Raw genomic sequence first — 71,721 nt, forward strand, 5'->3', positions numbered from 1 at the left:
AGCGAGACAGAAGGTGATGTGGGGGGTTGCAGGCAGCTCCTTTAAATTGGGTGATCCTAGGAGATGGCATCCAAGTTGAGCTCTGAAGGATGAGAAGGAGCCCATCATGTGGAGATGTGAAGGCTGAATGCTCTTCGCAGACAGATCAGCTAGTGGAAGGGCCCCAAGGCTTGACCTAGCTTGGTGTGTTTGAGGAGCGCAAGACTAACCTGGAGCAGTATGATAGGAACTGAGGCTGGAGAAGCGTCAAGGACAGATCACATGGAGCCTATGGCCACATTGAGGCATTCCAGGTTTAGTGTAAGAGATTCTGGGAACCCCTGGAGGGTTTTGAGGAGGGAGTGAGACCATCACTCAGGCTCCTCTTTTGAGGACAGACAACAGAATTGCCTGGAAGCCAGAAGAACAGAGGCGGTGTTTCCAGGCAAGACATGCAAGTGAGTGAGCCAGCTGATGTTGTGGAAGTGGAAAGATGTGGTTTGATTCAAGAGATAGAACTTCCTGGAGTGGTTAATTGCTTGGCTCTGGAAGGTGAGAGAAAGAGAGACATCATGGATGACCCTTGGGTTTTTGTCCTGAGCTAGATGGAGGGTGGTATCCTTTACTAAGATAGAGAAGCCTCAGGAGGGATGAATTTTGCAAAAGGTGGCAATTAAGAGAGGATCAAGAATGCAATTCAGACAAGTCAAGCTAAAGATTCCTTTAGATGATCTGCGTGGACACAAGGAGGAGGGTCTTTTTTCCCTGCCCCCGGGTAGAGCTGGGGGAAAGTTCCACTCCTGTGATGTGGAACGCAGTGCCATGGGCACCTATGTAGCATTTAAAGGTACAGATCTGGACAGGACCTCCAGGGTTCTGGGGTAGCTAGGGAATGGGAGGGTGCTTTCAGGCCTTCCAGCGCATAGAGGTAGAGCAAAGGGGAAGACATACTTGACTGAAGGTGTAGAAGCTAAACCTGCAATGTCGGAATCTCCAAGCCTCAGTTTCTGTGAGCTGTCTCTGACCATTCAATGAGTGTGTTTGAGGAGCTCCTAGGGAGGCCTCAGGCTGGAGTGGGGAAGAGGCCATGGCTCTGGGGATGTGTCGGGCAGTTCTCCTGCTGTTCCTGGGCATGCTGTGGGAGCAGGTTTTGTTCAGGATGGAATTTCAGCCTGGTCTCGCCTTATGAGAGCAATATAGGAAAGCTTCATGGAAGAGGCAGGCCCGGAACAAGCCTTGAAGGGCAGGGAATTAAGATAGGAGATGGCCTTCTAGGTAGGAAGTAAAATTAGAGACAGGAGTGAACGTGTGTGTGTGTGTGTGTGTGTGTGTGTGTGTGTGGTATGTGGGTGAGTACTCACCCATGTATATGTGGGTAAGTACTCCCCCATGTATACTCACCCATGTATGTGGGTGAGTCCAAGGGACGAGGAGAAAAAGGACTTCTGAAGAGGTCTAATTTAGGTAAATGAGGGAAGTTGGTAAGTACCTCCATCAGAACTCAATAACATCTTGTTTTTGCCTCCCAAAATAGTGGTTTTATGTGGGTGTGTAAGGGAAACATGGCTGGGTAGACTGGTGCCCCTGTGAAACTAGTGTAGCACTTTTGAGGCATGGAATGACGACATCACGGTATGTTTGAGGCTGATTAATCTGTCATGGGGCGATGGGAAAGCACGTTAATTTGTGAAATACGAGCACGATAGCCGTCACGTCCAGGAGAGGTGTGTAGGGCTGGAGACAGGGCATTGAGCAGCTTGTGCTGGATGACCAGAGGATCTGAGAACCTTGAGGTTCTGGACCAGCCTCTAGGTGTCCTGTGTGAGAGGGGCAACCCCAAGAATCAAGGCCCAGGTGTCAGTGTGGTCCCCAGATTCAGATCCTCAGAAACCAGAAGCCTCTCATGGGCAGCTCCATGCAGAGGAAGGCCTCAGGTGTGATTCTCAAGCTCTCTTTGCTCTCAGGGGTTGGCCAAGTCTGTGGAGGGACAGTGGCTACCAAGCAGATGGCCCCTCTTAGAGCTTGAAGTACCTGTCTCTACTGTGAGTGCATCGAAACTCATTGTGTGATTATTTACAAAATGTCTCCATCACCACCCTGGCCAGACTGCCACAGGGGCAGCCCCAGCCAGCCTTTGTGCATCACGGTGGGCCTCGACCCTAGCTCTGAGCCTGGTGGATAACAGGGGCTCAGTTCAGGTCTCTGGACTGAGTGGAAACCAGTGGTGTCCTTTAAGTCAAGACTGATGGGCCTGGGAGGAACCTTATGCAAAGGAGTGAGCCCTACCTTCCATTTTCCAGGTAGCCCTATGTGGGAAGGAAGGGAGAGAAGTTGGGAATGCTTCTCTTGCTTAGCCCTTTACCATCACAGAATGCTCACCATGAGCGTGGGCCTCAGGCTCCTTCCCCCGTCTCCCTTCTGTGCTGCCACCTGGTCTCATCTGGTCACCTGATCGTTTGGGACTTCTTTTATAGAGTTTTTTATAAGAATATTTTGGTGTTCCCCCAATTAGGGGTGGACGTTGTTCCTTTGGACTCCTGAAACCCCAGATCTTGTTGTTGAGACCAACTTTACTGAAAGCAGAATGCAGACCCGGGAGGGGCTGCTGGAACATGCCAAATGGCACTAGGGGTGAGCAAGAAACACCCCTGTACTCCCTCCCCTCATCCACCCCTGCACTCCCTCCTCTCCTCCGCCAAACACTGTCAGCAGCACCATGTGCCCTCCAAGGTGGTTTTAAATACTGCTAAGAAATGTCCCTCTTGCGGGGCGCCTGGGTGGCTCAGTGGGTTAAAGCCTCTGCCTTCGGCTCAGGTCATGATCCCGGGGTCCTGGGATTGAGCCCCACATTGGGCGCTCTGCTCCGCAGGGAGCCAGCTTCCTCCTCTCTCTCTGCTTACCTGTGATCTCTGTCTGTCAAAAAAAAAAAAAAAAAAAAAAAAAAAAGAAATGTCCCTCTTGCCTCTGAGCTTGGTACTTGAGTTAACACTACCCATTCAAAACGATGGTTCTTGAAGTCAGCAGACCGAAGTAGAAGTTACTGTGTATCCTGCAGACCAAACCCTTCTGGCAGTTTCACTGAATTTACTTTCCCCCTTCTGTTCTGCAGGTTCTGTTAGGTTTCATTGCATGGGTATGGCTGCTAAGGAGTGAAGGGCAGGCTTGCCTCTGGGGGTGTTTGAGTTGTTCTGAGGCTCTGGGCTCGCTGTCTCCCCCCTCCACCCCCCTCCCTTTGGCCTGTGCTATAGCACACAGGGGACAGCTGAGTGAGAGCCAGCTTTTTCCTTGACATCTTCTTTCAGTGACTTTGGAGGAGGCATGAGGGAAAAAAATTCCAGAAGACTCTGTTTCACCATCAGGCTTTCAAAGTCATCGTGAAGGATACCAGATAAGATAGCACACTTAACGTTCCAGTTTTTTAATTTTTTTATTTTTTTAATACTACAACGTTTATACTGAGGTCTCTTAACATCTGGTCTTCCAGCTGCAGGTGTCCTCCTTGGTTCCCAGCCCCATGCTGGCCCTCAAGCCTGGATGGGTTTGAGGAGAAGATGACGAGAGTCCTGTCTGGTGGCAGTTAATTGGCTTGTCTCATTGAGACTGGAGATGGCAGTTTAGCACACGTACCCCGGGGTTAAGTGACATGGCTTCGGTCTGTTTGAGACTGTTCTGTCACGGAGATGCTCGCTTTTGTCCATTCTTGCTGAATCTCGTCCTGTGGTTTCCATGAACCCTCGGCCCCCTGGCTGGTTAGGAAAGCCACATGCTGTGTTATTGGAAATGGGATACGTCTTAAAGATGGCCAAATTTCGTGTTCTAGTTGTGAGCGAAAAGGTTTAGAGAAGTTTAGAATCCGAGGGAGAAGTTAAATATTTGACTGTGTTAAGAAAGAAAATCTCAGCTGAGGATTTCATATTTTAGGTCTTAAAAATGAAGTTCAGTGTGTAACTGGCAAGGCTATATTTGAGGCTGTGTGGTGGGGAAACCCCTCCTTTCAAGGAGTTCATATTGTCTGGTGGGTGGAGAAGCAGGGGTGGGGAGATGAGAGGTGAGAAGACGGTATCTGTAGATGCCGAGTGCAGGAAGTCTGGGGGTGGCGCTGGGGGTGGGCAGGATTCAGGGTGGAGACTGAAAAGTTTCTCCCAGAAAGTGCCATCTGGAGCACGACAAAAAGACACCATCTTACCACCAAGGGACAAGATGGACTCCTACGTGAGCGGGCACTGTCACAGTATTTGACTGGGGCCTCCCTTAGTTTTGTCTGGATTTTGCAGTGAGAGGACATGACCCTCTGTCCACGGAAGCTTCAAGAGACAACCTTATGGTTCTCTTTCCCTCTGTACTTGCTTACCAAAGGCCTCTGATTTCCCCTGTTGATTCAAGAGCTCATGGGTCTACAGCTTTTTTCTGGTTACTGAGCCTTCTCACTGGCTTTCAGGGGCAACAGTCAGCGGGTAGAAAGAGAGGGAGCAGAGTTCCAAGGGAAATAGGCAACATGACCAGCTTCTGTGAATTTTGCACTTTCCCTTGTTTGGTTAAGCGTCTGTTTGCAGAACACCCGCTTTGATTATTGCAATAGTCCTCCATTTAAAGTGTGAGGAGCCCTCTTGACCCCATACAAGCCAGTCATAAAAGAATGTTTTAAGAAAAAGTCTCTGAAGTAGAATTCTATTTACAGAAGTGCAATCTGAACACAGTCTTCATCTGTATAGCAGGGGGTGGTGAGTGGCCCTCATGGGGTCATGCTTACATTTGGAACACAGCAGCTTCCTCTAAAAGGCGCCATGCATTTTAGCTATAGTAATAAATATTAGCCCCATTTTGCTGTCGGGAGGCCAAGGAACAGAGAGGGGAGAAGTGCACATTCTTTGCAGCCTCCTCTCCTGACCCACCAGACTGCTTGGTGTTAAGAGGCTGTTTAACAACAAAAGGAATCCTGTTCTTGTTGCTAGGTTGATGGGGTGCTCATGAATATCCATGACACTTACGCATATTCATAAAGCAAGAATGTGATTGACAACCCATACACCTCAACCTTTTCCTGGAGCGCCCTCAAAAGGCGCCTCTGTCTCCAGCCTGGGATTTGCCCCCACCTGGATGGGCTCTGTAAGGACTGGGTTCCTTTAGGTAACATCTGCCTGGAGGACCACCTGGGGGTACTTGTTCTCATTTATGCACAGGGGATGCCTTCCTTCATCCAGTTTTTTCCAAGCCCTGCTTTGGAAAAATAAACATTTTCTCCCCATGATGACTCCCCCATCTATGGGCAGCATAACTGGTAATGGAAGCCGATACTCCCGGTGTGGCCACCCCAGCCGCCCCAGGAGCCAGTTTCTCTCTGGGTCAGAGGAGAGGAGGAGGTGAGAAGCCTGGTGCTCTGCAGGTGGGCCCCTAAGCTTTTCTCACTGGGAGTTTCATCTAACCTGGGATCCAAGGCCAGGCATATGCCTTCCTGGTACCCACGCTTTGGACTCAAGGTAATGCTGTTTGCTTTTTTTCCAAGCAGCTCTGAGGCATGAGAATGATAGCAGAGTCTAGAAGCTACTCAGCATCTAGATCCTGCCCCTGGTCCCTAGCCAGAGGTGAAGGTGGATGTATGAGTTGAATATGGAATGCCTGTTCTCCTTCCTGCATGTTGGTTTCCCCTGCAGCTCCCATTCCTTGTTCCCCCAGATTTGAAACTTCAGCCCTTTCTGAGTGGGCTCTGAATCTCCCCCACGTCCTGACGTGGTCAGGGTGGGTGGTTTCCACCACACATGCCACAGATTATGCGGAGTTCTGCCACTTGGTATATTGGTCAGTGTTCTCCAGAGAAATAGAACACACACACACACACACACAGAATATGTTCTTTCTGAGAAAGTTCTGGGTAAATACAAGAGGAACATAAGCTATCTGGAATACCAGCTTGGCTATCAGAAAGAATGAGAAAAGTCGGCCCCACAGGAAGACATGTTTGAAAAGCCTGCTGAAACATCAGGTAAAGAGGCTTAACATCTGTAAGCAACACAGCAAGTCTTCCATTGTAGTAGGTCCCAGAGCCAGTGACTTAAGAATCTTGATCTTCTGTTTGACAGAAGACTGCTTTCCTTTTTTATCGGGTGTTTTAGTTCTCATTGTTGTGCATGGAAATAAACCAGGTTTGCAGTAAAAGAAATAAAAATTATGATGTGTTATCTAGAAACAGAATATGTATATTTACTCTTACTTATTGATGGATGGTAAGACAGATTTTTTTTTTTTTTTATTCCAGGGGCTCTTACAATGGAGCTTTGTATTTGAAGAGAGAACTTAGCTACCTAGATGTTTACTCTGAGGAATCGGCTCACGTGACTACGGAAGCTGGCGAGGCCAAAATCTGCAGGGTAGGCTGGCGGGCTGCAGGGTCTGAGTCCAAAGGCTTCTTATAGTGGGTGGAATCACCTCTTCTCAGGGGAACTCAGTCTTTTTCTGTTTAGGTCTTCAGCTATTTGGATGAGGCCCACCCACATCATGGAGAATAATCTGCCTGACCGTGTGTCCCTTCATTGATTGATTTTTTAAAGTGTGTGTTTTAAGTAATCTCTACACCCAGTATATGGGGCTTGAACTTAAAACCCCCAGATCAGGAGTCACATGCTTCAGTGACTGAGCCAGCCAGGTGCCCCGCCACTGCCCCTGATTCCAATGTTCATCTCATCTAATAAATACCTTCCCAGAAACATCTAGAATAGTGTTTAACCAAATATCTGGGTACTGTGGTGTAGTCAAGCCACATAGCATGAACCAAAGCACTTCCTTGACACTTGATGTCAGAGATGTGTTCAGACCCTGGTGTGTTCCTCTGTGCTGCTCATAACTGAGCTTGAAAGATTTTTTCCAGAATGAGCCTCTTGGCATGAATCTTTTAAGTTGTATATCATCCTGGAAGAAAAACTTTCCATGGTTGGAGCCCCAATTTGAAGCTGAGTTTGTGGGAGAGGTGATGCTCCTGCCCCTTGTTTTCTTCCTGTAGGACACCTTCTTGGAGGCTAGGACCTTGGCTGCAGCATCCTCACGCCTTCAGTACTTAGCCCCAGACCTTGGACAAAGGAAGAGCTTAGTCAGTACTCTGAGCTGACTCTGGCAGAAGCAGCTCGGCGAGAAGTTCTCTTCATGGTCATGGGGCGTTCAGCTGACTGTGCCTCTGGGCGGTGAGCCGCACCTGCTGCTGCCAGGACACCAGTCCCTGTCCTGTGTGGCCGCCCTTGGCAGACCATTTGTGGGTTTTGTGGTCATATTGCTTGGGCTGCCTGCCTCTGATTTGACCATGTTCCTCGGAATCAGGGGTGCTTTCTTCCCCCTCCACCTAGCCTCGCCCCTCGGACCAGGCCCCTGAACATGGAGTTCTGGAAAGGTTGACTCCCGAAGTTCATCAGAGAGCCAGTCTGGGTTGCATTAATAGGAAAAACATTAGTAAGAGGGGACTGAGAGAGTGAATTAGTCGCAGAGCTTTCTGAGGAGTAGAAAACTAAATAATCAGGATAAAATATACTGTGATAAGGAAGCCTGTCCTTTTGTTTACTGACATGCATCTCTGCTTCAAGCTTTTTTAAAAATGACTATTTCATTGATAAAGTGAATGTGTGGAGGTGATAAAAGAATGAATGGAAATTTACCTGTGAACGTCTCTCTAATTGAGTACCTATCTGTGGGATGAATAGCGGAAGCAAATTACCCACGATGGGCCAACTCTTTGCTTTTCTAGGACTGTGCATTCTATTTTTCCTTTTCAATAGAGGACATTGTCTCCTCCACCAAATTAGCCAAACATAGATAATGTTGTCAAAGAATTGCTCCATTAGATTTTACAGATGCCTGACACCAATACAAAAGCCTCTACCCTCACCGCATTTCAACTTCAGTTTTTTCCTACATGGCTCAAAAAATAAATTTGTTTTGTGGGGCGGAGATGATGGGTTTGACAATTTTTTAGAACGAAGATAAAGAGGAGTTAGCAATATTGGTTGGGGGATTCCAGCAAATTCCATTAGGCTGTATATCATGGGGAGGGTAGAATGGGTGGGAGCACCGCTCAGAGGGACATTTCTATTCCACCCAGAAAGACCATGTTTCTGACCATGCTGGCAAGGTTTGAGTGGTGTGCTTCCAGAGAATTTACCCCATATAGAAGGAGAAAACAGCTGGAACTTCAGAAAGTGCTCCTGGGCCTACAAAACAGGCATTGTAGTTCTTCTGTTCAGAGCTTCCTGAGTCTAGGGTATGGAAACAGAGTCTGCAGGGGAAGGTATATCCCAGGGGCTGGGGTGAGGCACAGGGACTAGACATTACTGAGATTTCTCTTCTATATCACTGTGGCATGGTCATGTCTTATACTCCAGCTGTAATCTTAGGCGCTTGGTATAGAGTTGAAAGGGACAAGTTCATGCATAGACACAGGGGTCTCTCTTGGGGGCTTCTGAGGATAAAGGCTATATTCATTTGGACTCTTGATTATAGGCAAACCCATTTGAGTCAAAAGGGTTGTTTACTAACTCATGTAGGGGAGAAATTTAGGGGGTCTGCCTTCAGGCAAGGCTGGATCCAGCAACACAAATAATGCCCTTTCTCTCACTTTCTCCTTCTCTTGGCCCTGCTCACCCTGATGCTCATCCATGTCTGGGTCTCCTATTCTCTTAGTGCAGATGGGCTCACTTCGTACAGTCAGGGATGATGTCTGCTAGCAGCTCCAGGCTCATACGACTCCAGCTTGGCAAATCAGTGGAGAGCAAGCTTCCTCTCCACATAGGACTATATGGATATGGAAATGATTGACCTTCCTGGGTCAAGTGTCCACACAGATCAGTGACGTCTAGGGAGATGTGATACTGCAATTGTTTCAGCTTGGCACACCTCTGTAGTCAGAGGCTGGGGCTGGGGCAGTATGATGGATGGCCCCCCAGAACCATCTAGAGAGCAGGGTGGATGGTTCCCCAAAGGAATCACAGTTGCAATGAGAGCAACCCATTTCCGGAACTCAAACGAACAAACAAACAAACAAAAAACAGGAAGAGGCCTGGACTGGGAGACTGGTGACCCCAGGCAGCGAAGAAATGCCATGTGAGAGCCCTCAGCTTGGTCAGCGTCATCTCACATGTACCCAGGCGTCCAGCTGGGCCCTTCCTCAGCTCTGTGAAGGCTGACGGGCGTTCAGCAGGTGTAATGAGGTGGGAGCACCTAGACATTTCCCTGGGGGATTACAAAGCTTCTTGCTCCCCTCAGTTATGTTGCATTTGCCATAGACTTATTTTTAAATGCCATATTCCATCTCTCCTAGCTTCCTGTGTTTGAGAATAATGAGACTTCTCAGCTGCATGGGTTTTATGGTGAAATAGACCCCATCCAGGAGGAGTCCAAATTCTCCCCCTTTTCCTTTCCTTCTTGAAAAGGAGAGGCTCCTGGCAACCTCCTACCTAGGATTTGCAGAATTATGCATTTATTCTTTCAATATTTACAGAGAACCTGTTGTGGGAAAGGCCCTGGGATCAGCCTCAAACAAAACAAGCCCAGGCCTGGCCTCAAAGACCAGCAGGGAGGTCAGATAGTCAATAAAAACAAAACCATCACCCCACTGGTGAATGCATTTCTCAGTGGCCTGGGATACACACTCCAAAGAGGCAGAAGGGGTGTTAAGACCATTCAGGCCTGAGCTGGCTCCTGGGGCGGGGAGGCTTCCTTGAGAAGGGGATGTTGAGCTGAGAGCTGACTTTTGGATTTTGAGAAGGCGAAAGGACTGGGGAGAGGGTGAGTGGGTTTGGACGCCAGGGCTCTGTGCAGGGAGATAGGGGCTGCTGCCCAGAAGGGGCAGGGGGAGTAGGCACCATGTGGTTTGCAGGAAAGCTGTGGGCCTCGCGGATGGAGTCAGAGGCCGTGTGGCAGCGAGGAGAAGGAGAACCAGGGTGATTACAAGGCTGCGGCCCCAGGGAAGGTGGTGCCTTCCGCTGAGGTGCAGGAGGCTGGGAGGAAGCCTCTCTGGAGGAAACAGGCACAGGTGCATCCATTGTCTGGGATATTTTGAGGAGGAGATGCCAGAGAAGCAGCTGGGTATATGGGTCTGGGCCTGGAGCCACAAGTGCAGAAGCTTTCAGCCCAGAGATGGTGAGGGAGGCTGTGACAGCAAGCACCTGTGTGTACAGGTAGGGGAGACCAGGCCCTGGGCCCCTAGGAACTGAAGCATTTGGAAGTTAGCAAACAGATCAACCTGACCGGGCGACGGGGACGTCCTGCTGTGATAAATCATGCCAGTGCTGCCTGCGCTGCTGACGTGTGCTCTGAGGACCCCCCAGGGTCCAGGGGCCTGTCGCTGGGTGATGGATGAAGGCTGCTCCCACCCACCCACCTTCTGCTGGTGCGAGCTTCCCGCCACTGCCAGGTAGTCCCTTGGGAAGAGAGAAAATAGCTGAGTAGGCTCGTTGTGACAGCCTTTTAAAAAGTGACTTTTAAAACTTCTTAATAATTGTTGATTAAAAGGCCCATTGCTCTGAAGACTCTGTTTGTGGAAGAAAGTCATTTTGGAAGAAATTTCTGGGGAGGTGGAGTGTTCCAGCAAGTTGGCGAGGCGGCATTTGCAGCTCCAGCCTTAGACTTCAAAAGCCACTAAAAGCCCCTCAAGAAAGTGCTGCCAAGTAGTCACTTGGAGAAAGGGAACTACTTGTGGGAGAAGGAGAAAGTGCCAGCTGTGGGGTGTGCAGTGGCCAGGGGGTGGGGGAAGCAGGAGGCCCCAGGTCACTCCCTCAGTGGGGCAGGCCTAATCAGGTGGCTCCTCCAGCCCCCTGCACTGCCCCTGCATGCTCCTGTCTCGCCCTGGCTGCCCCTTCTCTCCTATTTGGAATGACCCCCTTGCAATGCTGTCCAAAGTTAACCCATGTTGTGGACTCCCTTCCCCATATCTTCCTGGCCCCTCTTAGCCCTTGCTGACCTCTGGGGGTCCGTGACCTCTGCATGACTGCTGCATGTTTCGGAACCCAGAACTGCTTTTCCGTGCAGGTCCCTGGCTTTCCCCTAGCAGGCCATGGTGTGTGCTGAGAGAGAAGGCTGTCAGGGTGTGAGGGGTCAGATGAATGCCACAGAACATCCATGGCTCCTTCCCTCCTTGCTAAATGGCCAGGGTGCTGTCAGGCTGCTGGTCCTTGGTGTGCATCCTGTCTCTGTCCTGAGTTTTGTTACTCCCACATGGGGCTGCCCCAGCATATGCAGGCAGGGAACATGAACAGCCTGTGTGCATGTGTGTTCTCAGCTTTTCTGCGGTTGTCAAGGTCAAGGAAGCTAGACAAGCTGGCCAGGGGAGGGCTGCCCAGCAGAACCACCTGGGATTGAGATGCGATCATTCAGTTTGCCTCTAGCACACAACCACCTCCAGCTGGGGGCTGTTGGGGGAGGGGAGGGGAGACTTACTGCTGCCCCAGCCATGGCACCAGGTGTTTCTGGGTCCCACTGGAATTTTAGGACCTGCCTCACAGCTCTGTGCTCATGGTGGAGCTGTAGACAAGCAGGCTTCTGGGAAGGCTGCTTGCCTGCCAGGAACTCAGGAGAGGTACAGGTACAGGAGAGGTACAGACCGTGCCTGTGGACACGAGGCTCCAGACCTGGAATCCCTCTGAGTCCTAGCCCCGAAGCACAGTGGAATGCTTTAGAGACTTGGTGAATTCCCCTTCTCTGCTGAAGATGGCTTGAATGGCATGGGATCTTGCAGCCGATTTCCAGAGTCTCAGACTAGAGAGAGTCTCAGAAATGGCTCAAACCTGGACTTTGCAAAGGAGCAAGAGGCCCCCGTGTTGGCTCTAGGTGCTGGAATTGTGGGACTGGGGCCCAGGGGCGTTGCAGTGTCCCAAGACTTGTGTTTGTTTAGTCCTAGCTCCCTTCTCAGAGGGAGAGGGACAAGGGGACCAGGTGAAGCCATGGCTGCCTGGGTTCTCTGCCACCCTTTCTCCCTCTCTTTCCTGTCTGTCCATGAGTCCATTCATCCATTTTAGGCCTCTAGGCTGGGGATATAATGGTTAAGTTCCATGCCCTTGGGTTGGGGAGCCAGGCAGGAACCAGACAGCTATGTTGTCTGTGTGAAGGGTGCCATTTTTGGAGAGCATGGGGCCATAGGAGCCCATGGATCTGGAGGGACAAGAGGCTTCCTGGGATCTCGATCATCTCTGGACCTTCCCTGGTATGGCTGGGTACAGCCGTCACAGGCTTTTGTGAAGTGGCTGGGTCGGAGCTTGGTGAGCAAAGCTTGACCGGGAGAGAAGGCAGAGACCTGATTTCTGCCCCTGGTGTGTACAGTTGCCGTTCTGCTTTCCTTGTGTAAATGCAGGTTTGTGAGTTTTCTCTCTAAACCGAGTCTCACTGTTAGGCTGACAGAAAGCTGTGTCCAGGAACCTCATACATGGGAAGGGTTCCTGGGTTCATAATAATGAAATCTGGTATTTTTAGATACTTGCCTTGGCAGACCCCTCCTTCCAGAACTGATTCCCTTCTGCGTGCTCTCTCTCTCTCTCTCAGCTCCTCTGGGAAGTGAAGCAGCTGGCTTAGCTGAACTTCAAAGATGATGACATTCTGAACCTCTAGAAAACATTTTTTGGAATCTCAAAGTGCATGAATTAAAATGTTATTTTTACTTCTTTTCAGCCTGTTGAGGAGCAGACTGTGAAGGGGCACATCAGCCCAGGAGAAAGCATGCCGAGCAGTCGTGTGGGGATGAGCAGACGTCTGCGGGTGAGTGGGGCACAGGGACATCAACCATGAGCCTGATGCTCTTGGGCTGCTTCTTGTGTTGGTCCGGCCACACATGCTGCTGAGTCTCCACAAGAAGGAAGTGCTTTCGGGCCTTGCAGTCCTCGGATGAGGAACAAGTGGGGAAATCTGGCACATGTGGGCTTCTGTGAGCATGAGCTAGGTGCTGGGGGCTGAGTTTCCAGAGCTTTGCCTGGTGTTGATGGCAAGACTGGCTGACCAGAGCTTGTACCTGGAAAGGAAACCCTGCCCAAGGGCTGCGGAGGCCTCTGGATCAGAGAGAAGGAGCTGGGGCTGAGGTAGGGGACGTAGCGGGGAGAGATGGACAAAGGGGACCTCCACCCTGGGGACAGACAGAGTTGCGACTGACCCCTAAGAAAGACTGAGAGGCAGAGGGGTCATGTAGAGGATGAGGAGTCTTGGACTCAACACAGTCTGGTTTTTAACAGAGGTAGGGACAGGCACTGGTCATTTCGAAGCTTTTTGGTTTTGTTAATCTGATAGCATAGATTTGTTTCTCTGTGGTTACAGAGCAGCCTTGTGTGTTTATCTGAGAGACAGCTGTGCCAGGGACACTTTAGAAACTGGTTGGGGTTGAGAAGCCCTGGTAAGTGGAGTAAGAGGAGAGCAGGGAGGAAAGGGGGTGTGCGGGGCAGGGTGCTGGGTGCCCAGGGTGTGTCAGTGTCTTCAGTGCTTGGGAGCTGCCGTGAGTCCCCAGAGAGGACTCCAGAGCACCCCCCACCGCGTCCCCCCATGATCTGCCTATATTCACATGCCCCATGTCCACGTGAATACCAAGCTTGGGCATTGCATGTCCCTTTCTCACTGGTGGTGCTTCTGGATGGGGAATTTGGAGGAGAAGGCATGTTTCCCCAGACCTCATCGGGACTTGGCTCCTGTGAACATCTGTATCTCTTTCCTGAGCTTCCACTAGATCCCATTTCACTCTATTCAGTAGGTCCTACTTGGTGTCCGTCCTGGGAGACGCCCTGTTACAGCTCCTGTGGCCCTCTGAGTGCAGCTGGGAAACCCTGTATCCTGTGCTCACTTCTGGGAGATTCTTAATGACTATCAGTATCTCCCAGGCTCTGGGTGCAAAGTCCTTCTATAAAAAGAAATTTGTTAAACTTTTTTAACCCTCTATTTCCCAAGCATATCTGATCACAGATCTCTTTGGTTACAGAAAGTCAATGAAAACCCTACACCAGTCTCTTCCCTCTACATGCAATCAAGTGTTCCATATTCTTATGCCAACTATGCAATGGACTCAGAAACTCTGAATTTCCTCCCACTATTGAAATTGGGCAGGGCATTTATCCCCAGGCCTGCAGTGGCCTCCCCCAAGCTTGGGATATGCCTGTGAGAGCCAGAGTGCAGACATACCTGTTCAGGCATCATGACTTAACAAGACCCCTGCCAGCTTGAGCACACAGGCTGGTTCCTTCCTGGTTCAGCTTGAGCAGCTGGCACAATGGCCAGTCTGTATTTTCACCTTCATGGCCAAATGAAGCTCACCTGGGCCTGGGAAGCTCCACAGAGGACAGGACGTGAGCAGAAACATTCCATCTGTCGAATCTTCTCTCCCCTGCAGCAACACAGGCCCCGGGCTGTTCTGAATGCCTTGTTTTGCATATAGTGATGAAATATTTAAGGAAGTTCTTCTCGCTTCGAAAACCTCTTTGTCAAGGTACCAGGGGCAGCCTGAACATGGGATAGAAATCCCTGCAGCTTGGAGAGAGGAGAAGAGGGACACAGAGAAAGAGAAACCCTTCCAGAGGTTGGGTCTTCCTTGACAGGGATCAGGAATGGCTGTGGAATGGCCATCTCCTGCCATCTTCTCACTGGTGGCTGTGCAAGGTGGGTGCCACCAAGCCTCGGAGGACTTGATTCTGATGAGTGTTGGGTTGGAGTTCTGTACTGGGAGGCTTGTAGTGTGTCCTTGAGAAGTACTTGTCTCTCTGAGATTGGGGTTCTCCACTGATAAGACTACATGGTAGACCAAGGTTTAGTTAATAGGACTGGGAAGCTGGTTTGTCTCTTCACGTTGTTTAGTTACCAAAGCTTCCTTGATTCCTGGTGGGGTAAATTGAACCCTATGGCTATCATGGAAGGGAAGGCTGTACCTAGAAGGCCCACCCAAGTGAAGCTTACTGTGGCTCATACAGACCCAGCTTTCCTGCCCACAGAAATGTCGCTGGAGCTGGGGTGGCCATATTGAAGGGTCAGTGTGGTACAGGCCTGCCACGTTTCTGAGCCGACCTCTTGGGTATAGCTCTGTGACTTGACTTCTTTTGAGTGTGCATCCCTGTCTGGGTCAGGGATGGGCTCTGGTCTGGGCACAGACATAGCAGCAGCCTCTGGGCACTTCTGATACAAAGTGTCAGCCTCTTCAAGGCCTCTCCCTGCCCTCTGTCCTGGCTCTTCACTGCCCTGGCCCCGGCAGAGTGCACGTGATCTGATCTCAGTCAGAGGTGACCCTGGAATGGTCCAAGCAGCTGCAGAGCCTGAATCTATGCCTCACTGGTGATACAGCCTCCATGTTCAAGGACGCGTGCCTGCCCATCTCCCAGGGAAAAAGTGAGCAGCTCCCCCTTGGATGATTGATTAACATCCTACATTTCCCTTTGCCAAGGAGCCTCAGAAGCACACAGGCAGATGGCTTCTCTTGGAATTCCTCTGGGGAACCGGGCTTCTGCAAATCCACATGTGGAAATCCAATGTTCAGATGAGAGAAGAAATTGGGAAAGAAAATATGCTCTTCCCCTCCCTCTGTTAAAACCTGGATACAGAGTTGGAGGGGTCAGAAATAGCTTCAACCCTCGCATGGCTCCCTTCCTTGTCAGAAGAAGAAGAACAGATCTGGGGCTGCTTCTAAGTCTGGCAAAGAGGTGTCCACAGGGCTCTGAGGAAGCAATTCAGTTGAGTGAACAATTCAGCTGAACAGGCTTTGCTTAAGCAACTGCTATCCAAGGCCTGGGTTTGACACAGTGTGGGGTCAGGTCCCACAGTGTATGGCTTAAAAAGCACAGACTCTTGGCCCAGACTTAGGTTCTAGTTCTGGCTCTGCCATGTTCCAGCTGTAAGACCTTGTAAGGTCTTGTAAGGCTTAGGCTGTCTGAGCCCCAGGTTCTAAGTCTGTAAAATGGGGGTCATAGTCCTTGTCCCATAGAGCTCTTGAAAGGATCAAAAGAATATGTGCATTTGACATGTGGAGCACGGGCCTGGCTTGGATTGGGTACACTCTCCTTAAACACAAGACCCCCAGCCCCTCAGGAGACACAGGGAATGTGCCCCATGTTAGCGGTGACAGAATGGAGGCTGAGGTTGTATGGGTTTTCTCAAAATCACTTGGGCTGTTACTGATAAAGCAGGGCTGGCATTGGGGTCTACAATTTTGCAGTAGACCAGATGTCTGAGACGGGGGTCACTGCCCCGGTGTGAGGTGGTCGGGCCTGAAGAAGAGCCTGCTTATGGTAGGGGCTATGCTCTGTTGTCACTGCTTTTTGGCAAATGTTGGGCCATTAAGAACACATTTCTTATTTTAAATGTTTTCTTCCTGCTCAAGAAAAGAGTTGCCACAATGCTGAGGCATTTGAAAATCTACCCAGATCCATCCCCCTAAGTGGGCAAAGGCAGTCCCCCTATGGAAGGAGGGTTTGGGACCACTTTCCCCAGAGCTCCGTCCTTTCCCATCCTGCCCCGAACCCGTGTTTTGTGGTGCTGCTTGCTCTCTGGCATTTGGCTTCTCTTGTTCCTTTCCTTGAGGTTTGGTCCCATTAATGTTTATGAGCAAATAAAACTTAGATTGCTGCTTTGGGCTGTGGGATCACTGCTGACTTGGGGAGGGACATCTAATTTAACATAATCCTGCTCCTTCGACTTTCCATGACTTCCACTGGCTTCTCCTCTGGGAAGATGAGCAAAAGGAGTGGAAATGTGATTAAAGCAGAGTCTCGCCTCCCTCTCCTAACCTTGGTGCTGTCAGTCCCTTGCTGGGGGTGGGCCGAGAGTCAGGTAGAGTGTTGGACACATGGATGCTGTTGTGTGTTGATGCCTACATGGACAAGGACATGCAGGGTTGAGCAACCTTTGGGGACTCATGAGCTCTGGGGTGTCATGAGTGGTGTGTGAGTTGGTTTCCTACAGAAGGAGGTCTTGGCACAGGGCTGTATTTGATCATAGGCATGAGGACACCCCCATTTCTTCTTCAGAGCAAGAAACTGAACAACAGAACTCATTACTTCAAGGGTAAAATCTAGTCAGACTGGTGTGTGGGACCCTATAGATACTTATGTTTGTGTCATATGTATCATTTTTATTTTCCTAGATGCAGAGAGTCCTGTATGGGCTTCTTTTCAGTGGGTTTGGAGGGCAGTCTTGGGTGGGAGGGGCGCAGAGGGAGGGCATGGTGGCATAAGAGCTACAGGGGGCGAGAGGCTGTACTTGGCCACATTCTGGATCGCATCTTGAGGACGGGCAACATATTCCTTCTGGGGCTGTTGATGGGGCTGTGAGCCAGGCAGGAGGAAGTAATTATGTCATTATATGTCACTCTTGTCTCAAGGGGCCAAATTAGCTGACTCTCCAAAACTAGAGTTTACTTTTGACTTTTTAATTTACAGGCTGATGCAGATGCATACTAGTTCACTCCTAAATTTTTCTGGAACAGCTCAGGTGTGCCTGGTATAGTGGGAGAGACTGAGAGTAGCAGACACGGTTCTGACGTGAAAGATCTGAGTAGCGGGGACCATGGAACAGACCGCAGCCCATGGCAGTGCTCAACAGGATGGGAGGATGGTTAGAGGAAAGGCTTGGAGAAGGTCAAGGGCAGGCACCCTACAATGGATGCACAGGCTCCCTGGGGGTGGGGGAGGGGGAGGTGGACTGGCCCTTGGAGGACAAATTGCATCTCCACAGGTGGAGAGGGGGTGGTCAGGGCTTCAGGGAGCAGTCTGTCCAGCATGTAGGAGTGCAGATGGAGAGACCAGGGTTATTTGTTGGGAGGTTCTATGGAAGGAAGTCCTGGGGAAGTGCCTGGAAAGGGTAAGACCCTAATGGGCTTTGAAGATGCTCTGTGGATATTTGTTGAAGAAATCTATGTGTGCCTTCGCTTTATCTGACACGTATTTACTGAATGAGTACTGTGTAGTACTCTGCTGGGGGCTGGGTGTGCAGCTGCCAACAGGTAAACGTCATTCTCTTATGAGTTTACATTCTAGCAGGAGAAGATAGTAAACAAATAAATACAGCACATAAATAATGTATGCAGTACATTGGGAAGAGCTAAGTGTAAGGGGAACAGAATGAGTTGCACCATGGAGAGGAATGGGAGCACCAGAGTGGGGTGTACATGCGTTCGGGTGGGGGTTGCAGTTTTTACCAGGGTAGCAGAGTTGACCTTCTGTGACAGGAGGACATCTGAGTGGTTCGAGAGGGAGTTAAGGAATTAGCCCGATGAATACTTGGGGGAGAGCATTTCAGGCAGGGAAATAGTAGGTGCTTAAGGGCCTGAAGTAGGAGTGTGCCTGTTCTTTTCAAGGAGCTGCTGGAGGCCCAGGGTGGGGGGTGGGGGGAAGCTGTGGGTTGACCCAGGGGGCAGCAGGAGGAGGCCAGAGTGCCCCCGGGGGCCTTGGAGGGCAGCATCAGGTTTGGGCTTCACCCTCAGTGATGTGGGGCCCTCTGGGAGACATTGACTGGAAGAGAGCTGGGGGATCTTCTGTTTTAAAAGGATCTTTCTGTGTGCTTTGTGTAAACCTGACCATTTTAGGGGCAAGGCTGGAGGCAGAGAGGCCACTTGGGAGGCTGCTGTGGCCCCCAGGCGAGAGGTGATGGTGGGCTTGGTTGGAGAGGTGTCGCGGAGGTGATGGATAGTGGTTCTGTTCAGGACAGAGGTTTCTCGACAGGCTGAATGTGACTGTGAGAGGCAGGTTTCAGCCTCGGCAGCTGGGCCTGGCTTCGGGTGGAGCAGGCTGAAGATGGATCAGAGATCCTGTGGACTTGACAAGTTGGGTCTCCTTGTTTGCTGTCTACATGGACATGCGTGTGTGTGTTGGGGGGATGGTTAGCTGGTTTTTCTCATCCGGAGTTCTGGAGGGGTTGGAGCAGGAGTTGTGCATGTAGGGGCCATTGGCCTTTCCATGGTGTTAAAGCCACAAGATGGGGTGAGACCACCGAGGGGTAGATAGAGGCTGACTTGTTACTGAGTTTTAAGTACCAGGGGCTCTGTTAGGCACTTCTTGCATCCCTCTCTGTCTCGACCACAACCCGACCAGGTAGGAGCTGTTAGTTTCCCCACAGTACAGAAGAGGAATCTAAGGGCCAGAGGGTTTAAATGAATGACCCAATATCACACATCGAATTAAGGTCAGACCTAGAATTTACATGTACATCTGTCTGATTCCAAGTTCTTTAATTATTGCCCTTACTGATCATCTAAATTATCGACCTGATTCTGGGCTTAGTGGGGGATCCACTGAGGTTTTTGAGCACAGAAAGGACTCAGCACTGTAGGTTGGGAAGGGGCCTCTGGGAACCTGGGGGCTCCTGAACGAGGTACTGGGGAGGAGAGAGGTAGGGACCAGGTATGGAGAAGGTTTAGACCACCTGAGGGGGGGGTTGGAAATGGGGCCTGGAATTCCTGAACAGGGGAGACCCAAATTGTGGCAAACCCAGCATTATAAATTGAATGTGTGTGTCCCCCGGAAGTTCCCGTGTTGAAGCTATGTTTAGAGATGTGGCCTCCAAGAAAGTAACCAAGGTTAGATGAGGTCATGAGGGTGGGGCCCTATCTGGTGGGGTCCGTGTCCTTATACAAAGGGGCACCAGAAAACTCATGCTCTCTCTCTCTGTGTACATACCTTGAGAAGAGGCCATGTGAACACCTAGTGAACAGTGGGTCCTGTGCAGGCCAGAAGAAAAGCTCTCACTGGCTAGAACCTTGATTTTGGACTTCCAGGCTCTAGAACTGTGGACTGTGAGAAATAAATGTCTATTGGTTAAGCTGTCTGTGGGTGGTATTCTGTTATGGCAATCTGAACAGATGAATACACCTAGATTCTTTGGTATTCTGGCTTTTTCCAGGGCTGTATGTTCTTGCCAGGCCGCAGGGCCCAACTGTTTGGTAACTGGTTTCTTGAGGACCACTCCCCCACCCTCTCTGCCCCCACTAAACAATTCAGTGGATTTGAATGGATCAGAAGAGTCACTGAACAATTATCTAGTGATTAGCTTCCTTGTGGAGTCCAGAGAGAATTGTTGGAAGAAAATTGGTAAATTCTTTTCATTCTTAATAAAACCTAACATTATCTTGCTAATGCCTGATATTAAGAGTTCAAAGTCATCTCAGACCATTGATCTTCAAAGGAAGAGATTTCCTAATTTATTTGACAAGGCCTGGAAAAATGTGGGTGAAGCTCCTTTCAGATGGGATTTTTTTTTTTTAATCTTTCAAGCATTTTTTTGGTACAAAAAGTGGTACAGTTCTTTTTTTTTTTTTTTTTTTTCATTTGAGAACAGCAGAGTGTGGGGGAGACATGCAAACAAATAACAAAAAAGATGCTTTTATAACACGATTTTCACTGTTTAGAAAGAAAAAAGTCATTCCAATAGTACTGAGAAGTCCAAAGATGAAATGATTTCATTTTCTTCTCTAAAGGCTATGAAAGACCCTGACTATTGATTCCATCTCTGTGTCCAGTGAACCGGTGGGACTCCACAGTGACCCAGGGATTCAGTACTGTGGAAGGATCAGCCTAGATTTCTGGGCATCAGGCCTAAACAGAAGGGTATGAGCATCAGGGGATCAAACCCTGCCCCCTCTACCCCCCACCCCCACCCCACAGAAATATCGTGGGCAAGAAGGGAGGTCCCTGAGCTAAGAGAAGCAGCACTCTGCATCAGAGAGTGAGAGAGTGGCAGAGACCTAGATGTCCTACTTCTGCTTCCTTCCCCCTTCCAGAAGATGGGAAAGAAAGTCAAAATGACATGCCTGTGAAGAAGGCGCAATAATGTATGTTTAGAAATACTGTTGAGGGAACTATCTTAGGAGTAAGAAAAGCCTTGCCAGCTTTTACTACAGATGGGAGAAGAAAGCCATCAGGGAGATCCCACCACAAGGCAAATGCACTTCCCTTTTCTGGAACTCCTGTAGCATAGGAGACCAGTTTCAATTTCTTGACCCAACAGACTGGGCTTATTGATTAGGCCTTTTGGCTCCATATGGACTGATAAACCGTAGAAACATGATCCATGGCCTAGTTCCATATAAAGTCCCCCCAATACCAATAAATGGTGTGAGGGTACCTTCTATCCTGTAACTGAGAAATTTCATAATGTTTCGGGTGAGAATTTAGAACAATGAATCAATTTGCAAACATGGGTGAATTCTCCATTACCCTTGCCACCTCCCACTCTTGGCTTCCACTGAATCTGTGCGTTCATTTGGGGCGTGCACCTCTCTGAGCACTCCAAGGCCAGTGAGGGGCGGGAACTTCTTCTGGGGGAGGCTGGCATCCTTGCTTCCATCCCTGGTCTCGCGCTGTTTGATCGAGCCCTTTTTGAAAAAGGTGCAGAGACGCACGCTCAGTGTGGTCAGCTTCTTGGGAAGCGGATGTTTCTGGGATCTTAATGTTTTCTCTCTTTTTCCTGAGAAAACCTTTTCTCAATAAAAATGAGTTGTCAGCTGTTCTTGAGGCCCTATAAATTGATTTTGGCTCTGTCCATTACAGGTAGCTTCTGTGTGAAGAGCCTGTATAAATCTTACTCAGTCAGGGAGTGTTTAAAATGGCAAATTTCAGAGTAAAGGTTTAACAAAAACCATAAATAAAACTTCAGAAGTAATGGAAGTGTTTACAAGTGTCTGTGGAATTCCACACTAGAACAATGAACACAGTTCAGGTGCCAAGAGATTGACTGAGGTGTTGTGTTTGCCATGGGTTAGAGAATATCCATCTTTATTTGGCCTCTGCTTGCAGGCCAGACTTGGGAGAAGCAAGACTGCAAGCAGTGCTCTGTGGCTAGGCTCCTGAGGGGAGTTTATCACTGTCAGGGACGGTGGCAAGTCTGGGTGCGGGAGGCTGCTGGGGGAGAGAAACTTGCCAAGGACCCGCGCCTTGAATCCACCATGCTTCCAGGCCTCCTCCCAGTGAGCTCATAATCCCCACAGCCCGCCATGGGGGATTCGGAGCAATGTGTCTGCATCCTGTTTTCCAGCTCAGGAAACCGAAGCAAACAGTGCCCAAGTCCTAGAACAAGGTGTTGTTGGAAGCTGGCAGATGGCATGTGGTTCGCAGGACCCAGGCCAAGGGCTCCCTGCTACATTTCCTTCCTCCTCATTTAACTCCACCTCTCCAGTTACTGAATCTACACCCTGCCCGGGCCAGGTTGTGGCAAGACCTGTCAGCATGGCAGGGTGTTACCTGCCCTCCTCTGGGATGCCCTCTGTTCCCTCTTTGGGACCTGCACACAGAGTAGACGGTGTAGAACAAAGCCAAAGTACTGATCACTCATTCATTGATGTATCCACTCACTCAACGAGCATTTAATGAGCACCAGCTATGTTCCAGGTTCTGTTTAGGTGCTCAGTAGGTAATAAAATGAGCAGATGTTTGGTGCAAGGGAAGAGTGTGAAGTTTGGCTCAGCCAGGGTGAGATTGGTTGGTGGGCAGGGAGAGATGGGTGCTTCCCTGAGAGATAGGGCTGAGCTGTATGCTCAAGGAAGGTAGGGTTTGAGAGGACAGGCTGCTTCTGGGTAGGAGGGACAGAGCAAATTACTTACATCTCCAGGCCTCGGTTTTCTCATCTGTGAAGTGGGGGCGGTGATGGTCTCTGCCTCACGAATGAGGAATCAATGAGGTAATGACTGGCAAGTGCTAGGACAGTGTCTGGCACTTTAGAGCCTTGACAGTGACAGGCACCACTACTATAGTTTTTGCTATTTTTGTTGCTGTTGGTGCCACCTCATGGGGCCACAGAGGCGCTCTGTAGCTGCTCCCAGAAAGTAAGTCCTCTGCTCCCTCTGCTCCTTCCTCTCTCTGTTGAGGCTGGCGTCTCTGGGAGCCTGCCTACCTTCTCTTGTCACCTGAGTGTGTTTTCGGAGTGAAACAGGCCTCCATCTCTGCTGGACACAGTCGTGCCTCCACCCAGTGTGGTAAAGTTTCTGCCCACAGATGCGACTTGGCTAGCAAATCCTTCAGTAGACTTTATAATGGGACATAGATCATTACAGATGGGACTCAGGTTTTACAAAAGATGTGAGGAGGTAGATAAATTAGATCATGAAAAGTGCATAAAGGACATGAATTATGCAGGAGCCAGAAGAATGATTATAAAGGGATCTGGCCTTAGTTTTGGCCCATGAAACATTGCACTGTGGCCGTAAAAGAAGAAAATATCCCTTCCGTCCTGCTTCAGAAGAGCAGGCTGTTGGGGACCCTGCTTGGCCCAGGGGAGGGTATAGACCATGGGAAAACTTCTTTTGCTTGAGGGTGTCCAAGGAGTAAAAGGCCACCTGAGAGACAGAGAAAACTAACCCTGGGCTTGCTTAGGTGGAGGAGTCCTGGGGTTCTGGGAACATGGGGGTAGGGGGGCAGGGGTGGGCCCCATGGAGAGGCTCTCTTGGGTTCTTAATCCAGGGGAGAAAGTGCATACCAGCATTTCATGGTGGAGTTGGTAGACACCTTGACTCCTGAGTCCTCAGAAGTTCCCCAAAGCTGTCATGTTTATCCTTCTTCTTGCCCAGTGGCAGTGAGATCTGTCCCTCAGTGGGCTGCCATCTGCTGAAATCTCTGGGCCTGGATTATGCTGGTGAACATGGGCATCCAGGGAGAAGGGACAGATGAATATGATCTCTGAACAAACTGTCCACGTTGTCTTCCTTCCTGAAGCTTCAGCAACCATGTCTGGTCTCATACCTGGCTTCCGTGAGCATCTCTCAGGCCTATCTGGATGACATGCTGTGCTTCTAGGAGGCAGGCACCTTCTCTCACCCTGTGGGCATTGGGTTGGGCATGTGGTGCCCCAGTGGAGCCTGCTGTGGGGTGATGGTTTATTACTGGCCGACAGTATCATGGCAAACATTCCTAGGCTGGCTTTCCTATCATGGCTCACTCTTGGCCCATTGGTGTCTTCTGGAATCAGGGTGTATTTCTACCTAGAGCTGGTCTCTTTGCTTTAGGCCCTCCTTTCGCTTGGAGCATGGCTATCAACAGCCATCAGAAGGATGAGGCAACATGGCGGTGGTTGGGCAGGTGCATCCCCAGCAGCATGCCCTCAGTGGGAGAGCGGAGCATGGTTCGTTGAGCGAGTATGGAACAGAGTGGAGCACATTGTGAGGGGAGGCAGGGTGGGAGGCAGGTGAGTCCTGTGCTGCCCACTGGTGCCACTCAGCGACCTTCTGTTCCTGCTGGAGACCACAGGAGCAGGACTGTGTTCTCATCAGCCCCATGACCCTGTTCCTGGGGACCTCTGGTCCTTCCTTCCTGAAGGCACTGTTTCAGTGAGTACTGCTAACTTACACCTTGTTGCTGGGCAAGAACACAAACTTTCTCCCCTGGGTTGCAGGAAGCAGTGATAGGCATTCCTCATTACAACCCCAGCCTTGGGAGATGGCAGCCCTGCATTGCTGCCTGCAGGTTGGGTGGCCTTGGGTAAGTTGATTCTGCTGTCTGTCTCAGTATTCACAACTGCAGAATGGGGATACTACAGTGCCCACTGCATACAGTTCATGCAAACTGAATTCTCTGCTGGGTGTTCTTCCAGGAATGGTGTGTCTTCTCCAGGTGGAAAGATGGGTGTGGGGGCCTTTGCCCCGCTTGGCCTTTTCGAGGTTGGAGTTGGGTGGTGGGCACTTGGTCCTCCTGGCCTCAGTCTCTGCACCCTTACAGCATACTTAGTATGTGATCAGATTTGCCATAAATATCAGCAAGTTGCCTTTCTAGATGGGAGGCCATTTCTTACCAGGTATACCTTACCTGTCTACTTTAAACTTGTATCACTGGGTCATTAACTACTATTATTAAGTGCAATAGCTAGCGTTTGTCTAAAGTTTCTTTGCGCTGGGATAAATGCCCTATATGCATTCTTTCATTTAACCTCAGAACTCAGTAGTTGAAGCAGCTGGTGTAGAGGTCATGCCCAAGGTCACAGAACTAGTCCTCTGTGAAGGTGGGATTTGAGGGGAATTTCTGCCCCCTCAAGAGCAGAGAAATAACAGGCAGGCCTACCCCAGGGGAGATTTTCTAAGTGTTGCCTGTGAGTGTACCATTCTAGAAGGGGGTTGACTGTGGAGGTGGGGGCAGGTAGGAATTTCTCCTGTTTTCTCCAAACCTAGAAGAAGACGTCCCATGAAGGCAAATTCATTTTCCCTTGGAGTCCAACATTGGTCAAGCTGCCATAGCTTGCCTTGAACTAAAGACCAGTCTGGAGAGAGAAATGCTTCCCCATGCCACTGAAGGATACTGGCATGCTGGACAGGACACTGGGGCCCAGCACACACTCAAGAGAAAGGACACAGGGATGGCAGTCATTCTGTGAGCTGATGGCTAAAAAAGAATTTTGGATTTTGCTCCTAAGGCATTTTGCACAGTGAAGGGAGAATTTAAGAGAGATTGCATAGAGTCCTAACAAGGTGGGAGATGCCACCACGTTGAAGGAAGCAAGAAGATGCATGAGGACACGTGTCTGTGGGGCTGGGGTGGGTTATTTATTGATTTCTATATGGAGGATGCTAACTTACTGCCTTCAAGGGGGAATGGTGTTGTTGATAATTGTGCTGGGATCATAGGCATTAAAGTGGCACTGTCCTTGGGCCATGCTTGCAAATTATTACTATTTATTAAAGTAGTCCTCTGGCCTCTGATGAGCAGGGCCCCTTTTGTCTGGTTTGAGTTGTGTGTACATTCAGAAGTTGTGTGGCCGTTTACGAACTGTCCTGAGCAGGGCCGTTAAAAGACACAACGAAGATGTTTTGGCTGCAGGGCCATGGAGTGTGAGCATGCGGGAGTTCCAGTACTTGGGTTCTTCCATCCAAAGGGAGTTGCTAGAGGTCTGGAGATTACTGCTCACTGTATACTTTGTACTTGCACGCGCCCGCACATGTGTGTGTGTGTGTGTGTGTGTGTGTGTGTGTGTGTGTGTGTATGGTGGTGACAGCAGTGCTGAGCACTAATGGTGCAAAACAGTGATTGGAATTCTCAAAGATGGGAGTTGCCCTGCAGTCCTGCCATCTTCTCTGGCTCCCCTGTGGGAATGTTTCCTCAGGGCTCCTCCTCTTGCCCAAAGAGCAGAGTGAGGGCCTGATTTCACGCTCATTCTGGGCTTCTGGGGGGGCCTTTGGGCTGTCTGAAATGAGAAGTCAGGCCAATTGCCCTTGTTTCTGAGAGCAGCAAGCAGAGCTGGGAGCCAAGGTTTGGGTGCGTTTTTTGCTCTTGTGACAACAGCCCTAACCAGCTCTACCTTGAGCTAGACACATGAGAACCCACGTGTCAGCATCACGGCACGTTTCCCAGAATATGGTCACTGCTGGTTTTCTTGGCTTGAGTCCTCTAGCTCTGCCTCACTCAGAGAGAGACAGAAGCAGTCCTTTCTGTCCCAGATAGAAATCCCAGAGGGAAGTGTTTTACTGGCCTCTCCCTGATCAAGCCCTGGGGGCAGCACTGGGAGCTCCGAGGGGCTCAAATTCTGACCACTTGCAGCATCTGGAAGGGACAGGAGGACAGAACATGGTAGCTCAACTTCCTGTCATGACTGTGGAGGGGAGAAGTGGCTCCTTGCCTAAGGGTGCCTTTTCTAGAAGAGGGACAAAGGTGGTGGAAGGGCCGTAGTGGGCAGGACACGCTTTGACCATCAGCGGCAGACCTAGAGTTGGAAGCTTGACTGATTTCATTGAAGAGATGGTGTTTGATTTAAGTGTGTATTTGTTGATTACTAGTGAGGCTAAATATTTTCCCACAATTTCTTTTTGGCCATTTGCGTTTCTTTTGTACATCGCCCATCTGTGGCCTTTGCCCATTAAATTTTTTTTTTTTGCAGCTGAGGATTTCAGAGGAGTGGGGGTGGTAGATCTGAGTTCGCTATTTCTTGCTGCCTTTGGTGGGTAATTGTGCCAGCTGTATTTACTCCTGCTTAGAAGAAACCCAGCTAAGCCTTCAGGAGACCGATGTGGAAATGCAAGAAAAATACTCTCTTCTTAATCAAATTTCTTGTATCATGAATGCTTATTAAATATTTTATGTGAGAATTGTAATTACTGATTAAGGCCAATATCAATAGCCTCGGATAATCAGTGTTTAACACTAATTAGGAGGTACTGAGCAACCCCCCAATGAGTTGTCTCTAACAATTTGGGGATTGCCATAATTGTCGGCAAGCTGAGCTGGGAGGTGGGCATGCTGGCTGGGGCGGGTGCCTGTGTGTCTGTGTCAAAGCCTAGCTGATGTGTGGGGTAAATGCAGTGTGGCAGGAATCACTGCTGAGTTGGGGCGCCCACTCAGGTGTGCTGCGTTGCCTGGGGGGAGGCATGGCAGTCCGTATGGTACCCTCCTGTCCCCAGTGATGTGGTATTTGGGTTAATGAGGTTTTACTCTGAATGGTGGGAGGTTTCCAGCTTGAAAAGTGGGACATAGATCATTGCCTCATCTATCCGTGTATGGGCATGTGCCTCCCTTCCCTCTTACACACACACACACACACACATACACACTCATGCACTCATGCATGTGTGCTGCGGCTTAACCATTACTGGCTTTGTTTAGAATGTTTTTTTTGAGAGCTTTGTTCATCCTCTAGGGAAGGCACTTGAATTTGCTGCAAGGAGGGACACTGGCTACAGAATGTCTGAATCACATCCCATGCCAGGGCTGGCCACCCAGTGGCTTGTATAGTTTGTGGGAGGAGGGAAGGGGCTTTGGCCCTGGGGCCCAATGTCTCAGCAGGAGTTCCTCCTGGGAGACTTCCTTAGCCAGTGGACCTCAGGTCCTTCCTTCCTGGGGACAGGACTGGAAACAGTCACCGGGGAGCAGTGGTGAAGGGTGAGGAGATGCAGGGTGGAGCCACAGGAGGAGGAGCCCTTCATGTCCCCCTCCCCACCATGGGTGGCTGCTCATGGCAACATCGCTGTGGGGAATGGGCTTGGGGATCAGAATCCCAGCCCCATTTCCCTCCAAGTTTGGGGCTTCAGAAAAGTTACAGAATCTCTCTGGTAGGTGCCCCGAGTGGGATAATGATGCTTAGGCTAGAGCAGGTCATTGTAGACCACTCTGGAACGCTTAGCTGGGCCACCTCCCTGTCAACGCCTCTGCCCCGCCACGGGACTCCGACCCACTGGCTTAACCTCCAAGCCTCGGCTTCCTAACATGCAAGATGAGCATATGAACAGCATGTACTGCACTGGGTTATCTGGAGGATTAAATGAGTTGTAAGGAATTTAGAGTAGTAGACACCACACCAGTGCTCATTAAATATAAATACGGTAATCCTCCCTCATCTACCGTTTCAGTGATCCGCGGCCAACTGTGGGCTGAAAGACAGATGGCCGTTCTTCTGCAAACCAATCAGAAGGTCAGCAGTCGCTGACCCTCCATCACGACACCCACGTCATCCCTCTCACTTCACTTCATCGTGCAGGCCTCTAACTCCCTCACATCATCACAAGAAAAAGGGTGGGTACAAGACGATAAGATCTTTTGACAGAGAGAGAGAGGCTACACTCACAGAACTCTTCTTACACTGTGTTGTTGTAATTATCCTATTTTGGTGTTAGTTATTGTTGATCTCTCACTGTGCCTGATTTATAAATCAAATGTTATCGTCGGTAGGTATGTGTAGGTATGTGTAGGTATGTGGGATTTGGCACTCCTGCTGGGGTCAGGCAGCCCCTGGGATTCTTGGAACAATCCCCTGTGGCTAAAGGGGGGGGTGACTTCTGTTGGTAAAAAGTCACATAAGTTGCTGGAGATGTGCTGGGCGGCACTCGCCGAGTGCTCCTAATACCCACTGTGCTTGCTGGTGCTGGGGGCACAAGGCAAGAACGAGCCAGACCTGGTGCCTTCCCTTCCCATCTTGTGGGAGACACAAGGAGACCAGGAGATGTATGAGATAGTCACAGGTGGTGGTTTGTGCCACAGAGAAAACGAACACTAGGGTAGGGGAAGGTGGCAGCAGGAACGGGTATTTTAGGTAGGTGGAACCATGATGTTTGAGTGGACACTTACTGAAAGGAAGGAATGAGTCCTGGCAGGAGGCAGAAGAAAAAGCAGTGACAGGGACCCTCTCCTGCCCGCGTCCCTGTGTGTCCCCACCCATGGTGTACACATTTCTCCTGTATGTTCCCTCCTGATTGCCTGTGCCTGTGGCTCTTTGTTGGCAAAGTGACCTCAGGCTACTTGAACTGCTTTCCTTCCACACTGAGAGCAGAACGTACCTGGACTTGCTCTCCCCCTTAGGGGCAGCCCTTCCTGATGGCTAACAGGACCCAGTTCCTTTGCCCACCTTCCCACTGGCTTTTTGTGGGAATGCTTCCCTAGTAAATCACTTTCACATGAGCCTCCTCTCGGCTTCCGCTTATGGGGAACCTAAGACAGACCCTGGGTCAGGAGTGAGTGTGACATATTGGATTGGTAGGTGATTGATAAGTAAAATGTTTAGACACATGGATTTTCCTGAAGTCATAGCAAGTCTTAGAGTTCAAAATGAGGACTCTAGGCCTGAGCTGGGCCTGTGCTGGGCCTGTTCTACTGGTCCTCCCCGCATCCCACCATGGACACAGGCAGAGGCCTCTCCTGAGCCCAGAGCCTCTGTTAGAGCCATTCTGCAGAACCACTCTGTACCTTGTCCCAGCTGCTGGGTTGTGGCCTGCCAGGGCTTGAGGAAGGATCATTGAGGACTTGGGCAGGTCCTGCCTGTCCCTGGGACTGTTTCATTGCCTTGGGCAAAAGGGAGTCAGAGGTGGGAGTTTTGAGACTCCTCTGAGGCAATTCAAGGGCTTTGCGAAGGGAAGGTTTAGAGAGAGTTTTGCTTGGGATGTGAAAGGCCAAGGGCTTCCTCTTCCACAGTGTCACCTGCCAAGATGCAGCCTCTGTAAGCTGGATGGAGTGGACCCAGCATGCTTCCCAGTCTCCCACAGGCTTGGAGTTCCTGTGGCCTTCTTGGGAACACTCCTTTAAAGGCAAGGGCCAGAAAAACCCCACTGGAGCTGAGATTGGGTTGAGTTGGAATCCATTTTGCTTCTTCAAGATGCCATTTCCACAGAAAGCGGGACAGTTGTTCTAAGTTCTGTTTCTTCCAGAAATTAAGTATCTGAAATGTTAAAATACTTAGCTCTGACTTTGAGGCCCCAGGGGACAGTTCTTTAGAAAAACATAAACTGCTTTCTGCAGGAGACATAGAGGTCTGTGGTGAGTTTCCGTGGGAGGTGGGCTGTTTCTGAGAAACCTTTTTCCCTAGGCTATACATCTTTTCATGATCTGAATATAAATAAGATGCTGCAGGTCTATGCTTTGTTCCTCGGGGTGCATCTTGAGGCAGATATGGAAAGTCCGTATTCCCAGCTGCTAGGCAACCCCCAAGTCAGAGACCCTGAGAGCCCAGGGAGGCTAGGAATTCCTGCCTTCAGAGCCTCCAGAGCCTGCTCAGCAGCCGAGACCCCCAGTTTCCCCAGAAGTAAACAGTGGTATCTATCTATGGGAACTTTTAAAATGAAAATATCCAAACCTCCAACCAGAAATTCTACTTTTTTGTGTCTAGTCTAGAAACATAGTCCTAATGTCTCAAAGCGTCATTTATGCAACTGTTCAGAATAATTTCTTTTAACAGGGATAAAACAGAAACAACCTTAAATGTCCTGAATATTAAATAAACTGTGGCATAGACACATCAAGACCTACAATTTAAGGTTAAAACTCCTTAAGCTAGATGTGTCTACACTGTTGTGGAAAGACCCCCGAGCTTTATTACTAAGTGGAGAGAGTAATTTACAGAATAAATTTATGTAACATTAATCCCCCCCCCCCCCCATGAGAACTTTATTTCTCTGAGTACATAAGAAGCCAGCTGAAGCTGTGATTGTGTTGCAAGGGGACTGAGATTAGAGGTGGCATCCTCATGGGGGACTTTCGTTTTGTACTTCCAGTTAGAGTATTTTAATTTTTATTAAAAAATTTTTTAAATTAATTTATTATTTATTTTTAAAATTTCTTTTCAGTGTTCCGGAATTCATTGTTTATGCACCATACCCAGTGCTCCATGCATTACATGCCCTCCACAATACCCACCACTAGGCTCAACCAACCTCCCATCCCGCTCCCCTCCAAAACCCACAGTTAGTTCCTCAGAGTATTTTTATTTTTTTAAGATTTTATTTTTCAGAGACAGGGGGAAGGAAACAGAGAGCAAGCACGAGCAGGAGGAATGGCAGGCAGAAGGAGAAGAATGTTCCGTGTGTAGCAAGGAACCCGATGTGGGACTTGATCCCAGGACCCTGGGATCACGACCTGAGCTGAAGGCAGCCGCTCAGTGGACTGAGCCACCCAGGCGTCCCAGGTTGAGTGTTTTTAAAATGAGAATATTTTTCAGAATTGCCTTTGTAATAAAGAAGATTATAACAGGATGTAAAGTAATTGATGTCTATTATAAGAAAAATTTAAATACAAAGAAATGTTCTCCTGTGCCCCACCATTGGCATTTTGGTGCATTTCTGTCCAGTCTGTTTTCTCCTTATGCATTTTTACACAGTGTTAAGCATTTGTGTAAACATATATAGTTTTGTACCCTGCTTTTTCCTCTTCATATTTTGTCATAAACAATTTCTGTGCTGTTTCAGACTCTCTAGAAGTACTTTAAATGGCCATGTAATTTTCCATTGTGCATAGTTAGCCATTTCCTATTTGTCCTTCCCCTTTTTAAAGTGATGTCCATTTGCCTAGGAAATCTTCCACCAATCCAGAGAGACAACTAAAATCCTTCTCTTCCCATGGCCAGTCCAGGACTGGGCCATGAAATAAAGTCAGTAAGTGTGGGCATGCGCGCGGATGTGTATGCGTGAACGTGTGTGTGTGTGTGTGTGTGTGTGTGTGTGTGGTGTATGTAGGGGTGACAGGAAGCTGAGAGGCAGTCCAAGAGGTGGATGAGGCATGACTCTTCCAGGATCATTGAGGCAGAAGGGGCCGGGCCACACATTCCAGCCCAAAGCTGGTGGTTCAGGTCAGTAGCTTTTGGATGCATGAATGCCTTCTCTGAGTGATTGACTATGGATGGCATGGTGGTATCCTGTAGTGGGGCCCTGGAGTCCTGGGTGGGAGACCTATCTTGGCACCACCTCTTTCCCCTTCTCTCAAAAGCTTTTCCCTAGGCTGCGAACCATTTTATGATCTGAATACAGAAAGGGGGGTTTCTGGAGATGTGTTCTCTGGATGATCAGTTCCAGGCAGAGCCTTGTATTTTGCTCCCCAGCGGGAGGCCCAGTGGGCAGGCAAGGGGCAGCTTTGCTCTTCCTGCCTCTAGACCTTAGTTTTCTGCTCTGAGAAGTGAAGTTGCCTATGTCGATTAGGATCTCAGCAGGAAAGGGACAGAAAACCCAGAAGGGCAATGTCAGAGAGGTTAAAGAAGTGACTGTTTACAATGACATGAGCAGCAAGGTGGGGTGATGGACGCAGGGCTCAGAAAGCATTACTACCCTGGGCTTGAAGGGGCTGGGGCAGCGGCTGTGAGGAGCCCAGGGAGAGCTGCAGTCAAAGAAGAGAAGTTGCTGGGGAGAATCTGGCTGTAAGCCATGACTGCAAACTGAGATTTGGTGTAGAGGGAGCTGGGGGGAATAAACCCCGGCCTCTTTTTCCTCCCATTTCCCAGTCTCCTGCTGGTATGCCCGTTGGCAAACCCAACTGAGAGCCAGAGGTGACAAGGGAGCCTGGGTGAGGTAGTCTGCCTGGGCCTGCGACCCAGGGCCCAGAGCAAGGTGGAGAAGGGTGGAAAACAGATCGAGAGGGCACATGGAGACCAGCCAGAACATTCAGCCCCAGTTCTACTCCTTTGTCAGGAGAAGCACTGTGGGCCCAACACAATGAACACACAAAGTTGCACTGGCTCTTGGATCTTTGTGTGAGGAGTTCAGTTCTGTTATACTCCCGCTAGGAGTCTAATGAAAATGTCACTATCTCCCGGTGCCCTTTCTGTGAGGCAGTGGGAAAAAATAAACCATTAACACAAAACATCAGTGCTGTGGTCTCTCTGCAGCTATTATGAGGCACAAGATGCTAATCATGGCTTTGGTCACTTAACACACATTCCATATGTCACCGATCCTCTGCTGACACATGAGCTGGTCGCCTTCTGTTTTTTTAACTTGGTTGTGTGACCTAAAACCTTTGTTCATACAGGATCAGGGTACTGTTGCGTACATGAATAAGAGCCTTTGTTCCTGTCACCATGGCTACTTTTTACATGGGCCTATTGATCAAATGTGGAGTGTTTGGAGACATGAGTGACTGGCATACACACAGAAAGGTCATTTCATCCATCTTATGACCGAGAGCCTTTTGTGCCATGAATGCCCTTTGGTGAGGATACCTGTGGGACATGGATGTCTCTACATATTCCCTGAACTCACTCTGAGTCGCTCACTCTTTGTCACCACTGTGTCAGTCTTACTTGTTCTTTGTTTCTGACCAGCTTTCTACCTGTTAGTGACTGACTAATCCGGACAGGTGGATCAGGCTCTCTCTCCTGCCATGTGATGTGGACCACTGCATGCTTTTCCTGAGTGTCTGCCCCCAGGGAGGACTTCCCCTCACCATGGCCTTCCAGGGTCACCCTTGAGTGGGGTGGCGATATATTCTCCATTCACTTCCGACTCGTTTCAGCATACTGTGCAGGCCATTGATACACCAGGCCACACTCACCCCTGCCGCACTTTCACTTATGATGGAGAACTCCCTCTAAACATAGGTGTGGTTTGAGGCAGGCATAGTGAAATTGTAGAAATAAGTACCATGGGAGTCTGGGCTATCCGTTATGCAATCTATTCTTACTTCTGACCTGCTTGATCTTATAGACACCATTTCCTTTTGACAATAGAATTCTGCTGTGCACTTCTAAGGTTATGATTCAGTAGATCATAAAGCATTCAGTGCATGAAGGGTGGTTGGTGACATATAGTCACTTGGTGTCCCATGGTCTGGTATTGAGTCTTTCCATAGCTTTCATAGGAAGCCAGAAGCTGCTTCACACACAGAATACTATTATTATTAGAAGAATTCTTTTTTTATTAAAGATTTTTATTTATTTGTCAGAGAGAGCGAGCAAGAGAGAGCATGCACAAGCAGAGGAGCAGTAGGCAGAGGGAGAGGGAGAAGCAGACTCCGCTCTGAGCAGAGAGCCCAATGCAGGGCTCAATCCCAGGACTCTGAGATCACGACCTGAGCTGAAGGCAGATGCTTAAGCGACTAAGCCACCCAGGTGTCCCTATTATTAGCAGAATTCTTATTCTAAGACCTTGGGGCCTATACTCTAATTTTCCTATTAGGGCTTACTAGAAACTCTATACTCTCTATGACATCTCTGTGTGCCACAGATATTTCTAGTACAGTTGAATGTGCTGGGTCACCAAGTAATGGAGCAATAGAGCATCTTATAGCTAAGACCTTCTGTAGAAACTTCTCTCAATCCAGACTGCTCTCAAAACTGGAAGAATTACCAGTTATCAAGCAAGAAGTCACTGCAAGATGTCTAAATGTGTTAAATGTTTCCTCCACAATCCAGAGTGACCCACTCAAGTGGTATGTTCTCCTTTGTGGCGAATGGCAGAAAGAAAAGCAGCATTTTGTCATTTTAGAGGGGATATACCTAGATGTTCTAGACTGCTGCATCCTTAGAAACTTCATTTATGTGTCAGGTCCTTAAATTTTTGTAGAGTTCATCACTTATTTTATGGCATGTATGTGTCTTGCTAAAACATGCATGGTGCTCTCACATCCCTTTTCTACAGTCCAATTAGCATAATTATATTAACATAATAGACTCCTATCACTACTGTGATTTTCTCTTGTATATCAAGACATAAATTAAGACTAAACGGTCTCTATCGAGAACAGACTCTCTTAACCAAAGGGGAGACATGGCTGAACTTTGGGATGAGGTCATGAAGGCATGCTGCTTTCCCTGCCATGTAAAAGCAAGTGGCTTCTGAGTTTTTGTGTGGGCTAGGCTTTGCTACATCCATAACTGCACCCCAGACCTCTGTGCAAGGGAAATCGGGTTCCCTTTGATGAGCATGGAGATCTACTTTGAACAGTAAGGACAGTAAGGAAATTTCAAGAGGATCCTAGATTTAGGATCTAGGATCTCCGGGTTCAAAATTCTCACCCCCTTAAATGTCCCCATTCATGTATCAGGATCTCGTGTTTTCTCCACAAGTGCTTTTACCTTAGCACAGTGTTTCACAAACTCAGGACTACTGAGAGTTTGGGCTACAGAATGGAGTGTGTGTGTGTGTGTGTGTGTGTGTGTGTGTGTGTGTGTGTGTTTCTTCTATGCATTGTGGGATATTTACAGCTTCTGTGGTCTCGTTCCACTAGATACCAGTGTGGCACTGCAGAATGTCTCCAGATACTACCAGATGTTTCCTGGGAGGCAGATTGCTCCCAGGTGAGAACCACTGTCTTAGCATAAGCGAGCTGGCAAAGATTTCTATGAATTGGTCCCAAACTCTGTAATACTCATGCTTAGGTTTTATGCCTGATCCTCCGCCGTATCTGCCTGGCAATGTAGATGATGAGATGCTCATTCTAGACCTGCCGTGGCGTCTTTCTGAATGCCTACCCATTCTTTCACTCAGGGATTCAAGGTTTTCATTGTGTCCTTCTGTGCATGTATTCTCCCTAAGCAGTCAGAAGCAGCTGGCTCCTCCCAAGGTCTTTGCAATCACCACTGTCCCTTAGTGAAAGAGTTTACAGAGATGCCTCTTACAAGGACTGTCTTCTACCTGCACTCCATCCTGCGTCATTGCAGTGATTTGAATCATTGTAATGGCATTGCTCACCACAGATTATCTCTACCCCTTGGCTTGTTTATGCTCTCATCAAATAGGTGAGTGATGCAATTCCCATATCCCATTTTTAGGGCCTATTTCCTGAGGCCACTTCCAGAACCAAGTAGGAGAAAAATGGCACACTCAGAAAAGCAACAAAAGAGTGGTTATTTAAAGGATGGTCTGTAAGGGTGAGAGCAGGGTGCAGGAAATCAACAATAAGATGGTGAAGTAGGAGTCTGTAAGATTAGGAGCCATGACCTCCCCTGGGCTGGTAAAGCAGAGGGAAGAGCTGTCCTAGACCCAGCGAAAGCTGTAGGCAAGGGGAGGGTCTCTGCTTACAGCCTTGGGTGGAAATGTGGCTGCTGTAAGATTACCGCCTAAAAGGAGAGGGTATGGGAGAATAATGCTCTAAGGTCTTTCCCTCCTTTCCTCTCACCTCCTGGTACCTCCTACTGGCTGGACTGGAAGCCAGTAGGGAATGAAACTTTTTGTGCAATTTTGGCAAGTCAGCCTCCCAGGGCACAAAGCAAGAGTAGAGAATACTGGAAAGGAATATGGAGGAAAAACCAGGAATGTGGCTCAGCAGGATGTTTTGTGTTTTCCATATGAATATTAAAACTTTAAAGTTGAGCATAGTTGACACACGTCATGTTAGTTTCAGGTATGCAGCGTAGTCATTTCACAAGTTTATATGTTATGCTGTGCTCACCCCAAGTGTAGCTACCATCTGTCCCCATACAACACTAATGCAATATCACTGATGATATTCCCTATGCTGTACCTTCTATTCCCATGACTTGTTCATTTTGTAACTAGAAGACTGTGTCTCCTTCCCTTTAGCCCTTTTGCCCATCAATCTGTTCTATCATATGGACATTTTCTGCAGTAATTTAATCTCTCAGCCCCCAAAAGAATTTAAAAAAATTACTTAATCATTTTTCACTGGCATGTTGTAAAGACATAATTTTAACTTAAAAATTGGGACCATTACTTTTAAAGTTTATATCAAGTTTATTCCACAAATAACATTTAACATTATTAATTACATATTAAAAATTTAAACTTTTTACTCATTTAACAACTGATCATAGTTTAATAATAATAAAAACAATGTGCAGTGCCTGGGTGGCTCAGTGGGTTAAGCCTCTGCCTTCGGCTCAGGGTCCTGGGAATGAGCCCCGCATCAGGCTCTCTGCTTAGCAGGGAGCCTGCTTCTCCCTCTCTCTCTGCCTGCCTCTCTGCCTATTTGTGATCTCTCTCTGTCAAATAAATAAATAAAATCTTAAAAAAAAATAGAAAAAAACAATGGCTAATATTTTGTGCTCTCTCTGTATCAGGTGCCATTGTAAGTACTTTGCTGGCTTTAATTGATTTAATTTTTAAAATTAGGTCAGAAAAAGTATGCTTTGCCAACAAATAAATTACGACATCTATCATGTTTGTTGGCGACTGAATATATATTGAAGCGCAGATTGAAATTTAACCGTGTGTTTCCACATCCAACAGATGACAGTTGCTTTCTTGACCTGGAATTTGGGATTCTCATGTTTTGCCCCAAACGAACAAATAAGCCAGTGGTTTAATTTGGACAGTGTTTGTGTTAAATGACAAGAAAGGAGATACAGCATCGTGCTGTTGCACATAAGCACTTTGCCACTAATAATGTATTGTGTGTATGGGCAGTCTTTATTCTCAACACATGGAAAGCCAGAGTGGATATAATTGTCAGTACATTTCCTTTTCGAACATTCACATTTCGAAGTAGCAGAGATAGCTAGATGTACGAGCTGTGATTTCTGATCAGATGGCTGCAGCTTACTTACCTGGCAAAAACCATCCCACGGTGATTTTGTAGAATTATTACCATTTTTTACAGTCTTCATTAATTTGTTGTATTTCAACATCCGTGTTTCCTATGCTTCCTGACTTGAACCAATGGCCCATTGTGAGTATAATGAAATAACGTATGGCTGAGAATAGGACATTTAAAAAGAGTGTTAACGATCGAACCCACCGTGGCAGTTAGCACTTTTTCAGCTAAGTTACAAATCGATGGAGAAACTGATTTGTTGGCAGGTTCATCTGACCTCCATGATGGGCCATTCTTGCTCCTTGGGGAGCATTAAAGAGTTCTTGAAGTTTTGAAGAATTATTTTATGTAATCATTTTTTAAAAAACGGAAGTGGAAATTCTTGTTTATGTACGTGAACCTTTGCTGTTGTCTGTAATCCCCAAAAGGTTTGTCGGTGGCTCCTTATGTCAGGCAGTGCAAAGGGCCCCTCTGGGCCTGCTCTGGTTTTGTCCCAGAAGGAGCTGTGGGCCATATGAGCTTTGCAGGAGGCAGGGTGGGAGTCATGAGGCTGCCCAGAGTAGGGAGCCTGCTCCCCCGAGGCCAGGTGTCCAGCATATCAGAGCCGGAAGAGGCCTTCGGGTCAGAGGGTCTGTCGTGCCTTGACATTCTCTATTGAGGAAGAGGGAGCCCCAGAGATTTCAGGGTCAGAGCTGGGGTGAGAGCAAGCACTCTCTCTTCTCTCCTTATAGATAACTCCAGAAAATATTTGCTGTACATTTCGCACCTTTCCCGGGGATCATAGATGCTCATTTCCTGGGTCAAGCATGATGATGTCTGTCCTGGTCAGCTGTGCCACATGGTCTGCTGAGCTTGCGTGGGTGGCAAAGGTAGGCGTTTATCTCTGGAGTCTAGGAGTGATTGCAATTCCTGACCTCTGATGTGTACCTGGGCCGATCGAGTAGAATTAGGTATCTGCGGTTTTCTTGTGGATTTAGACAGCAAACTCAGAGAACCTTCTTGGAAGCCAGGAGCTGCTGCAAAGACCAGTAAGCAGACCCTGAGATGAGCAGACTCTGTGTCCTACTTGGAGAAGTAGTGTGGCTCTCAGCTTCGCAATCTTTGTGATCAAGAGGGCAGACCCAGTGAGCCTCGAAAGCAGGCAAGCATGGCTATCTTTCTCCTGTGTCAAGGTGCCCCAGCCATGGAGCTAACTTCCTGGCATTGAAACACTTTCAAAGCCTTTTCGACTGGATCTTTATTCTCTTTCCCCTTTTTTCCATAACAGAAGGATCTCTCTTCTCTGAGGCAGGATTCAGGGTAATCTCTTTGCTGGCCGGTGGCTCTCTGCCTGTCACCTTGCATAGCAGATAAGCCAGGCAGAGAGCGGTGGGGCAGGAGCAAAGAACAAACTTTGCACAAGGATGAAACTCTCTCCACACGTGTGCCTGTAGCGATGGCAGATCAAGTGTTCAGTTTGGAGGGTTGTGTAGGGAAAATTCCATTCCCATGCATTCAGGGAGGTCTCTGGTCTCCGTCTTGCTCTCTCACCTCAGGTTCAGGCTGAATGTGAGCTCAGGGTGGCTGGTGTTACCCTGGTCACTTAGAGCCATGGTTTCTGTCCTCTGTGGGTTCACAGAGCCCTTAGGGGCATCGCTGAAAGTGATGGAGCGTCTCCTCCACGAAACGTTCATGGCATAGGTACACTGGGCTCTGTGAGCGCTTTGGTGGTGGGGTCAGTTCTCACAAACCTTCCAGCCATCCACACACTTAGGGTTTGGGAATCTGAGGTTGATGACTTCCGCAGTGGTGGGTAGCGCAGGGTTGGACCCCCCTTCCCCTGGAGGTGGGCCGCTACCAGCTGCCTGTGGACGGATGGCTGCTGGGCCGGATGTGGGCCCCATGTGGAGGATTGCCTTCTGTTGGGAAGATTTGGCTGTTATAAATCCTCTACTTGGTGTTTCTTTTTTTGGGCTCCCAACTTTTCTCCTGCTTCACTGACTCATATTCTTCCTCCTCTTTTGTCAACACGAGTATTTTTCTAAGTTCTGGTGGTGGACCTGATCCCTTCTCTCTAAATCCTCTCTCTTTCTCTCTCTTTTTTTTTTTTCTGGTGATTTCTCAGTGAGTTTCCAGTCCTGCCTTCTCTCTTGAGCTCCAGACCATTCCCAATTGCCACAAAGATGCCTCTTGAATTTGCCTGCCTCCCGAGGGCCCCCCCCTCTTGCAACCCATCCACCCTGTCCTTTCTCTGTATTGAGGGTCTGCTGGAGCCATGGGGGGCTCCCTGATGACCTCCTGGGCAGCCCTGAGTGTGTGCATTTGTTCCTCTCTGTCCCACTATCACGGCCTGGTTCCTGTCCCCCTCTCACCCTCTGAAAAGTTACAGAATTCTTCCAGGCACCTCTTAGGTGGCTTGTCCTTTGAATCATATTCCGAATTGCAGTCCTGTACCTCCAGGCTTTGAAACCTAGATTACACTCCATTCTGTGTAGAGCAGGAGGTCCCCAGCAAGGATGTACGAAGAGCTCTCCATGTTCAGGACCCACCTTTGTGGGGGCTGTGGATGCCGTGCTGGTATGCTTTGTCTCTCAGCATCGTCATACAAACCTTCCCCTAGCTGCCAAGGTGCATGTCTCTGGGTCTCAGGGACCGAGGCGTAGCTGTGCGCTAGTGGCTCTGGCAGCGGAGCCTGTTCCACCAGGGCACGGGGTAGGCTAGAAGCCAGGGAACGAATGCCTCCCTCACCCCCCAGAGCAATCCTCAATAAATACATGGCTGAAAGGAGCTGACATATAAACACCCCAGGCTTCCTTGTCCGTGGGGTGGAATAACCCTGAGTGTCACAGTCTGCATTGGCTCCCAGAGTCAGTAACAGAGCCTAGTAATTTCCAGATGCCTTCAGGACTGGTGTTCCCTGGGAACTTAGTTCTAAATACACTCCTTACACTCAAGCTCTTTTTTCAGGGTCTGCTGGGGGACCCAGATGAAGTCGCCAACTGACCTTGTCCTCACTGGCCCCTCACAAAGGCTCTGCCATCCCTGTTTGTATTTTGGCTTCCTTTGTCTTTGTATCTTTGCTCCAGGCAGGTCCTCCTAGAATGTGTCCCTGCTTCTAACTTCTGGAATCCTGCCACTCTTGAGGTTCACTCAAAAGGTGGTGCCTTCCGGGAAGTTTTCCCAAGGACTCTAGCTTTAGCACTCCCACCACACTTACTGTGGGCGCCCCTCTCTCCATTATACATACGTTGTTTATGGGATTGGGTGTCTGTCTATCTTTAGGAATGAGGCCTTTACTAAAAGATGTTTTTATTCACCCAGAACCTGGCACTTGGACATCCGAAAAATACTTGTTGCATTCGACTCCCTCAGCTCCCCCAAATCATTGAGTCCTTACACCCACTTTAGTAAGACACGCATTCCGAACCTCCTTGGTGGGGGTGCTCTGCATGTTTTCTTTGGAGGAGAGTTAAGTCTTCCCTTTTGGACTATCCTCCAAACTGGAGACGACCAGTACTCTCAGACAGTGAACTATGTGATAGGCATGGGGGCTGAGGAGATGGGAATCCACAAGGGCGAGTATTCAATTCACAATGCTCACATAAACTCATTAGTTCAAGGGTTGGCAGGCTTTCTCTGTAAAGGGTCAGACAGTAAATAGCATGGGCTTTGTGGGACACATAGGATCTCTATCTCTTCTCCCCACCTCCTCTTTCTTCTTCTTCCTGATGACCATTCTTAGTTCTCAGGCAGTACAAAAACAGGCTGTGGGCTGAGCCCTGCATAGTTCATTGACTCATCCATACAGCATTTATTGAGCACCTACTCTGTGCCTGGGCCCTTTTTGGGAAAGTTAGGCCTTCTGACATGTCCCCTTTGAGACATAGCATATACCTGGCAGGAGGGGGAAGAGCCCTGAGAAGCTGAGATGAGTTGATCACGGTGCCCCCCATGCTGAACTGGGGATGTGGGGAGAATCTCCTTCTCTGCCCTGTCCCTGTTCTTTCTCTACATGGTGACTTTCTAGCAGGATGGCTTGCTGTGAGTGCAATTGTCAGTTTAGCTAGAGGTTGACTGTCCTCTCATTGCTAAACAGCTGCCCCATCTGACTGAATTTTCGTGTGTTTGTGTCATCTTACCTCTGCTTTTACTTTAGAGACTGTCTCTGTATTCACTCCCCACCAGGCCCCAGTCGTTTACTTCTTCTTGGCCATATTGGCTATGTGCATGTCTCCTGTTGTGATTGCCTCCCTCTTCCATCGTCCTTCACCCTGGGTTTTACCCAGCTCCCCTCCCTTGCTGCCTGTCAGGAGCCCTCCCACCAATGGCCTCTTTGTCTCTCATGCTTAAAGTCATCCTCTTCCACTGCTGGTCCCACTGCTTTGTGGTGTCATAGGCCCTGACCAGCCTGGGGTCACAGCTGGTCAGGGGTCGATCGGGGTCCATTTGTTTACTGCCACCCAGCATGGTTTGGGCCTCAAAGTTCCCTGGATGTCAGAGACCTGGCCTGCCCTGCGCTATCCATCATGGCGGATGGCTTTGTGATGGATGACATCCCTGGGTGTCCTTGTCCTCTGCACCACAGAAGAGTTAGTCATGCACTGGTTAATTTGGTTTTCGTAGTAGGTAATAAAAGATAACATTTTCTCCAAAAAGCTCTTCTTAGAGGCACAGATGCACGATAAGTGGAAACCTTATGTTTAAAATCCACCCCACCCACTGACTTTTCTTCACTTATAGTTACCCATTCTACAGAAATCCATTTGAACAAAGAGGAGAGATGAATTTGCACATTCCAAAGCTTCCCTTGGTTTGCCAGAGAATTCATTGCCAGCTTTTATGAAGTAGTGAGCTCCCTGAGTGCATTTTAAGTGGTTTTATTTGCAAGGTTTTGATTCAGGTATAACTTTTCAGGAGCACAGGGAGTGTATAAAACGTGGCATATTCATGCTCACCTGGAGAAAATTGTTACCCTGTGTGTGTGAGGAAAAGATCATTTGCAAGTCTGATGTGGATGTTCTACCCCAAATCCCACAGGGCAGTTAGCTCACATTCCAGAATGCATATTTCTCCTACTCTTTTATCTTAAGAAGCTCACCTGTAAGGATCTGTCTTTGGAATGCAGGAAAAGTCAAGATCTGAGGCTTCGGGTTGAATGTGATTATGATCCATTGAAGGAATTCAACAGATCACGGTGGTATATGAACAGACCCCTTAGAGAGCTCTACCCACTGAAGAAGAACTTGCATCTGATTTCTCTTTGCTCAGAGGTTCCTAACCTGGTGTTCACGGACCTCAAGAGTTCTTTCTACCTATGGCCTTCGGGGATCCCCCAGCCATCTAACAAAGCATGCAGATTTCAATGCCTCTGTTTCTGTGCATTCTTTTGGGGGAGAGTCTAAGGCTTCCTTGGGGTTTGCAAAAGATTTGGGACCCTAAAAAAAACCTCACTGGTGGCACAGTCTCAGGAGAAGAGATGTTCCATGAGGGCAAATCCTTTGGCTTGGTCTCTACAAGGTCCCAGTTCCCAGAACACTGCTTGGTGCATCATTGGTACTCAATACACCATAAGTGTGTTGAGTGATGCAATGAGTAAATTAATAAAATACCGGCACCGGGACATTCTGAGCAGACAACACCGGGACAGCACTCGGCCCCATATTCTCCCAGAGGAACGAGGCTACTTTGGTTTTCCAGGAAGGCTGGACTGGCAGCTGGGCACAGAGGAGAAAGGAAAGGCTGTATTCACTGAAGACCGAAAGTATGAATCAAAGACTCAGACTGCCACAAAAGGAATCTCAAAGCAATAACCAAAGCAAAGACTGCAGGAGGAAAGACAGATTGGATTCTCTGAGGCTCTCTTGCTGAGCACTTACCCCTGAGCCTGGGGAGAGTTTGGGCTTTGGACATCCCTGCTACCGGTGGCTGGAAACCTAGTATAGGGCTCTTCTGAGGTGACTAGAGTGGGAGGCAACTGCCTTGGGCTGGTTTGGGTTCTGATTCTGGTGAGAAGAGCATGGGCCAGCCTGATACCATGGGCTTCTGTTCCAGAAGCACTGCAAAGGATTACCTTGTGCCCTGACCGAGGCAGTCTGCTGAGCTAGAAGAAGTGCAGAACCAAGGGTCACAGGACCTGGCTTCCAGGTCTGACTCTGGCTCATGGAAGACCTTGGATCATCCATTCCCCACTCTGGATTTCTACTTCCTGTAGAAGGCTTAGCACTGTCTGTTTTTACTCTTCCCATGCTTAGCTGGGGAGGTTGTGACTGGGTTTTATAAACTATAAAATGCAAAATGTGGAAGACTCTTGGGGAAAGAGGGAACCAGCTAACTGTGCTGGGCATGAGTCCTGTCTGGGGGCTGGGTCACTGTGGTCACACGTTATAGTCAGCTGGTCAGGGAGATGCTCCTGATGAGCCAGGGCTGTGTGGAAAATGAATGGAGAGCAAAGTTGGCAGGAGTCTGGGAATGCAGGAAGGAGGCTCAGAGGGGATGTGCTGGGAAACTCATTGGTTACTCAGGTACATGGAGCTAGTGATCCGTCTGTGCCTACAGCTGATGATCTGGCCCTTTTTAGAGAATAAGAGTTCGTTACTAGAGCCACTTGATTAATTCCAAGAGGCTGAGCTGAGCAAAACTGGCTTAGCCCACTCATGATGACAGAGCAGTGCTAACTCCTCTTAAGGGCAAAGAAGGCCAGTGGTCCGTTCCAGATTTGTGGCCATGTTCCAGTTAATAGAGGGACTTGTGCCCAAAGTAGCTGGAAAATGCCTGACTCACAGCCCTGGATGGGAGATGAGTAATTTTCAGCATTTTTAGGGCTACTGAGGTTTGGTTTAGAGTGAATGATACTATAAATAGTGCTCCTGAGGGGCGCCTGGGTGGCTAAGTGGGTTGGGCCGCTGCCTTCGGCTCGGTTCATGATCTCAGGGTCCTGAGATCGAGTCCCGCATTGGGCTCTCTGCTCAGCAGGGAGCCTGCTTCCTCCTCCTCATTCTCTCTGCCTGCCTCTATGCCTACTTGTGATCTCTCTCTGTCAAATAAATAAATAAAATCTTTAAAAAAAAATAGTGCTCCTGAAACCCGAGGCCCTTTCCAAGTGGAGGGCAGCACTGTCAAGAATGGGATGGGGTCCCACTGAGTTGTTTAGTTTTAGATGTTAGATGCTTAGTACCATCCTGCTCAGGAGCAGGAGGAAATAGACACTGGGGCTGCCTTGCCAGCATTCACCCCACCTTCCCCCAGGTCTAGCAGCCTCAGGGGTTGGGTGGCTCTGACTGGTTTAAGTCAGTCAGGGAAAACCCACTCCCCACCTTGCTGGAGACATAGATGGAGAAATGGTCCAATCAGAACAAAGCTTAGGGCTTTAGTTCAGTGACCTGAGAAATGGTACTCTCTTCCCCTCTGAATGTGAAAGGTGAAGCATGGAGTCCTCATTGCTATTGGCAGCCATTTTGTAATTATGAGGAAAGCTGATCTGAAGACAAAATTAACACATGAAGGTCAGCAGAGCACAGAGGATCACAAGGAAATGGAGCCGGACTTCCTGGAGACATGAATCAATAAAACTCCTTTTTATCATTCAAGTCAATTAGAGTTGTCTTTCCTGACTCTTGCATCAAGAACTTGTAACTGACATACATGGACATGTTGGTTTATGAGTCTCTTCTCATTTCTAGAAGTCAATAATTTGATTTTATAGTTTAATTTCCTGGGCTCAAGCCCAAAGCAAACGGAAATGAGCATATGGGGCTAATGTTCTTCTTGGATTTTGGGGCTCTACAGTGGAGGTTGGAATGCTGGAAGCCAACTGGCGCTGGCACTTCTTTATTCCAGTCATCACAGATACCCTCAAAGACTGGGAGGGAAGCTCTTTATGTCGGGGCACTGAGGTGTTGAGGCTGGTCTAGCCTGTGGTTTGTTGGCAGCTGGCGATGGTCTAGTTCTAGAAGAATCCAACCTGAAAATTTAGATTTTTTCTTCAAATGGTCTGTGGATTGGAAACTACTAGTGAATTGAGAAAATGATTTCTTCTAAGTTGTGTTCTTGCCTTCCGGAGTCAATTATCCGTACGTCTTAGAGCTCACTCTGGTACTTAAAATTGCATAGTTCCTAAGCCCGTATGTCAGAGGAAGTGAAACAAACAGGCTTCTGTTTTACAAATCCTCAGACATTTCCACAAAGGCTCCCTTAACTGTCTCTGACAGTAAGAAAATTAATAGATGCAGCTGACAGTGTGTAAAATGATCGTGTGTGTCGAGGTCTCAGAGGATAACATAATGTCTTCACTAGAAACGACTGGTGTGATGTGGGCTAGTAACTCAGGAGATGGATGGGCAGAAAGCCTGTCATGGGTTAAATGCCATCATTACAGCCTCTTTCAATCAGGAAATGCTGGCATGCACCTGCAGCCTGCCTCATTCTGGGCTGGGGACCCAGACTCCAGGCACGTTGGATAATGTTGAAGGAGGAAAGCATCTCTTGACCTTGAGGAGCTGTCCAGCCAAGCAGGGAAGAGAAGGCACACATACCTAACAGCCCAGGCATGCTTGCAGCTGTATATGTTCTCAGAAGTCTGAAGAAGGAAACAATTGTTGAGATCTGGGCTTTCTCAGGGGAAATGGGGCTTGAATTAGACTTCAAAGGAATTGAGCAAATTATTATTTGGACTGGAATTATGTATTATCGAATGAACTTTGAAGCAGCCATTCATTGGCCAGGGCTTGCAGATTTTATTTACTGAGAATGTTGGAATAAAATTTATTATAACAAGAATTGGCCTGCCCTGTATTTGTCCTATATTTAAAACATGTAATTTTTCACAGTAACAGCAGAGAACATGAAATTTAAATGTAGGCTTCTTTATGGAGTCTTGAAAATGACTTTTCTTCCTGGATGGAATTGGACTATTGACTGTGTTAGGTTTGGAGGTGATTGAGCAAATAGTATTTTCTATTTGATCTTATTATATTTTAATCACATTGCAAGAAATGTCAGAATAGTACAAAATGAGAAACTTCACAAGCTCATATTTCATTATGAGTCAGTTTGTACAGAGCTTTGGAAAGGACCTCACTCCCATTGATTTGCTGCGGTGATCAATTATAGCTCAGCTCTAACAGGCTGAAGCTGGTGTGCAAGGAGCTTCCGCCATGCTGAGCCTGAAGGTCACTTTTCCATATCCCACTGCCTGGAGCTGGCCATGCTCTTCCTTGTTTTATGGGGTAACTTGAATCTGGAGGCCAGTAGATGAAATACCCCTCACCATGGCTCTGGTTTGCTAACACATCAAGCCATTGTGGCTGAACAATATTGCCTGTGGACTGAGTTTTATTTTGAGATACTTATTTTTCTTGCCCATCTTCCCTTTCTCTCTGTCTTCTTCCCACTCAAGAGGTAACAGGCAGGGGCTTCATTGCCTCTGTGGAAGTGCGTGGCCAGGCTGCATGCCGAAGTTGCCTGCATGACTTGTGAACTTTTCTGTTCCAAAAGTCAAAGCCCAAGGTGCAGGATGGGATTTTAAGAAAAAGGCAGAGTATATGGTGGAAGCAAGAGGCAGAGAGGTTCCCCCCATCACCCTGAACTGGAGATTGTCCTGTCTGGGCCCCTGAGGGCAGGTGACAAGTCCCAGACATGATGTCTCCAGAGGTGGGCTACAGCCTCAGGGTCCCACAGCTCCATGAAATGGCATGGAGGTGGCAGGGAGTGACAACTGTGCCAGCTTGAGGAGGTGACAGAGTGCATGGCCACTTAGTGATGCTGGCAGGACTGAGAGAGGAGGAGCTCCAGAACAACCCTGTGGAGTCTGGATGGCCATTGACTCTGTGGCTTCCATTTACCATGGAAGGGATTGTGGCCAAGGCTGGCCATTCTAGTATCCTCCGTCCAAATTTCCTGGGGCCTGGGACCTCCTCCGGAGCATGTCTCTGGAAGTCCCTATAATCTCCAGGACTGATTTTTTAAAAAATTTTTATTTATTATTTAAATTAATTTATTCTTTTTAAAAAGATTTTATTTATTTATTTGACAGACAGAGATCACAAGTAGGCAGAGAGGCAGGCAGAGAGAGAAGGGGGAAGCAGGCTCGATCCCAGGACCCTGGGATCATGACCTGAACTGAAGGCAGAGGCTTTAACCCACTGAGCCACCCAGGTGCCCCTCCAGGACTGATTTTTAGAGAACTCCTGGTAAGTGAGGCTGAGGATGAAGCGGGAGCTGCAGAGAATGTGCTCAGCTTACCTGTTCTTCCCCTGCAGCCAAATACTACCTTCATCTTGGCATTTGGGGTCTTTTTCCTGCTGTGCCTGTTAACCAGAGAAGCATAATGGGAAATACAAAAATCACCCCTCCTTTCCTCTGCAGAAGAATGTAGAGTGAGCTGGTGCTGAAACTGTGAACTAGTAGTTCATGTGGCATCCAACAGTGTTGAGGATCTTTATGCTTCCCTCAAAAACTGGAAACACCCTGTGTTTCTATCAGTTTTGCTACAGCACGCTGGGGTGCCTTGGTGCCAAGTTTGAGACTCATAAGACTAGGATCCTATTCTATGAGAGTTCTATATATTGTTTAAATCTTTTTGACTAATTGCATGGTGCTAGCTTTGTGCATACCACATATCACTGAACAGTCCTGTTGGACTTAGAAGCCATTAATAAGTTTTCTCTATTACAAACATTATTACAATAAATACTTCATAGGTTAATCCTTGAACCCATTTCTGACTTTTTTGTCAGATAAATTCCTAGAGTGGAGTGCCTCGGTCAACAATAATCACGTGTTTAGGGATGTTTATGTGAATCATCACATTTCTCTGAAAAGTTAGTGCCAATTTATACTCACACTATGCTTGTACAGGAGGACCTCTTTTCTATACCATCATCTTTGCCAGTCTTATGGCAACAACTTGCTTAATTTATATTTCTTTGGTTATGAAGAGGCTTGAACTTTTTCATATGTGTGTTAGTCTTTCCTGAATTGTCTCTTTGTATCTTTTGCTCATTTTCCTATTAGAGCTCGTCATGGTTTTAAAAACATGCCTGCGCATTCTTTGTCATTCTCTTTTCAGAAGGTGGAGCCTGGATCCCAGGCTCTTAAATGGGGGCTGGACTTAGTGATTCACTGCCAAAGAACAGAATGGCGGAAGTGGCATAGGTGATGGTGTGTGACTTCCAAATCTGGACCAGAATAAACATTGCAGTTTTCACTCTCTGAAATGGTTTGCTCCAGGGGAAGTCAGCTGCCGTGGTTGTGAGGACACACCAGCAGCCCTCTGGAGAGGTAGTGACAGCCCTGTGGGGAGGAACTGAGGTCTCCTATCCAAAGAGATCATCAACTTGCCTGACCCATGAGGCAGCCATCTTGGAGGTGGGTCCTCCAGCCCCAGCCCAGCCTTCAGATGATGGCAACCCTGGCTGCCACTTGACTACACTGTCATGGGAGAGGAGTTTAGCTAAGGCCCCAAAGGCAGAGAACCAAACCTTAGCTGCCAAGTACCTTCACTTGAAAGCCCGCAGTTAAGACTTGCACTGTCTAGTACAATAGCCACCAGTCCCACGGGGCTACTGAGCACTGAAAGTAGCCAGTCCAACTGGAGAGACACTGTAAGTGTAAAGTGTAAGTGTAAAATGCACACTGGGTTCCAGAGATGTAGCATGAGGAAGATGGTTGTAAAATAGCCCATTAGTAGATTTTTATATTGCTTGCACATTGTCATGATAATATCGTAGTTACGTTGGGTTGAATAAGATAAGTCTGGCCATAGGGTCCAGTAATATGTGATATATACAAATGTGGTGTATACTCATTACTTTGTACTTGATTATTGATGATAAGACTACTTTAACAGTAACTAAAAGTGGATGCAATTAGGGATGTACTGATTCTCAGCCTGCCTGGGTCAAATTCTTTGAATCTTAGCAGCCCTGTCTGTAAAAAGGGGGTAATGAGAGTCCATGCCTCAGTGGGTGGGTTATGAGGATGGAATCAGATCATCCAAGTAAAGGGTTCAGTGCAGGGCCTGATCCATGGTGAGCACGTGTCATAGTATTTACAGCTTTTGTTTTCCTTTGTAATCAAAGGAGGAAATAAAGCCAAACATCACCTTTATTGACTTCCTTGACTCAGAGTAAGCAAACTGTGTGTTAAGAGGATGTGCATACAGTACAGCTAATGAGATGTTTTATCAGCTCTGACAGAGCTCCAGGCTGCCCTCATTCCATAGCAGTGAGATTCAACTGCCTTTCTGGTGTGTCAAGCCCTTGGATTTGAAATCCCTTGTATGCTGTACAAATTAGTTAGCTTTATTTTATATTGTACACATGTGGAGTTCCCACCTCTTGACTTCAACATTCAGATTTATGTGAAAATCATGCAAATGATGTTTCCCTGAATCAGCCAGAGCCTCGGATGTTTCTGTCTGACATCTTCACTGCCTTGCAGCAGAGCTCTGTGTTTACCGGTTCCTCAGGGAAGGCTTGGGGCACCCTCAACCATCCTCCCTACCCTTCCGAGTACTCCCCAAGGGTGGGGCCTCTGGGCTCAGTTAGCACACAGTGGTAGGTTTGTTTTCCTCTTTTCTCAGGGTTTAGTTGAGGCCCCCAGAGGTGGAGAATAAAACCTTAGCACCAGGTACCTCACATTCTGGAACCAGAGATTAGACCTGTGCTGTCCAATATGGTAGCCATCAATCGCAGGTAGCTCCCAAACACTGAATGCAGTTCATCCACACTGATGGGCCTGGTGAGTCCACACTGGATTCTGGAGACTTAGTATGAAGAAAAAATTGTCATAAAATATCCCGTTAGTAAATTGATTATACATTGAAATGTTATTGAAGCTATATTCAGCTAAATAAAATAAATTAGTAAAATTAGTTTCACATGTTTCTTTTGACATTTTAATGGGGCTATGAGAAAATTTAAAATTATATGTAAGGCTCACCTTATAATTCTTGTCACCAGCACTGGGTTAGACCATCTGTGCAGGACTTACCAAAGAGGGGGTTGCATGGAGAGGGGGCTGGAGATTCTGGCGTTTGTTGGGCTAAGTTGCCCATAATAAGAAGGGAGGCAGATGTGGGCAGCTTGAGAGGGTCCCATGCAAGAGCATTGTCTGGGAGGGTCGACCTGAATCCTAGCACCATGGGTAGACTCCCAGAAACTGCCTGCTGGGGGAGAGGTTAGAAGTGGACAGCAGGAGGAGACATTGGCTGTACCCAGGACTACAGGTGGCAGATCCCTTCTGCTTCCAGTGATAGGCAAAGGCATTTTTGAAGAAGAAAAGTAACTGTACCCCAAGTGTCCCTGCAGGGAAACTCAACATTTAACACTTGCTTCGCCAGAGAGCACCAATGACAAGTCACAATCTGCTTTTTTGCCTCTAATCTACACTCCCCTGTCCTACCTTCCAACCTGGAGGGTCTATGTGTTCACTGGGTATGGGAACGGAGCAGGATGGGGTATGGAGAAGGCCCTCAAACAACCCTTTTCCGATGGTGGACCAGGGCTTGGTGGAGAGGAACCCTTAAACTGGATGAGTTGAGAGTTTTATTATCACACTGTTTTTGTTTGTTTGTTTTGTAAACCTGACAAAAAGGCCTATTCAGTTAGTACCCTGTGATCTCTTAACTCAGTGGCTGGAGTGAACCTGCTAATATGTGGGTTGAGTCAGGTTCTATCTCTGTTCACAGCTATCCAGAAGCTTCCCTCTCACTCTGAGTAAAGCCACAGTCCTACAACAGTCTGGAGGGCTCAGCAAGAGCTAGCTCTACAACCCTTCTCTGCCATAGGCTGTACTTCCATCTGCTCCAACCCAAGACTGCCACACAGGTTCCCTGGTGTTCCAGGCACATGCACAGTCCCATACAGTGCACCTGCTCCTCCCTCTGCCTCAAGTGCTCTTACCCAATGAATCTGCACAACCCACTTCCTTTCTTCCTTTGGGTCTCAACTCAAACACGACTCTCTCAACCTGGCTGAAATGATAACTCCACTTTCCCAGCAACACTCCCCCCCCTCCCCGCCCTGCTCCACTAACTAGCATGCTATTGTTTCACTTTTTATTGCCTTACTGACCCCTAGAATATAAGGTCTATGAGGGCAGCGAGGTTGTTTTGTTGTGTTTCGTTGCTGGTTCTCTTTGTGGATGCATTGAAGCAATGTGGGACATAGGAGGTGTTCAGTCATTATTTGTGAGTGGATGAATGCTAATGGACAGACAGTGATGAGGTTTGCCAGAAGCTTCCTCCTAGGGCAGGAAAGATGGACTAAACACTGAGATGACTGAAGGAAGCAATGTGAGAAAGAGTGGAATTGTTCTATACTTGTAGCCTGTCAGATACTCCTTGTGGGGTCCAAAGCATCATGGAAAGGCAGCCTGAGCTCTGCAGGTGCTCATAACCCAGTCAAGAGGTAAAGCAGTAAGAACTATGACCCAGGCTGGGAAGGGTGCTTTGGGAAGTGATGTGGGGGCTAGATCTTGAAGAAGCAAGCTGAGGAGCATCAGGCAGGAGAAAGGGAGCCCCCATTTTCCAGAGGGATGTGTGCTCAGATTTGTGGTGTGCTGTGATGTGGGGTGGGCTCTAGAGTGTGGGGAGGCAGGTGGGCGGAGGAGAAGAGTGCATGGGTCTAGTGGAAGAGGGCTTGTGTTTCACTGCTCTGGGTTCAGGGCCAGTACTCAGCCCAAATCACTGGTGGAGAGGGCAGATTTGCTGCTTCTGCTTGTCTAATGACCAGCTCTTGGTCATTAGAAGGTTTGGAGGAATAAAAATGAAATTTATAGCCCCTTGGGACAGAGGGGGAGTGCTAATCTGGTATTGACATTCCATCCCTGGGAAGGACGATCTATAATCATAGTTCAGCTCCGAGTGAAGGTCTCACTGCTGGCAGGATGTTCTCATTCCCTCAGTGGATGTGTCATGGCTTATGGTGCGCTGGCTTACGGTGCCCAAGTAGTGGCAGCCATGACCTCTTACTGGCTCATGTCACAGGTCAGCGTCTCTTGTCCGTATTCAGATTCTCAGTGGCGGTAGGCACTTCAACTCTCATTAGCATATTCATTCTGTTCTTAGATGCTAGTACCCTTGTGATACCTTCTCAATATGGAGGAAGAAAAATGGGGAGGATGGGGGGCTGAGTGTTAGTTAGCTGTTGCCATAATAAAGGTTTATAACCAAACCCCTGCAGTTTCAGTGCTTGGCAGCAACAAACACTGGAAGTCTCCGAAATCTTCAGATTGCATCTGGTTCAGCTTGTGTAGGCTGCACATGGCTGGGCTGGGGTTGGCGCACTCCAGGCAACAGACTGGATTCAGGTCTATTCCATGCACACTCCTCCTAGCACCCAGGCTCAAGGGGAAGCTGTCACCCCAAGCGGGGTCTTCTAGCTGATTACCAGACTCATGAGCCAGGCTAAGCCACATTCATGTATTTAATCAAGGTCTCTGCTTGGGTCACTTCGGCTCATTTTCTCTTGGGTGAAGCAAGTCATGTGATCAAGTCCGACACCAGTCAGGCTGGGGAGTCTGCTCTGCCCAATTAGAAGGGGAGGAAGGGAACGGCTAAGTTATCCCAGGCTACAACCCAGAGAAAAGTATGATGAAATTTAGAGATTCGGGGTCTTGCCTCAGGCATTAGGAGAAGTCTTTCTCAGAGAGTATGCTAGGCTGAGTGATGGCCTCCCAATGTTGTCCTTGTCCCAGTCCCTGGAACTTGTGAATGTTGTCATGTGGCAGAGGGGACTTTGCTGATGGGATTAAGATGAGGATCTTGCATTGTGGAGATAATATCCTGGATTATCTTGGTGAGCCTGAAATAACCTCCTTTATAAGAGGAGGCAGGAGGCAGAGAGAAGGCTGTGTGACCATGTGGTGATGGAGCAGAGCTGGAAAGAGGAGTAGCCCTGTGCTGGTTTTAAAGATGGAGGAAGGGGCCACCAGCCAAGGAATGCAGGCAGCCCCTGGAGGTGGGCAAGGAAGTGGATTTTCCCCTGGAGTTTCCAGAAGGAACCAATCCTGCCGGCTCTACCAGCCCTTTGACACTTTAGCTCTCTAAGACACATTGCTTTTGACCTTCTGATCTCCCGAACTATTGGGAGAAATAAACTTGTATTGTTTCCTTTTTTTAATTTAAAGTTTGTGAGTAATTTTTAAAACTTGTGAATTTCAGTAACTTTTAACAGACTCAAATCCTTGAAGAGCGAAACAAAATCCTGAAAATACAGAGACAGTTTGGTTGCATATTTTGGACTAGGTGCTGGGTTGGGGCCTGGTCTTTTCTCCCAGGTCACATGGCACAGGTGTGCCCTCCTGCTCTCGAGTGCAGTTTCCCTCTTCCTGCTGGAAATGTGCGATCATGTAGTCTGTCTGCTCATCAGTTCTCCTTTGTTTACGATGGGTGATTGGCCATATTTTCCTTCTCCTTGGTGGCATGAGCTTAAAACCTTATTAGCTTTTGCACTCTACTGGTGTTACTATTTTGCCAACTGTACACAAACCTGGAAGTAATATTGCAATACTTAGACATGTTGCACTATCTTATCTATGGTGGGGTATGGGTAAAGGAAAGACTGTTTGGGGGTGTGGCTCAAGAGTTGGCCATCTAAGGAAGAGTGCCCCTTCTTGATCACCACCACCATGAATCGTGGAGAATAGAACCTGATCCAGGAAATTATGGAGCCTTTTAACTTCTTCCCTTCCATCTGCTTCTTACTTCCAGCCTGGGATGACATAATCTGATCTATTTAAAAATCTGGCTAACTGGTGACTCTGTGAGGATGAGGGGGCATAGACCAAGGAGACCAGGAAGGAAGATGGCACCTTAATCTAGTCAAGAGGTGGGGAGAACTCCAAGAAGGGCAGTGACAATCAGGACACATTTTCAAAGTAGAATGATTGGGACCCAAGAAGCTTGGCTTTGGGCCTGCTATGTTTGAGGCATGTGGTGGACACTGCCCAGCTCCCTGCTTCGGGACTGAGGCCCTCACTCCCCCAGCGGAACTGGGTGTAGGTTGATAATAGCCCACAACTGCATCTGTCTCTCTGTCTCTCCCTTGGCTCAGAGGAGCTTCAATGCCCAAGGAGTCACGGAAACTTAGAAGAAATGGTTACCAGAAGGATGGGAATGAGAGTTTCTGTCAGATTTGGCAACACTGAGGTCACCAGTGACTTCAGCAAGAATAGGATGAGGACAGGCCAGGTATAGGTTGTAGGGGCACGAAGACCACATGGGAGAAGCATCTGGACTGAGTCTTAAAGGAAATGTGGGAAGCAGGGCATGGGAATACCTGCCAGGAAGGGGGGGGATGATAAGTGAAGGAACCTAGGCTGGAGAAGCCATCTAGTAGGACTGGAGGGAAGGGGAAGGGGGGAAGGAAGGCTGGAAAAGTGGAAGGTGTCCAAGTATGGCTGTCTTAAATGGTAGTCTCTGGAGTTAGAGCAGAATCAGCCAAATTGTCTCCATTCATGTGCACGTTCTCTTGGGTTCAGGGTACTGTTCTCTAGTTGGCATGGCACATTTTGTCCCCAGAGGATGGACCTGGCTGTTCACATGAATGTTTTGACCATCATCCAAGGACTCCATGATTATGAATGCAGCTGTAACAGATTTTCTGAAGGTAGTTCCATTAAGCTAGTTGAATGCCTTCATCAGTTTCCTATCCTGGCTAGTAAAATTGTTTCTAATTATTTTACATTAAAAATTTTTAATAAAATTATTTTCAAAGAATTTAATCCTATTTTGTGTGAATTATATAGGAAGGATCTAATACAGCTATCAAATTGTATCCATGATAACTTTCTGACATTCTGAATTTTCTGTGTGACCACTGTTTCTAACGAAACCAATTTTCCTGGGCAAATATTTGAAGATCTAAATTTTAACAAGACAATTTGATCTTTATATATATATATAATCTCCAACAAATTTTACAATGTGAAATTTTAACTATTATCAGTTCTCATTGGAAGAGATTATTCCTTCTAATACAATTCATTATGACCAGGATAAAAGGTTCATAGTTTATATTTATTTCTTCACTAATTTATTACAAAATTATGCATAGGCCTATGGGATGTTGCTGGTTTTCTGCCTTGTCCAGGATTGGATGATTGAATTGTAAGTCCCTGGATTACTTTGCAGGCTATGTGTAAATTGCCTCCTTTGGGGGTCAGGATGGGGAAGTCAGGACGCCTGAGGGCCTACACATATGCACAAGGTGTGGAACCACCTACCTCAGCTCCACAAAGTGCTCCCGCATCGAGCGCTCCCTCTGCGCAGTCTCTGTGCTGACCCTTCACAGACACCTGTCTCTTCTGCTTCTGGACTCTTATCCCATTTTACAGAAGTGCAGACCACAGCATAGTGAAGTCAAGAGGCATGACTGCAGTTGGATCTGAGGTTCGTGGAAATGCAAAGTCCATACTTTAAACCCCTGGGTTACAGTGTATCTCACTGTATTGGTGTGCTCAGTGGACACCCACTCACTTCCTGGTCCTGTCTGAGCAGGGGGTGGGGGGTGGGATGTGGTCAGGAAATATCTGGTCCAGATGCTGCTCTTGTTACACACACACACACACACACACACACACACACACACACACGCACGCATGCACACAGCAGGGAGAAGTGATAGGCCCAAGGTCAAACAGTTACTGGGTGGCTTGCTGGCTGCAATGCAGATTTCCAACCCCCATGGCAACTTCTGGGGTGGATGCTCATGGCTTTGCTCGGTGGTCTGCATGAGTGTCTGAATGTTGTGGCCAGTGTGATGAGGGGGAGACAGGCAGTGTGAGTAGCTCAAAACTGGGGATTCCTGGATCCCAATTTCCTTTATGTCAGGGAAGCTGGAAGAAAATGCCCCAGTGATGGGGACTCTTAAACCTTTGGCTCATCATTACTGATGATGTTTGTCTGTTACGTGACCCTCCCAGGTCCTTGAGGCTCTTGGCAGGGTCTGGTTTCCTCATTAGAAGGAGCTGTGTGGGACCTCCAGACTGTGTCCCCCATCTGAGGGAGGCTGAGCAGGGAGCAGGGGAGAAGGCTGCCACTTCAGTCTGAGGGCCCAAGGACGTACATGAGTTGTGTATCCCCTCTTCATTGTCAATAATGCACTCAGACTTCTGGTCTTGAAACAATCACGGAGAAGAAGCCTTTTTCTTTATGCCGTTAAAACAGATTTACTTTTTCTGATTATATAATGAATGCTGGTTCATTGTGTTGCAGTTTTCCTATTTCATAAGGACCATCAGAGTTAGAATCATAATACTATGTGAACAAGAAAAGTCTTGTTTTTTTCCCGTCTTTCTTGAAAGCCCACATTCACACAAAGAAAAGAAGTGTGGGACTCAGAGCATGAGCAGATGATTGCACACTTGACCTAATTAGATGGAGAGGAAGCTGACCGGCTGCTAACAGGCTGGGGTGGCTTTTCTCTATATGGAATTCTGGGGGACCTGTGCTGGCAGCCCTGGCCCTCAGTCCTACCATCCCCCCACTACCCCCCAGCTATGACAACTGGTCACATTACATATGCAAGGGAAGAAGGTTTTCAAAATTCTGTATCTTAGATAGTCTCCACTAATGTGAGGAGAGCAAGCCTATTAGGAGAGGGGTGATGTAGCTGGAAGGTTACTAAGAAAACTTGGGGGGTCAGTCAGACAGAGGGTCCTTGCTTTTGCTGCCCTTCTCTGTCCCCCAGGAGTCTGGCTAGGGGCCCACACTGATACTAAGTTAAGCACAAAGTGATGAGTTTGCTCTCTAAAGCCGGAGATATTCCTTCTGTTTCCAACATTTCCCCCCAGATGAGGCCCCACATCCGGGGACCCTGTTCTGACAGAATGTTTTTAGTTGGCCAGGCAAAGCAACCCCAGGCCCTCTTTGCTGGTCTGTCTGCCTTCTTTGTTATCCTTTCTGGGAACAACGTGGACCTTTCCTTAGCATCTCAGGTGGCCAGCTGCCTCAGGAGAGTGCCTGCCGACCGCCCGCCTTCCGGCAGCCTGGGCCACCCCGGAGACCCCAGCCTCCATTAGCAGCAGAGATGCAGAGAAAGTCTGACATCCCTGACCTGCCAGCGAGTCTTCCTTTGTTTGACTCCATTAGCAAATGACCTCCTAGACTTTGCGAGAAAAGATTTCCAAAATCCACCCGCGATCCGAACAGCTTTCAGCAGGAACAGTTGGTCTGCGCTCCTCTTGCAGAGAGCTCTGGGCGGAGAAAGAAGAAATTGCCATTGCATCTCCCAGAAGCATTTTGTAAAAGGACTATTTATTCTAGGTACAGTCTATTTTGCCCGACACCTCTCAGACAGTCAATAATTCCAGTTTGTTTATGATTATCCTCGCATCCTCCCCCTCCATCTGCCTCCCGAGCCTGCGCCTCTTGCGGCAGCCGCCCCCCAGAACATGGGAGCATCTGTCTCTCTAATGACCGGCCATGGCAGTCTCTACTGTTCAATATGGCTAGATGAAGAAAACATTTAATTTCTACTATATGGGGCACTCCAAAGCCAGATTTGACAACTGTTCCGTCGAACACTAGTATTTCACCATTTCCTTCGATAACAAAAAGAAACAGTTTTTACTCCCAGAGGAATAGATTTATAAGATGGAAGGTTGATAACCAGGCCACTAGAATGACAAATGGTTCCAAAATACACTGTGTATTGACATTGATGAACATGCATTGCCTTCTGAAAGATGGAATTCTTTCAGAGTGTCTTGTTCTCAGCCTGAAGGGCTTATGGATGTCTTAGTGAGAAGCAGAGCCTGAGTCCTGTTCTTGGGGCCTTGTCAGACTAGAGGAGAGAACTATTGGGTCAGGCATGAATGGTTGGTAAGAACACCAAGGGAAAGTGATCCCCGAAGCCTGGGTTGGGGGTGGGGGGAGTTGGGTCAGAGAATCTTCATGTAGTAGTGAAGGGTGGGAAGGGACTTGGTAAAGGGAGAGTTGGAGGGGCAGGGACATTGGAGACAGCCAGATCGTTTCCTACTGTGAAAGTGTAGGGCAGTCAGTTGGGGACCTGGGTAGAGGAGGGGACAGCTCTGTGGGGAGGGAGACGACTGTGGATGAGTCTCAGAGCTGTAGTCTTCTGCCCTTGGCTGAGGTGGCTAAGTCACGGTCATGCATGCACACAGAGGGAAAATAGGCCTCCTGCTTCAGCTCTGTAGCTGAGGAGGGTGGGATCCCAGAGACAAACAAGACTGTCATTATTGAGCCCTGCTTTTGTGCTCCTCACCACCTTCAGGGGGTGTTTTAGCAGAAGACTCACAAAGACCAATTGGCATCATAGGAGCCTGGGATAGGGAGGTGGCCAGGCTTCTCAGAGTCCTCTGGTGGTGGGGTTCTTGCTCCCATTCTAGAGACTTGTTTTCCTTCTTGCTTCTCTTTTCTCTCTGTAATCCAGAGAGACGAAGCTACCCTGCCTGCCCATGACACTCCTGCTTATGCTGACCCCTGCCTGTCCTTCCGGGGCTCCGTGTCGGAGGCCTGGGCTGTGATGGGAGGAAGGGAAGGCTGGAGTCAGGAAATCTTTTCACTGGGCAGACATGCTCAGAGACTAAAGCAGTGAGAAATGGGCCCAGGGAGTGGGCAGTGATTCTCCAAAAAGCACTTTCCACAAACATTTTGCTTTAATTCCCTACTGCTTAGGGCTTTTCTGAATAATTAATTGGTGGAGCAAACATCTGCCCTGAATTTTTTTCAGGTAATTAGTAGGTCAGACACCTACCAGAAAAGAGGATTTTTTTTTAAAAGATTTTATTTTATTTTTTTTTTATTTGATAGAGATCACAAGTAGGCAGAGAGAGAGAGGAGGAAGCAGGCTCTCCGCAGAGCAGACAGCCCGATGCGGGGCTCGATCCCAGGACCCTGGGATCATGACCTGAGCTGAAGGCAGAGGCTTTAACCACTGATCCACCCAGGTGCCCCAAGAAAAGAGGATTTCCTGGGCTCCCTCTGGGTCCTGTGTCTTCACAGTACTGTCCCCTCCTGGCATCGGTTTGTGAAAATGCCGCCTGGCTTCAGCTTGCTTCTTGGGTCACAACTGGATTCTGTCTCCACATCCCACACCTCCCAGTAATCTTGGTCAGCTCACCCTATGGTGGAGAGAATCCCTACAGATCTGGATTGGGAACTCCCAGGGAGAATAGAATTGTGTGACCTATTTCCCTCCATAGCACACGTTTAACTCATAAAGAAGGTAGTGGATTACATAGCCTTTGTTAAGAGATTTTCACCATGTCTCCTGGGCTGTTATAATACCATCCTTAAATATTTCTATCCTAAACTCCATTCAAGTCATTTCTAAGGCTCAGGGTGATAAGTGATTTAGTGATGCTTTCATTTTTGATACTTGTACCTTGCAACTGAGCAGAGAAGGGTGGCAGGGACTGTGGGAGGGAAGTGCTGAACTGTCATATACACCCTGCAAGCCGGGCTCCCAGTTATGTCCCTTCATCTGTTAAATAGGCCAGTGATTTCTGCTTTATCCCGTCCACAGGAGATAGGGGGTGGGGAGTTTGGAAAGGGCAAGATGTGAACACGTTATTAGGTATTAGCATCATGTGGATGGACTTCTGCCCTTCGATTTTGGCCTGTGGCTGTTTTTTCACTTAAGAGCTGGACGCTTGAGCAGGTTGTGCACTGCTCAAAGGTGCGTAGCTGAGAGAGCAAATGGGGGCAGAAATCTGGTCTGCACTGTGATATCAACCTGTGTGCCCCTGGGGCTGTGTCTGCCTGGACGGGGGCACATTTTCTGATTCATACAAAAGAATAGTCCTGGCTAGGAACCCTTAGGCTGGTCTTACAGCAGGGCCTGGTCACTCAGAAGTCTTCACCTGGTGAATCCCCCCCTCAGGAAAGAGTATTTATGCGTAAACCCATGCACCCCGGTTCTTGTTTGCCCACTGCTGCAAACATTCTGTCTGTCCTCTGGTTCCCAGTTTAAGTCCTCTGAAGTTCATCCTCAGTGCATCCTTGAAGGCCCTGGAGCCAAGCCAATGGCCTCTGCCAGGGAGTGCTGAGTGATCAGCATGAGTCCTCTGACCCATTATCTACCCACAACCAACCTTCTCCCCCAGAGGATCCTCCTGTCCCAAGGCCTAGTCCTGGCACTTTGAGAAGACTGTGGGTACCCCACAGTCTTATGTGTGCTCTTGACCATGGGCTCCCAAATTTGCTTCTCCAGTTGTATTAAAAGAGAGAAGCACTTGAAAATCTCTTACCTGTGTTCTCAACTCTCTCTCCTGCCTCTTTCTGTCTGTTCCGCACGTGGCTGAGCTGGCAAGGTCTGGTGTTGCTGTCCCCACCTTTGGAAGGCCTGACTGGGCTGTGATGTCAGGTTTGTTTGTATTTAAGGAGAAACACTTGGCTAACTCTGCTGTCTTTGGCCCAGAGCAAAGGGCCTTTCCATCTGGTCCATCTGCCCAACAACCTGAGCAACTCATAGGGAAGGCAGGCAGATTTCCAGTTAGCAATGTAGAAACTTCCTTTGGTATTGTATGCATAAATTTCCCCCAGAGACTCCACTGGGGCAGGGAGTCGTTGGTTGAAGGCAGGGTTTAGGCGCTCAAAACAGACTGGCTCAGCCTTTTAACTGCTCTTGGGGCTTCCCACTCATTACCCACAAAGTAACCTAAGTCATCCTCCAGCTTCAGCCCAACACCAGCCTCACTCCCAAATTACCCCAGGACCCAGGCAAGGTCTGAGGCCAGGAAGAAGATGGCGGGGTTGGGATGGAAGAAGATGGTGGGATTGGCAAACATACAGTCAAGGACATAAGGAAGTTCGCCAGCAGCTCTTTAGGTGCTAATAAAAACAAAAAGAAAATTAACCTAGATTTCATTCTCTAATCACTAGATCTTATTAGAGCCTGGTTACATAATCTATCTTGGTTTACATTCTCTCTTAACCTGTTTTTTAAATTGGTGGCAATAGAGCTAAAGAGCCTTGTGTTGGACTCATACATATGCTGGGGTGGGCAGATTGAGGCAATTTATTGTAAGCATAATTCTGGGAGAGCCAGAGGTCTCTGTACAAACGAGAGGTCGTTACTAAAAGTGGTTGCTTTGTGTTGTGGGAATTGTGATTACGAGGGATCGGCAAAGCAATAAAGGACCACTAAATTAGAATCACTGGGTTTGGGTTCTCTGGGCTGGTCCTTGAGCTTGTATGGGCCTGCTAAAGCTAGCTAGAGAAAGTTGGGGAGGGGAAATCTTGTGTTTATATAGAATAATGGGGGTGGCAGATTCAGTGCACTGGACTACTTCTGTGCCTCAGTCTTGTAGGTCTTGCTTTCTCTGCTCCCACTGCAGCAGATGGCAGGAGGCCCCAGTCCCCACGGGACACCTGTGGGAGAAGGCCCACCTTAGGCATGATGAACAATAGGGAGAACAGGACTTGGCTCAGGTATGGCCTCTTTTTATATACATTACAGTCAAAGAGAAGCTTTCCTTCTCACAGCACCCTTGGTGGCCAGGAGGATTTATTGGAGCATTTCCTCCAGCTGTCAGCAGGGGACAGGGACTTTGTATGTGCTTTGTATTCTCATACCTGCATTAGGCAACATGACGTTGTTATCTTCAATGGCTAATTCAGTCATTGCATCACCTAAGTGTCTATTCAGTTTCTCTCATTTTTTCTTGGTAGAAACAGAACAGAGCTCTTTGCTTACTGTCAATGTCTTTTTGCAAACCCAGTCTTCCCTCTCTGCTGGTTTGTGTTCATTTAGCTTAGAATTGGTGTTTCATTTGATCACTGCTCACAGTCTGGATTTGTGGGCCAGAAATTATTTTTTTTTCTGCCTTGGGGGGAAAAAGTAGCTATATTTAGAAAGCAATTTCCTGAGATTTGGGGGCCAAACTGATTCTCTGATTCAGAAACTAAATGAAAAAAAAAATTTTTTTTTTTTTTTTTGCTTTGTAAGTTTCTAATTTTCCTTTAGAAGAAATATATGAATAATTGCGTGCATATATGTGTCTAAAAGAAGGACAGAGCCATGTAGGTTCATGAACTTTCATTTCTTATCTTTAATAGCCTATAAATGAGAGAGACGAGAATCACACATGCGCCTAAGGCCTGCTTGCTAACTGTCGCGCTCTCTTCAGGAGGATGTACATGTTGTACACTTCTGAATTTCTGATTTGTAGATCTCAAACCCTTTGAAACAAGGAGTGGTAAAGACAAGCCTCTAGTCCAAAGCATTATTGCAAGTGTTTCAAGGATAATGGGGTTGTCTCAACTGAGTGGAGTCCTTACTATTAATTTCCTTTGCTTTATATTTTGAGGCGTCAAAAACACTTGCTTTGCTTAATATATTAGCATTCATTTCTAGGCTTTGGAAACTAATCCGACTTTGAAAGGAGAGTTTTAAATTTGAAATATGAGGCCTGTATAGCGGCGCCTTGGAATCATTAACCGTCCCTTCAATATTAATTGCAGGTATATCCATCATGGGGAACTTGTTTGTCATTAACGTGAGGGGGATGCGAAAGCAGAGACTCCTGGAACCCCTCCAGGGATAATGTTGTCACTCAAAACTTTGTTCTGGAATCGATCTGACCTCAGAAATGGGCTGTAACTATTGACAAAATGACAGCTGGTAGTTTTAACAAAGCTGACTAGTGGCAGTTTTAGCAAATGGAATGGGAGTTGGTTTGTGGAGGTATGGGCCAGGCAGCTTGGGCCCTGAGCGGAGTTTTTGTGGATGAGGCTGATGAGCCTGAGGGGTCGAAGGGCAGGGCACCTTGAAATTGATGTGTAATTCTACGTTTCAACGCCGGAGGCGGCTTATTAGCAATGCCCCAAGCTGGGCCTGCTCAGGGAAGATGGAGTTTATATTTGTTCTGGTGTCTGCTGAAAGGAGCATTAATCTGTATGTATACTATATGAGGATCTAAAAATTGTAACCAGGGACGCCTGGCTGGCTCAGTAGGAAGAGCACACAACTCTTTATCTCAGGATTGTGAGTTCGAGCCCCATGTTTGGTGTAAAGATTACTAAAAAATAAATAAAAACTTAAAAATTGTAACCATTTGTCCCATTCCACCAAGAGCCTCCATAGGCTTGTCTTCTCATGCCTTTGTCAACTTGGATATTATCGATTCCCTTTTGGGGCTGGTGACTTTTTTGTTCTTATTCAGCAATGTTGCCTGTTAAATCCTAATCTGGGTCTAAAACGTTTTCCGATAAAGACAAAGCTTGAGGATCATCTAGTTGGACGGGAAACTAGATCCGTAGAGGGACCTCGGGGGCATATCCATGGGAAGGGCTTATCCTGCCCAGAGGAGCCAATATCCTTGCTCTGCAAACCTTTCTGATTATGGCAGAATGGGCCAAAAGGGAGTGTCTCTTTTTAAAACTTTTTATTTTTTTTTTTACCTAAACCACCCTGGTTTCTTAAAGAATGCCATTTTCCTGGTATAGACAGAGAAAGAAGGTAGGTCAGAACTGAGTCCTCATGCCTGAGAGCAAAGAGACCTGACCCCACAGAGGGTAGAATTTTCCTGCCTCCAACCCCTTTGCCAGGCCAGGGAATTTTCTATGGCAATGCAGTCCAGGTACAGGACTATCTGGTTCACTTTACTCTTCAATAAATTCAATTTAACAAACACTTATTGAGTGCCAGCTCTGTAAAATTACCATGGAAACCCAAGTGGAATCTTTAAAATCCTCTGGGGGGAATTGTTCAATTCCTACACCCATCCATTCTTCAGTGAGCAGGAAGGGCGCCTCTTGGTCCAACCCTTTGCCTGATTGTATGCTTGTGTTCAGCCTGAACAGCAGAAAGGGGAGACAGATGGAAGAAAATGTGTAAAGCCAATAATATGGCTCTTTGCACCCTGTGGTGTAATGTTAGGCTCCCAGGGAAGGGGGTGAGGAGCCAGGGCTTTGATTTCTGTTGGAGCAAAGAGCTGAGTTCACTTGCAGCTGCCTCTGCTCCATAGTGTCACCGCCCACATGCTCTGCATCAGGGCAGGACCTACAAAGGGGTGTCTGTCTTGGTGCCTGGTGACAGCCTCATCAGTGGGCCCTGCAGCACAGTGGGGTCCATAGGCTTCAGAAGATCAAAGCCTCAATTATGTGAGGTACTTGTCACATAGAGAGAACAGGGCTTGTCTCTGACACAGGGCTAGAAACCACAGAAGCAAGGTCCTGACAGGGCTCTTCGAGAAACCAGAAGACATCACGCCATGTATTCTTAAGAAAACAGTAGTTCCAACCATGCTAAGGAGAGTTCCAATTTAGAAAAGGCAAGATGGGGTTTGACATTTAAGATCACTGTAATGATTATGGATCTATGCATTGTAAGTGATTAAAAAAAAGAAGGAAAGAAAGGAGAAAAAGAAAGGAAAAGAAAAAGAAAAAAAAAAAAAAGAAGTGAAAACAGAGCAGAACCATGAGGAAAATCTGCTGGTTCAGTTAATAAGACAAGTGCAGATGTAATTTCAGGTAAGGATTGATCTAGGAACTCGATAATATCCCAAGGACATAGCTTTTTCCATATCTCTGCACTTCCCTTTGGGTGGCTTCCTAGATGGGCCCAAGCCAGCTGCCAGCAGGTTCCAGGACTTCCTCATCCACATGGAGAAGGAAGTGGGAACATCTTTGCCTCAGCTTTTCTGGCAATTCCTGAGATTTCACCCTGATTGGATTGGTTTGGCTCATGTGACCACTTCTGACCAATCATCAGTGGACAGAGGACTCTCACAAGCCCCACCCTTGGTGTTCACAACCAGCTTTTAGTAGAGCCAAAGGGAAATGAAGAACTTTTGAAGGGAGGTAAGTTCAGGAAGGCAAACAATAAATGTTTGCTACAATTTCACAAAGGACATTACTTAAATTGACCCCTACCTTTGCCTGCTAGTATCTGTTTATAGATAATTATAAATAACTTTGATTCACACATGTCAACAACTACCATTTGTTTGGGAATTTACTATCAGATCTAACAGAATTTCATTTCTATGAATTGCATCATCTAATCCTTGTACAAAGCCCTCAGACCGTGATGGTGCATTATCATCAATCCTTTTGTACGGGTGGGGGAAACGAAGGTAGAGACCAGTGAAGGGACTTTCCCAACATCGCAAAGGCAGTAAGTTGTAGAGACGCGTTCAAACTCAGGTCTGAGATTCTGAAGTCCGTACATTTAAAGGCAAGAGGCCAGAAGCACTATGTCATAAATCTCACAGGGTAAAGATTTCCTAATTACAGAGGGTTCGAGTCTTTTCCCGGACCCCGTGCCCTTCCTAGGGAAGTGTTCTCCAGATTGCTGCATTCTGGGACTATTCTTGGCACTCACCTGCCCTGAGACTTTGGTCTCTGCCTTGCCCCGAGCCTGAGCTGCCTCACTTGTGAAAATGAGAGCTTGTACTCTGGTGTCTCAGCCGTTCCTAACTCAGACACCCAAGACTTTCTTAGTCTGACCTATACTGGATTTTTTTTCATTTTTGTTTTTTTAGTTTTGGCTGACAGGAAGGAGTCCTGCCCCCTCACCCCCACCCACTGCCCCCCCCCCCCATTCTGGTATAATTCTTCTTAGAAGAGAAGATTCCTTTCATAGGTTCTTGTTTTTTCTCCAAATAAAAGGAATATTAAAATATTTTCTTGGCTAATCTCCTAGAATCTAAAAGCAGCAAACAAATCCTATGCATATGATGTATCAGGTTTCAGCCTGTGGACTTTGATGTTCTCTGGGCACATGCCTGTTGCCAGTTAGACAGCTCTCTGCCTGGACACCCCCATTCCCCACTCCAGTGTGCACTTCGTTCCTCCAGGGAGACTGCAGAGCCCACATGGACCTCAAATTCACAGGGTTCCCATGGAAAAGCCATGAGTCCCCGAGGAGGAAACAATTTAATTTCTAGTGGCTCCCTGAGGTTTTCATTGGGTTTTTGCCTTCATAATGTCCTTCTCTGTCTGTCATGCCTCTGAGGGCCAAGGGACTCTCATCATCCAGGCATAACATGTGCCCACACAGCTGGGTCTGCTGCTCCTCTGTATGGACAACTTTGCTATCAAAGTGTGCAATAGCAGTTGTAGCCGCGATTTCCATGACCCATCACTGTGCAGGTACCTTTGTCACCCGCAAAACAGCTTTTGTTTCTTCAGTATCTCATGACCCTTTCTTTTTGGAACTGACTTATCCTCTCTTAGGGTGGGGATGGTTGCACTCCGCCAGTGTCGATGAGCCATCAGGCTTTGGGAAGCTGAGGTTTGGGAGCACAAGATGGCGCTCCTCATGGGGGCCGGGTGTGTGCCATCGCGGTGTCTGTGTGCTCATTCCACCCCACTGGGCGACCCTGCTTTTTCTTTGGCAGCATGTGGGCCACGCGCCAAGATGGATGGCTGTATTTGTGTTCAAATTAATGAGCTGCTTTCTCACCCCATGGACCTGCCTGAGGTAAGAGGGTGCAGGTGTGCACAGCACTGAGGTAGTGTCCCCCTATGTGAGAAGGTTATGTGGGCAAAATACCGTGTTCACCCTTCCCTTCTGCAGGGTCCAGAAGCAGCAGTTCATGGAATGTTGTCTGTCCTAATACAGGCTGGTAGTCCTAGAGAGGGGATGCTTCTAGGGGATAAGGAGTGTTGGAATCTTCCAAAAATGTCAGAAGCCAACTCTGAGTTGTGAAGCATGGTGCTGAATGTCTCCTTAAAGACAGACACTTCTCCTAAGCCATATCTTACATCTGCCTTTAGTCACAAGGGCTCAGAGAGAGGTCGGACGGACTCATTGTGCCCTTCCGGGTTAGCTTTTTAAAAGAATGACCTGTAGAAAGAAGAATAATTGAGGCCACCCAACAGATCAGGGAGTATGGATACTAGAGTGGCTTTGCGACAGACTGAGCATCTCCCTCTGGGGAGGTAGGGCTCTGTGTCTCTCTGGGATTTCTGGCTCTTACAGTGTATGACCTGACATGGCGGTCACCATTGGTGCCCATCCTGCTTGCCTTTCCCACTGGTGTTCCTGCTCCCTGGCTGCTCTGTGTTGTGATTTCTCTAGGGATTGCCCTCTGCCCAATGGGAGCTACCTTGTCCCAGGAAGTTTTGCACCCCTCTCTCTTTCCCTGGGGCCAGTGACTGACAGACAAAGGAGTGCAAAAGGTCAGCCCACTTGCCTCAGTGTAAGAACCACTTCCTGGACACCATTGTGTTTCAGAGCATGCAGCAGAGGTCAGACCCCAGCTGAGGTCAGACCCTAGCTGTAACCACATCTCTATCTTGCCCTGCTCCCTCACTCTTCCCAACACTATTTGTTGAATCTAATACATATGTCTGAGAATATTTACTCGGTAGATTGCATGGACCCAAATCCCTATCTTAGTTTGTGTTTCTAGGGAATCTGACCTCCGGTGCCTGGTCACAGTTGGCCAGGGTTGCATCATCAGCATAGGATTAATAGGGCACTGTCCATTGTCTATTCCAGTCTTGCCAGCCCCTTCTCCTTCTTTGCCTCCCCAATCCTTTCTCTCTCTATCCTTCTTTTGCTGTTTCATATGCCTGTGTGTATATTTGCCTACCCACCCATCCACCCAACCATCTACCTTTCTGCCCATCTGTCTACTCATCCAGCTCTCCAGAGATGGACCTTCAAACTCTCCTGTATGGTGAAAAGAACACAAATCAAGTTCCTCCCAGATGAAGACTGCTTGGGGCCACCTATAGCTCCTAGGTTGAGCTTCCTTTCTGTTCCTCTGGCGAAGGAGTAGAGCTGGGAAATGGAAGGACAGGTGCCCTTGCTTCCAGTTAAGAAGAACCACACATCCAAAAAAAAAAGAACACCCATCCACAAGGGGGAACTGGTCTTGTGAAGCCCGCGTGACTCACCTTGAGTACATTGTTTACCATTTCATGAGGGTTTTTTTTTTCATAGTGACTCACCTCCTGGCCCTGGGTCAGTGGCAGAAGCATGATAGGGAGTGTTTTTCACTTATACAGGGTGTAGGAAAAATCGAGGTGAGTTATTTGGCTGCTGTGTGAGTGCTTTATTGATTAGAGAGCGCCAATCAAATTAGCTGTCAGAGGAGAATGCAGATGGCACCATGTGGAATGGATTTTCTATACCCCCTAATTGCATTATTTCAATCAGTGGGTGAACATTGCATGGCCTGCGGTGGGATCTTGCGGGAGGTGGGGGTGGGAAATGGGGGCAGATTGACACACACTGTCTGCGCGGGGTTGAGGACATGGACTTGAATGTCACAAATATTTTAATATCAGATTGAGGCATTAGCGGAATGGATCTGGATTGCTTTATAGATTAATGCGGGGCAGGGGCAGGACTTCAAGCATGTGCTTACAGGAGAGAATGCCTCTCTTTCTTGGAGACTGGACATGTGTTAGCGGATGGAAACAACTCTTTCCCATCTTTTGAAGGTGGTATTGCTCGGTGCTTAAGAGCTTATGTTCTGACCCACATCTCAGTTCTACTCCTCTACAGTTGAGCACCTTTTGGCAGGCCACTTACCCTCTCCAATCCTCAATTTTCTCATTTGCAAAATGGGGCTGATAATTGTACCTTCCTCACAGACTCCATTTGTAAAATGGGACTGATAATTGTGCCTCCCCACTTAGTGGGGATCAAAGTGAACATGTATGCCAAGCGTTCAGCACAGGGCCTGGTCCATGCTTGGAGCTCTTTCTCCTGAAAGCCATTTATGTTTCCTTTGGGTACTTGGAAATTTACAAGGGCTCCCAGATCACATTGTGGAATGGCTGGTTTAATAACGGATGAAGACCTAAATGCATGATTTCTGCTCTTTTCAGGAATTCTTTTTATCTATTCATTTAACTTATATCCTTTTATTTATTTATTAATTATTCTTTGGATTTGGCTCTTCCACTGAGTGGGCAAGATAGACATGTGAGCTCTTCTGAAAGGCCCAGCCGGGCGGAAACTTGACTCTTCTGTTGGTGGGCATAGCAAAATCATCAGTGTTTTGGTGGCTATGGTGTGGCCCTCCTGGTGCCTGGCTGGGGGCTCTGAGAGGCACAGTTGCCACTCCAGTGGGATGGTGCTGGTAAAAGCAATTGATCAGTGAACTCCCAACACAGCCAGTCCCATGACAGCAACTTCCCTCTGCACTGAGGCGGCTGCAGCTCCTAGCTGAGGACTCCTGCAAACTTCTGGGCAGACAGAGCTGGGCCGAAGTAGAAGGAAGTGGGGATAAGATCTGTGGGGTCTCAGCTTAGGCTCTGGGGCCCCAGAGCATTGATGTCGTAGCTCCATTTATCGTAGCCTTGGGCCTGGGGTGGCATTCCTGACTCCTGTGTGTCTTGCTTGCAAAGATAGCTTTGGCTGTCCACATTGTGGCTACTTCTGTCATCTCTCACTGAGACCCTTTCCTTTCTGTCATCTCTCACTGAGACCCTTGTCCTTTCTTGGACAAGTGTGTTCCCTCTCCCAGAAGAAGGGAGGTGACAGATAAGGGATAGCCATGACATGGCATCAGGGCCAAGCTGGCCATTTGGAGAAGCCCAATAAGTTCTTTGACAGTGTCAGTTACTCTCCTCTCCATTGCCATGGCCAAGCACATTGGGGTGGTGCAGGCAGACGAGGGAGCTGGGAGACTTTCCATGGAGCTTCATCCATGTGATTCACCCTCAGGCACTAGGGGTACAACTGTGGCCTCGGCCAAACTGTCCAGGTCACAGGAGGAGAGAAGAAAGGCTCACACTTCATCCACATCCCATGCCCTTCACAGGTGGGGTCCCGGGTCTGCAGTGTGAAATGTTCTTTGTCTTGCAAGAAGACCCATAAACAAGCAGACTCCAGAAGTTCACAGTTCAGAGACTAAACTCTTTAGAGACAAAACTCCAGGGAAATCTAATTAGGAAGCCTGTAATCCAATAAGTCTCGGTGCTCTGGGACTGCGTATCAAAGAAAGACAGGGAGGGGGTGGCGGGGGAGAGAGAGACACCAGGAGGCAGAAACCCAGCAACTCTTTCCATTTGGTTTGGCGAGAGCTCTGGGTGTGGCAGCTTGGCCAGGCTGTTGATGGACTGCTGCTAGTCAGTCATCCGTAGGTGGGATGAACACGTCCTAGAGCCAGCTGGTTACTCTGAGGCCTGAGAAAGGTAGACACTGCCTAAGAACACCCCAGAGGTATCCCCAAGCCCCTCCTTTCTATGGACAGTGCAGCCTCCCCATACATTGTAGGCATATTTCCAGTTTGGGGCAGCTGACTTCTCCCAGAATCATGTGGCACCTTACTGGATCGCTGCTGCATGCCGACAAGGCTGCACTTCATCTGGGATCTGGGAGCCACAGGCAGGGCGGACCCCAGCAAGGAGCAGAAGCAGCAGAGAGACTGCCCAGCAAGAGCAGGAGGGCCCAAGCTTGCGGCTCTTCTTCCTTAGCTTGCTCAGGTCTGTCCCCTCCTCAGCACTTCCCAGGCTTGCACAGCAGGCATCTCTTGTCTGCACTGTGATGCTGTGACCCACTCACTGTACATCCAGGTGAATGATGAGAGGGTTACAACTGCAGAAGGTACCGTTACAGAAAGAGTTTGCAGAGTTGCATGTGACCTGTGGTTTCTCTGACCTAGGTCAGAGCCTGTGCTCCAGAAATGCATGCAGACACTGCTGGATTTAAAGTAATAACTGGTGTTCTGGTTTTTAGAACAAGGCCTAGAGGCCTTCTTACCTTCAGTCTTACCTCTTCTGTTCATCCTCTGCACTGTGGACAGAAAGAATTTTTTCTAGAATGCAACTGAGCATGTCCTCCATGATTTCCTTTCCCCAAAGGACAAAGCCCACACTCCCTGGAAGCCTCCTGGACGTGGCTGATGAGGCCCTGCCTGAGGGATCCCCGTCCTGCCACCTCCAGGCACAGCCCACTGCTATCCTCATGACCCCAATAACATTAGGTTCAAGGATGGCAGAGTCTGGGTCACAAGCGAGTCTCCCCACAGGCTGTCTTCTCTGTATTTCCAGCACCAGAGACCAGTGTCCTATCTCACAGAGTCTGAAACTTGGTCGCTGGGAAGTGAATGCTAGCTTTGGGGATTCTGTCGTGATGTAGCTTTATTTCCCCTCTCCCTCTTGAAGGTGAGCGGGAGCACTAGGGCAGGTTTTCCTGAAATACTTCCCTGATGCTTAGTGTCTTACAAAATGAGGGGGAGTAAAAATGAAGTGTAGTCCATTATGAAGATATGGGGTGCGGCCTCAACCTGCAGAGGCCCTGGTTTGCTTGTGACAAAACAG

This window comes from Mustela nivalis (assembly GCF_964662115.1).
Source record: "Mustela nivalis genome assembly, chromosome: 3".
NCBI lineage: Eukaryota > Metazoa > Chordata > Mammalia > Carnivora > Mustelidae > Mustela > Mustela nivalis.